This window comes from Plecotus auritus (genome assembly GCF_963455305.1).
Source record: "Plecotus auritus genome assembly, chromosome: 6".
NCBI lineage: Eukaryota > Metazoa > Chordata > Mammalia > Chiroptera > Vespertilionidae > Plecotus > Plecotus auritus.
In genome coordinates, this window is record NC_137773.1 from 135627027 (window position 1) to 135699115 (window position 72089).

Sequence of the window (72089 nt, forward strand, 5' to 3'; positions counted from 1 at the left end):
AGCTCAGCCGCTGCAGCAGGAGGAAGACCAATGGAGAAGATATGGGCACCACTGTTGGCACATTGCAGCTGCTGGCAAGCCATTTCCCTTTCTGCAAAATGCCCCAAATGCAGAAAGTGCACCTGGTAAAGGCCAAATTAGATCAGTGGACCTTTTTTTAAGTCACTTATTTTATCTATAAAACATCTCAGAAACTTGGTCCCATAGTTTGGTCCTGTGGATATGGAGGACAAATGGTAATAAGCAAAATGTAAACATTTCAGAAGCTGAAACTATTTCTCAAAACATTCAAGTTAAGAGGAACCTTAGAGATGCTGATCCAGCTATCTCTCTCCCTTTCATTTTACTTATTGACTAGAGGCCCAGTGCACAAAATTCATGCACTAAGGAGGGTGTCGCTCAGCCCAGCCTACACCCTCTCACAGTCTGGGACCTCTTGGGGGATGTCCAACTGCCGGCTTAGGCCCACTCCCTACGGGGAGCGGGCCTAAGCCAGCAGTTAGACATCCCTCTTGCAGTCCTGGACCCCTCTCTCCTTACTGCCCGCCTGCTCACTGCTCCTTACTGCTCGGCTCGCTGTTCCTTAGCACTGCTGCAGAGGCGGGAGAGGCTCCCACCACCGCCGCTGCGCTTGCCTGCCATGAGCCCAGCTTCTGGCTGAGCGGCGCTCCCCCGTGGGAGCGCACTGACCACCAGGGGGCAGCTCCTGCATTGAGCATCTGCCCCCTAGGGGTCAGTGCGCATCATAGCAACTGGTCGTTCTGGTCGTTCCACCATAACGGTTTCTTAGGCTTTTATTATATAAATAAGGCAGCTGTCGTCCCGAGAAGAGATTAGCGTTTCTTCACTGACCAACTGGTTAGCTGCAGATTCAGGACCAGTGTCAACTTCCCTGTTCTGTCTGATCCAGTAGCCACGTGGGGCATTCATTTCAGAACAAGGAACTTTTGATTATTCCAGATGCAGCATTTCCTAAGTTTAAGGGGAGCCACTACTATACAAGGTGGGGCAAATGTAGGTTTACAGTTGTTCATATCGAAAATAATATAGTTAATAAATAATAATACAAAAATAAACTCTGTGTTTCGCATACTCACAATGGTAAACCTACGCTTGCCCCACATGGTAGTAAACAAATGACCTGCCAAGCACTGACTAACCTCAGGAACCATGTGTGATGGCAAGATGTTACCAGATGGCAATCTGGCCCTAGCCGGTTTGGCTCAATGGATAGAGCCTCGAACTGAAGGGTCACAGGTTCGATTCCAGTCAAGGACACGTACCTAGGTTGCAGGCTCGATCCTCAGCCCTGGTTGGGGCACATGTGGAAGGCAACCAATCGATGTGTCTCTCACATCAATGTTTCTCTCTGTCTCCCCACTCCCTTCCACTCTCTCTAAAAAAAATTTAAAATTTTTTAAAAGATACCAATCTGCAAGGTAGAACACCCTACTTATAGCAGAATCCTCCTGCCTTCCACAAGAGGTCATGCCCAACAGTCCAGTATAAGAGTCCTGATGATCTGGCTTCAAGGTTCCCCACAATCTGGCCCACCTTAACGTTCAGCATCCCTCCCTGCTGGGACATTCCACTCAAGCTTGCTATTTCTCACACGTACCTTGGCCATTGCTGATTCTTAAATCACCAGATTGCTTCTGTGGACACGGTTACATCTGCTACATGAACTTTACCATCTTGAAGTTTGGTGCTGTGCTAGGTCTGAACATGGGTCCAGACCTCACAATGGCTCTACCCTCTCAGGAATTGCCGGTGTGATCTTTCCAAGATAAAGGAGCTTTTCTCTTTTGGCTTCCTAAGGCCACCTCAGGTGAAGTTCCACTGTGTGGAGTCCAGACAATTGTCATGCTGTGGCCAGAGATGTTTAATTGGATTTTAAAAGATGAGAAAGCAGCAGGGAGCTGATTGTCAGCACTCTGACAAGGCGTAGGTGGCCTGGCAGCACAGAGGAGGGGAGGCCTGCCCAGTGTGGATTACTGTCTCCACCCAGGGGCAAGGAGGGAGGGGATGTAGGGGAAAGGGAGGAGGGGGCAGTGGGGTAGAGTCTTCCACAAACTCAGTGACAGATTGTCTTATATTCAGTGTTTACCCCAAGAACTGGACTCTCTCAGGAGGCAACCAAGACTTCACTTTTTAATTTACCCCTCCTCATAAGAAAAATGTCTCTAAGCCATAATATTAGCAATCTATCTTTATATTTTTAATGATGCTTTCCATTTCCATACTACCATTTAAGCCTCACTAAAGCTTCTGAAGTAGGAGGTCAGGGAAAATATCAACCTCAGCTTATAAAGGAGTAAACTAGATTAATTAAGCTAGGACATGAGTGTGCCCAAGGTTACACAACTAGTAAAAGGGGAAGCCAGCACTGGAGATCAGTTCTCAAAGATTACTGATGAAACAGTAGATAAAAGTGGTTTCAGACATGACAAGTACACAATTTCAATTGCTGCATCTTAATCCGATTCCCCAAAGAATAAAGATCCCTTTGTTGTGACAGTGCATGGAGAGCAGGCTGTATTCTGAAGGCTAATTAAAAAATAGAGGTTCTCATATACACCCTTCATTCTTGGATTGACAGACTTTACACAGTAACGCCAGCATTTCCAGGGCACACGAGGATGTCTGTGTGCCCGGCTGCTTCCAGGCACAGAGGAGTTTATTGGTCGATGAGAAAGCTGGTGGCTAAGGAGGATTCATGGATCTTTCTCTGAGACAGGTAGCACATGTGTGGCATGAACCCAGGTTGCTAGATTCATCTTCAAGATGAACAGGGTTCTGGTAGGTCAGATCTGCCACTGTTTTACATTCTTTTTCTCAGAAACATCTTAGAGCCATAGCTGGTTTGGCTCAGTGGATAGAGCATCAGCCTGCAGACTGAAGGGTCCCGGGTTCAGTTCCGATCAAGGGCACAAGCCTGGGTTGGGGGCTTGATCCCCAGCAGGAGGCGTGCAGGAGGCAGCCAATCAATGATTCTCTCTCATCATTGATGTTTCTATCTTTCTATCTCTCTCTCTCCCCTCCTCTTTGAAATCAATAAAGAAAAATATTTTTTAAAGAAAAGAAAGGAAAATAAACATCTTAGAGAGGAGAAAACCTTGAGAATAAATTTATTTTCCTAATGCTGAACTTTAAGACGGCCACTCCACATACACTGTTTTTAAAAGCTTGGGGGCTGATGGTTTTCCTAAAACCTGGGACAGCATTCAGACTTTCAGCCTTGTCTGTGAAAAGATGTTCACCTTTCAGGATGATCTACACATCACTGAGAAGCATAAGGATCAGCTTTAGCCCTGTGAGAAAACTGGCTAAGTGGACACCAGGACCAGTGGCTCAAGGAAGACAGGAATATTAGTTTTTTGCTAGTCAGCAACTGAGCCAAACCAGCCAGAAACATGAACATTTTTCAGAGAGCCTTGTGTGCCCAAAGCACCTGGATTTCAACATGCATTTTATTAATGCAGCTCCTATAAATTCATGGTGTTGAGAGAATGCAAAGGAGACACTATCCTGGTCCAGGAAGAATTGATATCTAAACACATGTAAGAATAACTCATGAAACTTCAGGTTTCAAGAAGCTGAGTAAAGCCCAGCTGGCATGGCTCAGTGGTTGAGTGATGACCTATGAACCAGGAGGTCATGGTTCAATTCCAGTCAGGGCACATGCCTGGGTTTCAGGCTCGATCCCAGTGTGGGGTATACAGGAGGTAGCCAATCAATGATTTTCTCTCATCGTTGATGTTTCTATCTCTCTCTCCCTCTCCCTGCCTCTCAATCAATAAAAATATATTCTTTTTTTTTTTTAAGTGAGTGTGTCACCACTGCTCAGGATGTTAGGGGTCCAAACAGTGGTTATCACTTTCACACGTACTTTAGAACTGAAGAGGGGACTTGGGAGAGTGGAGGCAGAAAATTCATCCTGCAGGGCTTCACGGCACAGGCATGCTTCCCATACCCCTGAAGCCAATAGGAAAAGCTGAGAGGATAAAACAAACAAACAAAAACTAAGTATATTTTTATCATATAATCCAGCAATCATGCTTTTTGGCATTTACCTAAAAGAGCTGAAAATGTATGCATACAAAACCCTGCACATGCATGTTTAAAGCAGCTTCCTCTATAATGCCAAAACTTGAAGCAACCAAGATGCCCTTCAGCAGGAGAATGGACAATTAAACTGTGGTACATTTAGACAATGGAATATTACTTGGCATTAAAAAAAATTATCTATCAAGCCACGAAAAGACATGGGGAAACCTTAAATGTATGTTACTAAGTGAGAGAAGCCAATGTGAGAAGGTTACATGCTGTAGGATTCCAATTCTATGACATTTTGTCCAACTCCTGCCATTCTACCTCCATCCACTTCCTGACCACAATATCATGAGACCCCTGGAGCCAGAACCAGCCAGTCATGCCCTTCCCAATCCTGACCCACAGAAACTGGGAGAGAATAAAATGATTGTAGTTGCTTTAAGCAGCAATGGATTAGGTAACTGGAACATTGACAATTGAGTTACATGATTTGAAATATAATTAACTATATTGATTGGATTATGGGAAAAGAAAAGAGTGAAAGGAAGAGAAAAATCTCCATCTAGTAAGTTTTTAAGTTGGTAGATAATATATAAAATTAATAAACCAGAAGATAATAATATATATGTATATCATTTACATGTATTATTTATGTTATATGTTAATATATACATACATATCTATATATATAAAAGGTTAATATGCTAAGTGTCCCTCCAACCATCTGACCAGTCACTATGACGTGCACTGACCACCAGGGGGCAGATGCTCAACTCAGGAGCTGCCATGACACACACTGGCCATTAACAAAGAAATGGCACCACGGACCTGGCAACACTCAGCTTCCCCCAAGTGGGACACAGGCCCCGCCACCACCCGGGAGCAACGGCCCACCAAATTGCAGCCAACGCTGCCAAGACCCCATGGCACAAAATGCGACCCACAGCCCAGACCACCCCGGAAACAGTGGCTGTGGGCACCGGGTAATGACATCACATAACAACGGCTGGCTTCCTCTCCCTGGAAAAAGTTTAGCTAAATCAGAAAGAGGTCTAATTAAGCAAGTTTATCTATACATATAAAGCTCTCGCTGGTTCCAATCGCACACATGTGTTTCCATCTGTCATTGTCGATCATGAATTTGGTTGACACTTCTATTATAGAGAAAAGGTGAATAGCAATATTAAAATATTCTAATTAATTTCCTTTCAATGTGCATGAATTTGTGTACCAGGCCTATAGTATATTTATAATTATCAAAACTTGGAAGCAACCAAGTAAGTGGGCAAACTATGGTATATCCAGACAATGGGATATTATTTGGCATATATGTAATTTATAAATATGGTGGATAAATCTATATGTATATACATATCCTATATAATAAAAGCCTAATATGCAAATTGTCCCCTCGACTGGGAGTTCAACCAGGGGATGGGGATGGCCAGCCAACCACCCACAGCCCCTCCCCCCAGCCGGCCCCGCCCCGGCCGGCAGTAGCAACAGGCAGCCAGGGGAAGGGAGGTTCCAGCCAGCAGCTGGTAGCCACTAGGGACCCTACCTGTACATGAATTTTGTGCATGGGGCCTCTAGTATTATTTATATATATCAAGGACAATACTATGGAGGAGAAAGCAGTTAAAGAGTTAAGAAGTGGTTACTCTAGGGCAGTGGTTGGCAAACTGCGACTCGCAAGCCACATGTGGCTTGTGAGCCGCGGTTTGCCGCTCTGTTGACTAATGAGTTTGCCGACCACTGCTCTAGGAAACAGGTTAGAATGTGTGGTTGGCAGGGACTATGTTTTTATAAGTCTTTTACCACTATTTAACTTTTCAATGTATGTTCATGTATGACTTTGTTAAAAAAATTTTTAAGACTATCAGAGCATACAGAGAAGACTATTTTCTCACCAATCTTTAATAAAGAAAAACATGGCCCAGCTTTGTATGAACACCACACAATAATGATGCCTACTAGCTATAAATCACTGTGATGTACCATTACTATGGAATAAGACATGAAAGCACATGGTCTAGATTTTAAACACTTGTACTTTGGTAGGAGAGAAAGAATATGGAAATTAAAAGATAAACAGTATAGATTACCCTGATTTAATCAGATAAATGGTATGGATAGCCAGCACTATAGGAAGTCAGAAACTGACAATGAGCTCTAAAGATGAGAGAGACTGGAGAAGGCCTTGTCGGGGAGGATAGGGCTCCAATCTTGGGGCTCAAGATAGACCTAGTGGGAGTATTTTTTCAATCCACTGAGATTTTGCTTCCTGGCAATTGTCATCAGTTTGGCTCAAATAAACTCATAATAATAATAAAAAAGATACGACCTTGTGTCCTAGTCTTATTCATTAGCACACTCACATTTTTTGGAATCTCAGGCACCTCAGCTCCACATTGTTACTCCGCCCCCTCCCTAATAATCTCACATCACCCTTCCCTGTGTTCCAATGAGCCAGCCTATCTCAGAGCCCCATCACTGGTAACTTTAATAGTAAACTCCTGGAAAATCAGCCATAACAATAATAATATTGACAAAGATCACTTGTGTATATAATACTTTACAAATCACAAAACTTCTTTCATTTAACCATCATAACTGTGAAACAGGCAAGAAATTATGACATCCATTGCACAGATAAGGAATCAGGAGACTCGGAGAGATAAAGTAAAGCCCCTGGTAGCCCAGAGCAAGTAGATGGCTAATTGGGATGGAAATTTGTACCTTGTGACTCCAATGCTGGTAAACTCAATACATCCCAAACACAAATTGGTAGAATTCTGTGCATCCTTAGCCAAGCTGGAGCCATAGGGTTAGAAATGGAAAGAAATGAGAGAAACTCTTACATATTCTGGTCATCAAGGTACTGGACTGAAGTGGAAGAGCTGGGCTATAAACAACACATTTTGGAAGAACCACATGTCCAGTACTCACTGAATTTAAAGGTAAAGGTGGATGCAACAATGGTTAGAAAATAGACTAACAGAAAAGAAAACTGCAAAAATGGAAGTCAAGTACTGTGCTCAATGCTGACAATACAAGGAAAAGATTAGGAATGAGCAAGCAGTCTCCTCACAGACCTTGGAGGAAACAGAACTCAAGAACACTCCCCACTGATTACCATGTGAGGACACAGCAAGAAGACGGCCATCTGCAAACCAGAAAGAGGGTCCTCACCAAACACAGATCTGCCAGCACCTTGATCTTGGACTTCTAGCCTCCAAAACTACCATTCACATGCTAAGAAGTGTTTCCCCCTATACCTGAATCTTCCTTGAAGCATGGATTAAAAGGCTTTAAGAGAAACTTCTACTAATTGCAATGTATTGACCTTGTGTGGATTCTGAATCAAACAAACTTTAAAGAAAAAAATGATGAGATAACAGGGAGATTTGAATCCTGGTTGAATATTTTTTGTTAAGAAATTATTGTTAATTTTCAAAGATATTATAATGGAGATATACATGCATATGTATATATGCATACATAATGAAAGGTTTATAGGTAAATTAATATAATGTTGGGATTTGCTTCCAAATACTCTTGGGTGAGGGTGGGAGGTTAGTAGGTTTATAAAACACACAAGTTTGGCCATGAGTTGATGACTCTTGAATCTGGGGTGATGGGCACCTAGAAGTTCATTATGTTTGTTCATCATGACATATACTTATTCTTATTTATTTTGTGTATTTAAATTTTTTCATTAAGAATAAAAGAAGTCCATTTTGACAAAAAAAAAAAAAACACAAAAAACAAAAAAAACATGCACACACTCCCCACAGGAGATGGGTAATTCAATTACTTCTCAAATTTAAGGGGCCTCGAGGGAGAGCAGAAGTAAAAAGCCAGAAATGTCAACATCACTTCTGAGAGAGATCTTTTGAGCCTGGGAGTCAGCTTTCAGGAGGAGAGTGTGCCAGAAATAAAGCTCATCAATGATTCTAATACTGCCTTCAACCACCTAAAACGGGTGCAAAAACCAAACAAACAAAAGCAGAAAAAGCCCGACCACCTTCCAAAAACTCTTAAGAACTGTGGGATATTTACCAAGAGTCCACAGCACCATTAGCAATGCCATCTAATGGTCAGAGGGCAGTTTCGAGTTTACCAAGCACTTTTATATACATTAATTGCCTTCGTGCAGCCTTTCTCATGTTTCATGAAGAAACCAGGACTCTGGAAAAGTAAAATAACTCATCCAAGGTCATATGACTATTTCCTGATAAAACTAGAAATAAAACTCAGATCTTTGGAATCTCTATTGACTTAACATGAAAAGAGCTTCTCAAAAGGTTTTACTTATTTTAAAGCTCAGAATTCAGCTTTTCTAAGCATTGGAACAGGTCCCATTTTAATTTGATGACTGATTAGTCCCTGTATAAGCTGACTCATTTCTGCATATGTTGAGCCACAAAAAAAATAGTTGAAAGAATGATTTGGAACACATAGAGAAGAAAACTGGATGGACATAGAATTTTCATGCATTTGAGGAAATATAAATTTGGTAAACCAGGTGAACTCCTAAAGGAGCGATAGAAAGTGAGCACAGCCCATTAGAGAGGTAAATGTGCCCACCGGTCTCAAAGTCATTCCCAGAGCACTATCAGGACTTGGGAGCTCACAGAAAATATTCACCACTCAGCTTGCAACCCAGAGGCTCACGGAGGGAGAGCCAACACGAGGCAAAAAGTTAATTCTTGCATCTCAGCTTCTCTTAGAGCAGTTTCTCCCCATACCCACCCCATTGCTATCTTCTGACCTGCCTCCCCTTTCTCCCAGAAAAAAATACATATACCTTTCTCTTGGAAAAGACTCTATCTTCATTCATTTGCACCTTATTATGTATTTAAGGCTTTATGTCATCTTTCTTTCCAGGAGTTTGCATTTTAAGCCTTTTCTTTAATGGAAGAAAAACACCACATTAGTGAAAGGAATTTTCAGCATTAGCCAATCACTTTAAAGAACACCTGCTCCCCCCAACAGAAACACCCCAGCTACAGAAGCTTCTTGGTGCTCCTAAAATCAAAGCCATCCCCAGTTTTGTGGGAAGAAAAAAGGAAAGGAACACAAATTTGTGACACAAGGAGAAAAGGAACATCTATTCAGGCTTTCCTTGGTATTAAAAATAATGAGCCAACAACTGTATACAAGGTTGGTTTGGAAATACAAAACCAAACCTCTACTAATTCTGTGTGCTTGTCACACCTCCTGTCCCCCAGTCACCCTACCAAATGCAAACATCCAAAATAGTTAAATATACTCTCCATGGCTACCTCTCTGGCCTCCTTACAAACTGTAACACTGTCCACTAATAGGTGAGCACATGCTGTAGCTCAGTTTAAAAAGCGCTAGCTCTTTGGTCTAGAGTCTCACATTGTTCTTTCCATGGGTAACATGAGATCTTAAGGCTGTAGTTCTCCTGCACAAATCAAATCCCCACAAGAGGCTCAGCACTGTGTTGAGTGCCTTCAGGAAGAAACACACTATGATGAAATTAACAAACAAAACAGAGAAATGTATTGGCCTCTCTGTCTTCTAATTTCAAATAACTCTTTTGCTCTGTCCCATTACTGACATCCTTGACCTTATCAATGTGCGCACGCGCACGCACACACACACACACACACAAACATACACACACACACACACACACACACACACACACGTCACTTCTGTTATTTTCCAAATTCAAACTCCAACCTCCTACTCTTTTCATCTACTTGCTCAAGTAACCCAACTACAGCAATTCTTCAACATCACTCTGGAACTATAATGCCCTCTCTCACATTCATAAATTGATCAACAGTCCTCTCTCTCTCTCTCTCTTCACTCCTTCCTATACTCTTTTGGATTCCATGTTCCATCTTTATAATCACTTCCTTGCAAATACTCTCAACACTCTTGCCACTCTCCTTCTCTTGCACTCCCCTGACAAAACCTCCCTGCTTGGATATATTTAGGCATCTTCCTTGACCATGTCTGCCCATGAGCTCTGGAAACACGTCTGGGTCCAAACTCATTTACTAAGTAGCCTGAAAGACTGCAAGTCGTGAGTCTGGAGTAGTTAAGGACTCTAAAGAGAGTCCAGCCCTAACTGGTTTGGCTCAGTGGATAGATCGTCAGCCTGTGGACTGAAGGGTCCCGGGTTTGATTCCGGTCAAGGGCATATGCCCAGGTTGCAGCCTCGATCCCCAGTAGGGGGCGTGCAGGAGGCAGCCGATCAATGATACCCTCTCATCATTGGTGTTTCTATCTCCCTCTCCCCCTCCCTTCCTCTCTGAGATCAATAAAATATATATATTTAAATAAAATAAAATAAAATAGAGTCCAAGCAGTGATGCATTCAGCTCTGTAACTTGGACCATCTGACCTGGCAGAATCTATGATTCTGGAAGTAGATTTGGTGATGGGGGTGGGAGTGGAGTGGAAATGCCATGAAGAGTTTATTATAAACTCCTGCAGAAGACTCACAACATAAACCTCAAGAGTTCTGAAGCAAGGCCATGATATCTGCAACAGAGAACTATAAACCATTTTTTAAATTTCCTCTAGTATGCTACTGGGCTGTGAGAGAGATAGATTGTCTGGTCATAAGACATTGAGTGACCATATGGCTGAATTGCCCATCTTGAACAGGGTTCTGTCAGGCCCACCAAGTCATAAGTTGTTAGAATGGGCCCAACAGTGATAGATCCTAAGACTGAAGTAGTATATCCAGGGTTGAGCATGAGCAGGGACAGAGGGCACAAAACAGCTGCATGAAGCAGGTAGCTGAGACCCCAGGTCGTCCACCACTTTGGCCACCTAGAAGGTCCTTTGTGAACAGCTGACAGGGGAGGAAAAGGACAGAGCATGGTTCACAGATAGTGACTTGATGTGTAGGTGAAAGCCAAAAATGGACCACTATTGCACTCTGGGTAATGCTGAAAGCAGCTAGGTGTCTTACACCTAGCCACCCATTATGTGAAAAGAAAAATTGCCTGCAGTGAGAATATACATAAACTTATGGGCTGAAATGGATGACCTGACAGGTTGGTTACAGGCATGCAAGTACAAGGAAGTTTGGAGAAGAGGCATGTGGATGGAACTATATGTAGAAAGACAAAGAGTGAAGATATTTATATCGCATACTGATGCTCATCAGATAGTATCCACCACAGAAAAAGCATTCAACAATCAAGTAGACAGAATGTTGTAGCCAGATGAACCAGCCAGCTTCTGGCCACTCCAGTGCTGGCATGATGGGCTCATGAATGAAGTAGTCATGGCTCAGGGATAGAGGACATGCATGGGTCCAACATATGGGTTCTCATTCACCAAGGCTGATCTTGCCTCTGATGCTGACATATATCTAAACTGCTAGCAACTGAGACCAATATTGATGCCTGATATGGCATCATTCTTTAGGGAGACCAACTGGCCACTTGGTGGCAAGTTGATTGCACCAGACCCCTTCTATTTGGAGGGGGCAGCAGTTCATTGTTGGGATTTTACAGCTTACCGTTGTCTCTCATGCCTTCATGGCCTTGGCCAGCACCATTATGTAAGTGTTTATAGAGTGTTTGTGCCACCAACACAGATTCCTACGCAATAGTGCACTAGACCTGAGGTCGGCAAACTGTGGCTCGTGAGCCACATGTGGCTCTTTGGCCCCTTGAGTGTGGCTCTTCCACAAAATACCACAACCTGGGTGAGTATTTTGAAGAAGTGGCATTAGAAGAAGTTTAAGTTTAAAAAATTTGGCTCTCAAAAGAAATTTCAATCATTGTACTGTTGATATTTGGCTCTGTTGACTAATGAGTTTGCCGACCACTGCACTAGACCAAGGGACTCATTCTACAGCAAAGGAGGTGAGGCACATAACCATGAGACCCTCTGGTCCAATCATGTTGTTCATCTCTCTAGAAGCTGCCACATTCAGAGTGATGTAACAGCCTATTGAAGCTGCAACTGAGGTGCCAGATTAGAGATGATACCCACAGGTACACACAAAGCTTACATCTAAAGCAATGACCATTACATTGTGCTGTGTCCCAAGAGGAAGAATACAGGGTCTGGGAACCAAGGGATAAAAGTAGGAGTGTCCCCATTTGCTATCACCCCCAGTGACCCACTAACAGAATGTGTGTTTCTTCTCCCTCCAACTTCAGACTAAGGATGGGGCTAGAGGTCCTGTTTCCCTAGGAATAACACTTCCAGCAGGGGAGACAAGAGGGTCCCACTAAACTTTAAGCTACAGCTGCCACCTAGTCACTTTGAGTTCCTTGTCCCAAAAGACCACCAGGCAAGGAAAGGTGTCACCATACTGGCAGAGTCATTGCTCTTGCTCATCAACAGGAGGCGGAATAGAGAACCCAGAAATCGACCCAAGCCACTATGCTCAATTAATATTTGACAAAGGAGGCATGAACATAAAATGGAGTCAAGACAGTCTCTTCAATAAATGCTGTTGGGAAAATTGGACAGATACATGCAAAAAAAATGAAACTAGACCACCAACTTACACCATACACAAAAATAAACTCAAAATGGATAAAGGACTTAAACATAAAACAGGAAACCATAAAAATACTAGAGGAATCCACAGGCAGCAAAATCTCAGACATATGCCGAAGCAATTTCTTCACAGATACGGCTCCTAGGGCAATGGAAACTAGGGAGAAAATAAACAAATGGGACTACATCAAAATAAAAAGCTTTTGCACAGCAAAAGAAACCATCAACAAAACAACAAGAAAGCCCACTGCATGGGAGAACATATTTGCCAAAGTTATGACCAATAAGGGTTTAATCTCCAACATTTACAGGGAACTCATACAACTTAACAAAAGAAAGATAAACAACCCAATAAAAAAATGGGCAATGGACCTAAATAGATACTTTTTGAAAGAAGACAGAAAGAAGGCCATGAGGCATATGAAAACATGCTCAAAGTCATTAATCATCCGAGAGATGCAAATCAAAATGACAATGAGGTACCATCTCACACCTGTCAGAATGGCTATCATCAACAAATCAACAAATGATAAGTGCTGGCAAGGATGCAGAGAAAAAGGAACCCTCGTGCACTGCTGGTGGGAATGCAGACTGGTGCAGCCACTGTGGAGAACAGTATGGAGTTTCTTCAAAAAACTAAAAATGGAACTCCCATTTGACCCAGTGATCCCACTTCTAGGAATATATCCCAAGAAACTAGAAACACGAATCAGAAAGGACATATGCACCCCTATGTTCATAGCAGCACAATTCACCATAGCTAAGATTTGGAAACAGCCTAAGTGCCCATCAGCAGATGAGTGAATTAAAAAACTGTGGTACATCTACACAACAGAATACTACGCTGCAGTAAAAAAAAAAAAAAAGGAGTTCTTACCATTTGCAGCAGCATGGATGGAACTGGAGAGCATTATGCTAAGTGAAATAAGCCAGTCAGAGAAAGATAAATATCACATGATCTCACTCATTTATAGAATATAATGAACAATATAAACTGATGAACAAAACAGATCCAGAGACAGAGAAACATTGATCAGACCATCAAACCTCAGAGGGAAGGTAGGGGAGTGTGGGGGTAAGGGGGAGAGATCAACCAAAAGACTTGTATGCATGCATATAAGCCTAACCTATGGACACAGACAACAGGGGGGTGAGGGCATGAGTGGCGGGGGGAGAGGTAATGGGGGAATAAGGACACATGTGTAACACCTCAATCAATAAAGAATTTTAAAAAAAGAAAAAACAGGAGGCAGAACTGCTACTACACAAGAGGGACAGGGAAGAGTGTGCTCAGCACAGGGTGACCCACTGGCACATCTCTTGGTATTCCCCTTCTCCATTTCATGATACACTGGCAAGTACAGCAGTCTTGGATCTCAGAAATGACCAGGGGTTCAGCCCTCACCACAGAAGGTAAGCCAGCAGCTGTGCTAGCCAGGGGTGAGGGGAATTTAGAACCTGTACAGAGGAAGGAAATGGTGATTGGTTGCAGCCTTGAGACCAGCTGAGGTACAGACATATTTTATCCCTCTAACTTTGCTCTTGTAAGTTTCCCTGGGAAAAAAGACCCACCACATCCCCTGAGAATCTCTTCCCAGATGGGCTGGCTTAACAGAGTACAACATGCATTGGAGGAAGGGTTTTCTTTGAATAAGAAGTCAGGTTGAATTTTAAACTTGCCTGGGCTGCATTTTAACCAGTCAAATTGACTGGAAAGTTATAGGATCTGTCAAACATTCACTAAGAGGTATGAAATTGAGTGAAAGCAGTCACTGGGAGGGGGGGGTGGATAAAGCTATTTCAAGTTTATATCCAAATGAATTGAAAATCCTCAATGAATTGTTCATTCTTGTAACTTATATTGTCTGCCCTTCTCTCTCCTTTGTAGCATCCAAGAGGGCAGGAATCGGTATGTCTCTGCACATCTAGCACTAGTACAGCGCCCAGCACAAAGCAGTTACCAAGCACAGCTGTAGCTTTTATACATATTAACAGTCTTCAACTGTGTGCAGAGGCTGTAAGATCTGAAAGCTGAGGGAAAACAATGAGCACCGAGTGGGCAGAGAATGCTTCAGGGGTTCAGGATGGGCTGTGAAATGCATCTAAATTTCCCTTTTCTCCTTATAGAGTAGGGTAGACCCTCTTTACTTTCAGCTGTAGCCCTTCGGTCCCATGTAGCTGCACAAACAAGTTGTTCAAAAGATCACTGCTTTACATGATATATGGGAATTCTTTAAAAACATAATAGCAGCCCTAGCAGGTTTGGCTCAGTGAATAGACTGTCAGCCTGTGGACTGAAGGGTCCCGGGCTCAATTCTGGTCAAGGCCACATACCTCGGTTGCAGGCTCAATCCCTGACCTTGGTCAGGCACATGCTTGAGGCAACCAATTGATGTGTCTCACATCGATGTTTCTCTCTCTGTCTCTCCCTCTCCCTTCCATTCTATCTAAAAATATCAATGGGAAAATATCCTCTGGCGAGAATTAACAAAGCAAAGCAAAAAACCATAATAGCATTGCTCCCCAAAGATTCATCATTCAAGGAATCACTGTGTATTACACTCCTACTGTGTGTTTAGTGTTATGCTAAGTGCCTCTCAGAAATGAAATCTCCTTGTGAAGGTCCAAAGCAGACTGAGTTAACACTAAATTCACCTTCACAGCCAGGAGTATTGCATTGGCTTCCAGAATGTTCTGCTTCATTTTTAGAAACCTGTGAACAAGATTTCATAATGGAACTATGGATATGCTACCGTCATCCCAAACAGCCCCTTTCAAGTTAACTAAAACTTGAAAACTTAAAAAGCCACAACCTCTGCCACATGGATCCAAGAATATTAAAGAGATACTGGATCCTCCAAAGGTGCATCAGATAAATAAAAGGTCTGGTCTATTAAAGTGCTATGGTGGCTGATTCAGATATTTTTCTCTGATCAGTACAATTTTCTCAACAAAGACACTTCAAGTGTTTAAAATGTATGAAAACTGAGAATCTCAATCTATTTTTCATTAGTAGTTCTTCTTCTTCTTCTCCTCTTCCTCCTCCTGTTCCTCCTCCTTCTTCTTATTCTCCTTCTCCTTCTTCTCCCTCCTTTTAGTGAAAGTACCTGTGTCTAACATTTCTGCCACACAAACCCTGCCATTCTGCAGAAATGCAGGGAAAGCTCACATCTAAGTTTGCAGCAGTCAATGTCTTAACTTTCAGGGGTAGAGAAGTCTGTTTGCTAAGCCTGATCCAATAGACACAGTTTCATGAGTATAAGCCAAAGCATGACTGTAACAATAAAATTTAAGCTAACAAAAAAGGAAAATCCCCCTAGTCCAAAAAGCTAAATGCCCAAAGCAGAAGTGAGTCCCTATGGCACCTAGTCCTACAATCTCTCTGCCTACCTGCCCACACTATACAGGGTATATACTGAACTGTGCCCAAGCTCCTTGGGGCCACGCATCTCATATAGCATCTTACTTTGTGAAAGATGGGAGATGGAAATGAATAACTGTGTAGTCGGTGTCAGGCTGTGAGTGTTTGAGAAGCTCCTCTGGAGCTGGAAAAGCAAATACAAAGAGTACCTCTCCTCCAATGGAGCTGGGGGGCAGGGCTTGGAGCAAAGAACAGAAAGAATAAGAGAAGGAAAACAGACAGGGACTAAAAGCATACCCTATTGTAACTTCTGCTTATGATCCTAGCACTTGCTTCCCACAAGGGCTGGAGGTACCCTCCTGGAACTTTCATAGTTACTACTCCTGTGAAAGTTGCTATGTTATGTGTAATTAGATTCATAGGTACTATGCCTTCCATAGATAAATGCAGGCTGAGCATGAAAATTTATTGTGCTGATTATTTCCCGAGCCATGACATTTCCCAACACCTATGTTATGCAGTGAAGAGTTAAAGGACAAGAACTGACATTTTCACTAAATAAACAAATTTTTCCTGAACTAAACTCTTCTTACATTAATAATTAACATCAGAGTGCCTGTTATCTACATACAGCCTTCATGCTGGAGAATTTTTCTATGAAATGAGTACACGGATTTTATGTGTAGTGAACACTTAATGTGCTTTTCCAAACTTGGTCAAGAATCGTTCTTTTTTTAAACGCTTGGCAGACTATTGGAAAAGGCCATTCTTTTCAAGTATGTACAAAGATTATTTTGGAAATCTGGAAAGTGAAGGCCTTTGTAAATTTACCAAACAGTCTGAAGGAAAGGTAACTGGTTCCCTTGGAAAGGAGTAACTGCCTTATTCCCTTTCACATCTACCTGTTGGAGCAATAGGTACCTCAGAAAGGAAACAGACACTTCCTTGTGAACTAAATTATAAATCATAATTTGGTACTTTCTGGTGCATATACTTCTCATTTTGTGTACCTTAAGAATATTTTTAATGGTTTAAAATAGATTAAATGTCTTCTAATTTATTTGTGCTTTTAAAAAGCTTTCTTACAATAAAAGTAATAACTGCTCATCTTGTTTTTATCGTTTTATATAGGGTGAGCTCTTTCTCATGTCATCAAAACAGTCTTAAAAATCTCTGGGTTTCTTTGATTTTTCAAAAGTACCTTCAAAAATATATCTCTTAATGTCTCCATAATATTCCAATGAATGTATCATGTTTTATTTTGCTATGGTTTCTCCAGTTTTGACCATATGACTAGTATTGTGATAAACAATTACACTTTTATTTTTGCCCAAGTCTCTGATTATTTCTTTAAGACAGAGTCCTATGATGGCAATTACACTGTCAAAGGGTACGAATTATCTGAAGTGTTGATTATAGATAGTACTTCTCACCTCTTCCTCCAATCACATTTAACACGTTGATTATTTGGAATCCTTTTCCTAATGTTCACCTTTAGTACAGAATCAGGCTGCCTCTGATAAGATTTTCCTTTTGCCATTACTATTTTTAGACTTGAAGCCTATCCCCAAGGAGATGTCAAACATCTGGATGAAAATTTTTTTAGGGTTTTTAGTATCAATATGGCCTTCTCCTCTCAAGACTCTTTCCAAAATGAGAAGAAAAGGAAACAGAAAGAGAAACTCCATATAAAGTCAGAAAGTGGATGGAGGAAGGATGAATGACTTCACAGAACAGAGAAAGGTCAAACCTGAGGGCATACAAAAGACGCTGCCAGTGAAAGAGAAGCTAATATACCCTCGAGAACTTGGATGAATTCAGGAAATAGAAGGCAGGAGTGAGGGCCATGGCCCAGTATCTCAGTTGGTTAGAGTATCATTCCAACATGCCAAGGTTGCAGGTTCAATACCCGGTAAGGGCACATACAAGAATTAAACAATGAATGCATAAATAAGTGGAACATCAAATAAATGTCTTTCTCTCTCTCTCTCTCTCTCTCTCTCTCTCTCTCTCTCTCTCTCTCTCTCTCTCCCCCCCCCCACTTCCTCTCTCTAAAATCAATCAATAAATAAAAAGCTTTAAAGGCAAGGGTGAGCCAGAGGCAGCCGGTGGTAGTTGAATTCAATTGATTCCCCTTCCTACCAGAGACATTAAATAAAAAAGTATGTCATATTATATCATTTTCAACTCACAGAGGACATTAAGCCTGGGACAGTAGAAAGTGTTTGTTGAGGAACAGAACTACAAACTGGGAGATCAAGTGAAAACCTGCATACTATGAGAACTTCCGCCCCTCTCACTGCATAGCTATAAAATAATGGCAACCAAGATTCTTACAGCTGATTCTTACACCCCTTGGGCAGGAGATTGGATGACCCTTTCTTAGAGAAACTGCATGAAATTTCAGCAAAAACCTATGGAGATCATATGCTGACATATGGGGATCCCCACCAGAAAAGCTAGCCAGCCACACATCCAATTGTCCTATTGCTAAGCTCATCAAGCAACTTGCACATACACATTCATTCATTTAATAAATATTTATGAAGTTACTACTATATTTTAACTATAAGAGATTAGTAGTGAATAAAACAGATAGAAATCCCTATTTTCATACAGCCTCCATTCTAGTAGAAGATAATAGACAATAACTACAACAAGTAAGTAAATGGTATGGTGGTCGGCAAACTCATTAGTCAACAGAGTGGCAAACCGCAGCTCGCGAGTTTTATTTTCCTTCATATATACCAGCGGCAAACCACTGGTATATATGAAGGAAAATAAAACAGCGAAGGGGGATAGAGAGTGCCAGGAATTCTAAATAAGGTGGTCAGAGAAGTAACCTCTGAGAAGGTAATACTCGAACACAGACTGGAAAGAGGTTAGGGGATGAGCCATGAGAAGAGAGTTCCAGGCAGGGAATGAGATGTGCCAAAGCCCTAAGACTCCTGTGGCTGTGCAGAGTGAATAAGAATGACGACTGTAGGAAATGAGGTCAGAGAGGTAATAGGGAGCCAGACCATGTATGGCCTTGTAGGTCATTTGAGAAAGACAGGCTTGAGGTGGCACCCTATGATAACCAACTTTGAAGGTTCACAACTCTGTGTAATTCCTTCCTCTTGAGCAGGGATAGGATGTGTGACTTGATTTTAACCAAAAGATTATGGTAACAGTGAAAGGATGGTAGGATTCCAGATATATTTTGAGATACACAAACATTTGTATCACATACCATTCTATTCATATTTAGACCTCATCCTTAAATATGAAAAGACAGCCTAGGATCATCATTTGAGAAATACTATAAATATTTCTAATACTGTTGGAGAAAACAATAAATAAAAATTAAAACTCAGAGCAAACAGATACAACCCAAGAAGTAGGAGAAAACATTACGAATTTCAAAAATAAATTGAAAAAGATATTTCATCCTTGAAATAATAATGGGATTATTACATATAAAAATTTAAAAGTAATAATCCAAGAAAAAAAACTCTTCAAATTAAAAATATAAAATTTAAGATCTAGGAAAATCTCCTTAAAAAATAGAAGTTTTTTTTTAAAGGACAATAATAATGAATAGAAAAGAAAGAAAGAAAAGAAACAATCCTGAAGGTCAAGTTTCTAAATAATAATTCCAGAGAGAGAACAAAGAAAACAGTGGGAAGAAAATTATCCAAAAAATTAAAAACACAGGGAAATTTCCAAAAATTAAAGGATATGATCCTCCAGACTGAAAGGGCCCACCCACTAACCATCCAACACAATGACTGAAAAACAACAGGGGCCAAATTATTATAAATTTTCAGAACACTGGGCTTAAATTACAGATCCTAAAACAACCAAAGAGAAGGACCAGCTTACCTAGTAAGAACTGGGAATCAAATGGTATCAGATAAGTCAATAGCAACACTGAAGCTGGAAAACACTGGAACAATGCCTTCGCAATTCCAATGTGATGGGAAATTATTTTTTATCTAGAATTCTACACCTAGACAACCATGGATGAAAAATATGAATTTTAGAATTTGCAGTTTCTCAAGATTTATCTCCCATACAGTCTTTTTCAGAAAGCTACTGGAAGATGTATTTCATCAAAATAGAGACGTAAACCAAGAACAAAGAAAGATATGAAGGCCAGGAATCAGAAGCTAGAATACAGGAGAGAGATGGGGTAAAAGGACTTCTCGGGGTGATGGCAAAGAGAGGTCCTAGGCTAGGGAAACTCTGTACTGTGGGCTGAGAGAAGGACGGGTCCAGCGTAGGAGGGAAGGATAGAAGGCTGCCCAAAGGATGTCTCCAGGAAAGAAAATAGGAAACTGAAAGCTAACCTTTGCATCTATTACAATAGAGATAATAAATAATGTCTAAAATAATGACCCAAGAGGCCATAGTATATAAATATTTTTTAAAAAAACAACAACAAAGAAAACCTGAAATAAATGGCTTAAAAAGTTGAAGGTGGTTGCATCTTAGATCAGGAGAAGCCATGGGACCACTGATTTTTGTTATTAGCTTTATTTAAATTTTTAAAATATATTAATTTATTCCTTTGCCAGTAGTAAAAATTTGCTTTAAAAATTTAATGGTGCCCTGGCCAGTGTGGCTCAATTGGTTGGAGCATTGTCCTGTACAAGGAAAGGTTGCGGGTTCATTCCTGGTCAGGGCCTATTCCTAGGTTGTGGGTTCAATACCCAATCAGAGTGCATCCTCTCTCTCAAAAAAAAATCAATAAAACATATTTTTAAAATTTGAGTGGTTTATCACCTAGAATTTATGAACATCCTAAGAAAAAAATGCAACAGGCCATGTAATTAGAGGAGAAAATCCTGTCTTATCTGAAATAGAAGAAGCACTATATGTTATACAATATGAGCATCCCTGGAAAGGCTCCCATCCCAACTCCCCTTATCCTCAAATTTAGGAATTAATTCATAGAATCATAGAATGTTAGCATCAGATTGTCATGAGGCTAATGAAGCTTAAATATGTGCAGGCCCCTTTCAAAGCCCTGGAAGGGACTCTAAACAATGTGTTCATAAATAAACACACACACACACACACACACACACACACACACACACACACACACACATTTTTAAGTAGGTCATTTGCAGAAGTAAAATACTTCAACCACAACTGTTAAAAATGTTATCTTTCCATTCTGACTTCCCTTCTAACATACTTCTTTGAGAGTTGGGTACCATTGGAGGAGAGGCCATTTGGGGAATCTCAATAAATGGAAGTTGAATTGTGGATACGTTTAGTTTTGCATTCTTGGGAAATATTTTTATAGCTCAGATTCATTTCTGTGTAGAGTTAAGTTTTTGCTTTCACTTCCTGTGTAAGAACAACTTCTAGGAATATCCCTTCTACCATTCTGCTGACTCACCTGGTGTCTTTCTTGGCATGAAAGTACAGAACTAAGGTCATGTCATGATATGAGCATGTGCTGAGACACCCAGCCCCAGAAGTTTGTGTGCAGTGTAGGAGAAACAAGGTTTGAAATGTGCATAACTAGAAGCTAGTCTATGGAAAATTCTTCCAATCATCAGACATGTAAAATTGTGAATGAAGGATAAAGTTTTCATTGCTGCCATGTCAAAGAGAATTCCTCTCCTAGAAGAAGTGTACTTGGTAATAAGGCCAATACAATTATAAAAACAACATTTTTTTCTATTTTGGTGGGAATCATACAGAATATAATTTATCGAAATTTTTGTCTTGACATGAAATACTGACTTCAGTGAAGATAATATAAATTTATATTAAGCTACTAAAATGAAAACATAAATGACACACCAGTTGAGTATGATAAATTAGAGGAATACTTAAGATTGGCTATTGTATAAATTTTTGTTTTTATTGTTAATCCTCACCCGAGGATATTTTTTTCATTGATTTTTAGAGAGAGTGGAAGGGAGGGGAAGAGACAGAGGGAGAGAAACATTGATGTGAGAGAGACATATCGAGTGGTTACCTCCCACACAGACCCTGTGCAGGGTCTGGAATCAAGCCTACAATGAGGTATGTGCATTTGACCAGAATCAAACTTGGGACCCTTCAGTCTGTGGGCTGACGCTCTTTCCACTGAGCCAAACCAACTAGGGCCAATTTTTTAAAATATTATAACTTATATAAAAGAAACTAGATATTAACGCCAAGAAATCTATGGCATTTCTATACACCAATAGTGAACTTACAGAAAGAGAGACTAAAAAAGCAATCCCATTTACCATCGCACCAAAAAAATTAAGATACCTAGGAATAAATTTAACTAAGGAGGTAAAAGACCTATATGTGGAAAACTACAGGACACTGAAAAAAGAGATAGAGGAAGACATAAACAGATGGAAGAACATACCATGTTCATGGATTGGTAGAATTAACATCATTAAAATGTCCCAGAGCAATCTATAGATTCAATGCACTCCCCATTAAAATACCAACGACATATTTCACAGACCTAGAAAGAATTCTCCAAAAATTCATCTGGAATTTAAAAAGACCCTGAATAGCCACAGCAATCCTGAGAAAGAAGAACAAAGTAGGTGGGATCTCAATATCAGATTTCAAGCTATATCACAAAGCCACTGTTCTCAAAACAGCCTGGTATTGGCACAAGAACAGACATAGAGACCAATGGAATAGAATAGAGAACCCAGATATCGACCCAAACCACTATGCTCAATTAATATTTGACAAAGGAGGCATGAACATAAAATGGAGTCAAGACAGTCTCTTCAATAAATGCTGTTGGGAAAATTGGACAGATATATGCAAAAAAAATGAAACTAGACCACCAACTTACACCATACACAAAAATAAACTCAAAATGGACAAAGGACTTAAACATAAGACAGGAAACCATAAAAATACTAGAGGAATCCACAGGCGGCAAAATCTCAGACATATGCCGAAAGAACTTCTTCACTGATACTGCCCCTAGGGCAATGGAAGCCAAAGAGAAAATAAACAAATGGGACTACATCAAAATAAAAAGCTTTTGCACAGCAAAAGAAACCATCAGCAAAACAACAAGAAAGCCCACTGTATGGGAGAACATATTTACAAACGTTATCACTGATAAAGGTTTAGTCTCCAACATTTACAGGGAACTCATACAACTTAATAAAAGGAAGATAAATGATCCAATAAAAAAAATGAGCAAAGGACCTAAATAGATACTTTTTGAAAGAAGACAGAAAGAAGGCCATGAGGCATATGAAAACATGCTCAAAGTCATTAATCATCCGAGAGATGCAAATCAAAATGACAATGAGGTACCATCTCACACCTGTCAGAATGGCTATCATCAACAAATCAACAAATGACAAGTGCTGGCAAGGATGCAGAGAAAAAGGAACCCTCGTGCACTGCTGGTGGGAATGCAGACTGATGCAGCCACTGTGGAGAACAGTATGGAGTTTCTTCAAAAAACTAAAAATGGAACTCCCATTTGACCCAGTGATCCCACTTCTAGGAATATATCCCAAGAAACTAGAAACACGAATCAGAAAGGACATATGCACCCCTATGTTCATAGCAGCACAATTCACCATAGCTAAGATTTGGAAACAGCCTAAGTGCCCATCAGCAGATGAGTGAATTAAAAAACTGTGGTACATCTACACAATGGAATTTTATGCTGCTATAAAAAAGAAGGAATTCTTACCATTTGCAGCAGCATGGATGGATCTGGAGAGCATTATGTTAAGTGAAATAAGCCAGGCAATGAAAGAAAAATATCACATGATCTCACTCATTTATGGAAAATAAAGAACATTATAACCTGATGAATAAAAAGATAGATACAGAGGCAGTAAAGCACCGAACAGACTGTCAAATTACAGCGGGAAGGCTGGGGAGTGTTGGGGAGGGGGGGAAAGAGATCAACCAAAATACTTGTATGCATCCATATAAGCACAACCAATGGACACAAGACACTGGGGGGGTGGGATGAGGGCATGCGACAGGGGGTAGAGGAGGCTGGGGGAAGGTCAATGGGGGGGAAAAAGGAGATATATGTACTACTATATGTAATATTTTAAACAATAAAAAAATAAATAAAAATACAAAAAATGAAGAAAATAAACTAGAAGTTTTTACAAAATTGATAGTGATCCCAAAAATTTACATGATAATCAATAATGAGCTGGGAAGCTAAAAGAGACTTTCTAAATGATTACTGATAGAAACAAAATTTTATCAACCATATTAAAGAAAAGATTGAATTATCTATAGAAAATGATATTCATTGTCATGTGAAGAGATAATCAAAATATGCTGCCAAAAATTAAGGGAAATCCTATATAATAAAAGCTTAATATGCAAATCAACTGAAAGGGGAACAACCAGTGGAACAACCAGTCGCTATGATGCACACTGACCACCAGGGGGCAGACACTCAACACAGGAGCTGCCCCCAGCCCACAGGCCCCAGGCCAGCCAAGGTGGGTGCTAGAGGACCCCCCCCACACACTGATTGCCCCACTGGTTGCCCCGCAGAGGGAGGCGACCGGCGGTGGCAGTGGGGGGTGGGGCCGGCGAGCAGGCAGTGCCAGGCCGGCCAAGGTGGGTGCCAGTGGGAGCCCCCCAATCGCCCTGCCGGTCAGCCCTGATCAGCCCTGATCTCCAGCCAGGCCTAGGGACCCTACCCATGCACGAATTATGCACAGGGCCTCTAGTAAATATTATAAAAGTATATCAGGCAGTTAATTACTTAAAAATATATTAGGTGTTTATGATACTTATCAGTTTGTGGTACTTATCAGCTTTTAAAATTGTTGTGTTTTGTTGCAATTTTTTCTCAGTGTAAATAAATGTCCATGTTCTACCTAATTTTGTATTTGTAATTTTGATTTTTTGCTTAAAGAAAGGACCCCAAATTGAATGAGCTTTGTACCTCACAGTAACTGGATCTGCCCTTGGTAGAGCCTCTACAGACTTAGAATATCATCTAGTTCAGCAATTCTCAAGGGAGGTAATACTGCCTGCCCCCTGCAAGTGTGTTTTGGAAATTGTGGTGGGTGTTTTTGTTGTTCTCCCAATAATTCGGAGAAAACCTACTAGCATTTGGTGGGTGGTGGTGAGAGATACTCAACATCATGCAATGAGGAGAAGAATCCCACCCACACAGAACTATCTCACTTCCTCCTTGACTTTCCCACATCCAGCCAGCCAATTACATAGGTGAAAAACAGGTATTTAATTATCTGAGCCTAGATCAAAACTCCTTTCTATATATAAGTACATGGTATTTGGTTTTTTTTGCAAAGTTTAAATATATACTAATATTTTTTAAGAAAAGCAACCAAGAAGGGAAGATCACACTTTATTTTGTTTGGAACTTTACCAAGAAATGTTCACAATTTCGGAACATCACCATTTCTGACGGCAATGCCACTAGTTGTATTTGATGGCCAATAAAAATGATAAAGAGGGCCAATACCACACACTCATGGTTGTAGCATTTGTTGCTGTCACATTTATGGTGATTCTATGTATAGCTGCAAATGTCTCACTACTTTAAAATGCCATCTGGTATAGTGGGCCTGAGCATTCATAGTTTGAAATACAGATTGTTTTATGTAAAATACTTTCCTTTTATTTTTCTTTTATATGACAGTTAAGGTACTATATTAATTTTTACATATGCATATAAGTAGCATGTTATTTCTGAATTATATTTCAAAATAGTAAAAAGGGAACTTAAAATGAAAGGGCAGACATTGATATGGCTGATGTGGCTAAAAACCACTGATTACATTTAACTACCTCATTTTGTAAATTAAAAAAAAACAAAAACTGAGAATCCATTCAGTTTGTCCAGGTCACAAAGTCAGTCAATAATAGTGCTAGGATCAGAACCCAGGACCCTCCCTCCTCTCTCTGCCTTCAGGGGCCATGCCTCTGGACCGAGCAACTTCCCAACACTCTCAGCTCTTACTAAGAATCTGACCCTTATTGAAACAGGAATGCCACAGAGAAGGGAAGTAAAGTCAGTTATGGTCCTACATTAACACCTCAGTTTGAATGGTATGATCTTATTCCTTTCAAGTAGCCCAGAAGCTTAGAGAGGCTTCCTTGCCCAGATCAGACACTGAGTGTCAAAGTGGATAAGTGTCAAAAAAAAGAAGTGGAGAGAAACAGTGACCAAAATTGCCAAAGGCAAACTTCCTCAGCATTGCTCTTTGGCCAGATGTTAATTCTGAAAGTAATCCTACCCGAGAGGACATTTCATTTGCCACCTGACCTGACAGTGTTGCTGCTATGGACCAATGCATTCCACCAATGCAGAGTCTGGGCACACGTCTGACCCAGGTGCAGGGAGGGGAGACAATATCACTAGTCATAGGTGCTGTCCTCAAAGAGTTGCCATCACTGTGACACTGGAGAGGCCTCTTATGTAAATGGTCTTAATTTCAACTGAATTCCTTGAATCAGGCTCAAAACCTTACTTTCCTGGGCATATGGGGTCTTGCCTGGATTGAAATGCAAAAAGCAGTTGATTTACCCAAGTAACCCTAAAAATATACCCAGAAAAAGGAAGAATCTAAGGATTAACAATGAGAATGAAGAAGAAACCAGATCCATTCAATCATGAGTACCTTAATTCTGACACATTTTCATGAATCCGGAAAACTAACCACAAAATTTGCTTTAGTAGATAATATTTAACATGCATGTGTCTAAAACCAAACTTGTATCCCCCTATCACTATCGCCCAACAGCAGAGTTTTCTTCTGACTTCCTGGTGTCCATTCAGGATGCCACTATTCCTATAAGCTCAAAATCTCAGTGTTTACTAGTAGACTATTCCTGGTCCCTTACTCTGTACATTCAATCAGTTGCTAGATTTCCTCTGAAATTTTCTTACATTCCCATTTTATACTATCTCTGCTACTAATTTAAGGCTCATCCATTTTTTACCCATATTACCATAGGAATTGCCTAACCTCTCTCTTTTCTCCATTCATCTTGCTAGGTAATGTGAACACCAATATATCTTTTCATTCATGTAGTTATCTGCTTGTTGTTTCTTTCATTCATGCATCAAATACTTATTCCTGACCTGGTCAGTGTGCTAAATGGTTAGAGCAGCAGCCCATGGATGAAGGGTCTAGGTTTGATTCCTGGTCAAGGGCACATACCTGGGTTGCAGATTTCATCCCTGGCCCCAGTTGAGATGCATGCAGGAGGCAACCAATCAATGTGTCTCTCTCACACTGATGTTTCTCTCCACCCGCCCCCCCCCCACCTCCCTTCCTTCCACTCTCTCTAAAAATCAATGGAAAAAAATATCCTCAGGTGAGGATTAACAAAAAAAGTATGCTATTATGTGCCAAGCAATGGAATACAGGGGTGAGCCTGTCATAGTCCCTCCTCAAGGAGCTTACTATCTGGAGATGGATACAGAAAACTTAGCAAACATTAGAATTCAGAGTGATAGCTGGTATGACAGGGTGACCATGGGGGAGATGGACACACAAGACCACTGTCCAACTCAGTTAGTAGGGGACAGGGAAGACTTCTGGAAAACATGACAGGTGAAACCTCAAGAATAAGTTAGGGTTCATCATAAATAAAGGGATGAGAGGGAAGGCAAAGACACAAAGGCAATAGAATAGGGAGTGCTTAGTAAATTGGTTATGCTTATCATTTCAGATCAAGGGTATTATAAACTCTGCTGAGGCCAAAGGACCTAAATAGACACTTTTCGAAAGAGGACATTCAGAAAGCCAAGAGACAGACTATCAAATTACAGCAGGAAGGCTGGAGAGTGTTGCAGGGTGGGGGGGGGGGGGGGGGCGGGGGTGGTAAGAGATCAACCAAAGGACTTGTATGCATGCATATAAGCATAACCAATGGACACAAGACACTGCGGGGGAGGGGGTGAGAACATGTACCAGGGGGTAGGGGAGGCCGGGGGAAGGTCAATGGGGGAAAAAAGGAGACATATGTACTACTATTTGTAATACTTTAAACAATAATAAAAAAAAATACTCTGCTGAAACCCTTACCAAATTCAATGCCGTTTCTTCATTTTTGCTCTCAAGGCTCTTCTATCCAAGGTGACTCAGGCTACCTCCTAGTCCTCTATCTCTCTTGCTAGCTTTTTATGCTGGCCCTGACTGTACTATGACATGGCTTATACTTTCCTCTTTCTCACTCCTGGGCAACTCCACCCTTGGCTATGATTATTCACACACACACACATACACACACATGCCAAAGGTGGACCTCACTTTAAGAAAATTCAATATGGAGAAACCAAGATGGTGGCATAGGTAAACACCTAAACTGCTGCCTCCCACAACAATATCAAAACTACAAATAAAAGACAAAACGGACACCATCCAGAACCTCAGGAAAGCTGGCTGAGTGGAAATTCTACAACTAGAAGAAAAGAGGAAAGCACATTGAGACTCAGAGGAGCTGCAAAAGGCTGAGGTACGGAGACTCACATGCAGAGAGGACGGGCGGCTGTGTGCACGGGCGGCTGAGTGTGCAACTGGCTTTCTAAAGCGAGAGGGAGAAGGAAGCTCCCGACTGCACTGAACTCCAGTCCCAGGTGAGACGCTGGGAAACCAGACTCATTCGGGGGGAATCTGGACTGTCAGGAAAAGAGAAAGCACGCTGAGACTCAGGAGCTGCGGAAGGCAGAGGTCTGGAGGTGCACACGTGCAGAGAGGACTGACTGTTGAATGCACAGGAGACTGAGTGCACGGCTGGCTTTCTAAAGCAGGAGGGAGACAAAAGCTCCCAACTGAGCTGAATTCCAGTTCCGGGCGAGTTTCTGGGAACCCTGACTCATTCGGGGAGAAACTGGACTGTCTGGCAGCGGGCGAAACTCGAGGGCGGCTTTCTCTCAGAGGTGCTTGCAATGATTACCAAGGGACACTGAGACCCAAGGGCCTATTAGGGCAGGGCTGACGGGAAACCAAGGCTGTCTGCTCCGCCCTGAAACTCCACCCCATCCAAGCTGAGCACAGAGGCTTTTGCAATTTTGCAAGTCTTGTCTCATAAGAGTGTCTCCAGCACAGAAGTTCTTCCAGCGTAGACACAGCTGATCCTCACAGCCAATTGGCCTGAAGGTCAATTCCTCCCAGTGATACCAACAACAATCAAGACTTAACTACAACGCTGAGCACACAGTCCACAAAGGGGTGCACCAAAAGTGTCCACCTCAGGTAACTGGGGAGGCTGACCCACTGTGCCCTAGAGGACACCTACTACACAAAGCTATCCTACCAACTCAGGGAAGCAACAAAAATGCGGAGACAAAGAAACAGATCACAAATGAAAGAAATGGAGGAAAGCAAACGACTGGATATAGAGTTCAAAACCACAGTTATAAGGTTTTTCAAGAAAAGGACCAACTAGAAATTAAGCATACACTGACTGAAATAAAGAATATTATACAGAGACCCAACAGCAGACTAGAGGACCGCAAGAATCAAGTCAAAGATTTGAAATACAAAGAAGCAAAAAACACTCAACCGGAAAAGTAAAAAGAAAAAAGAATCCAAAAATTTGAAGATAGTGTAAGGAGCCTCTGGGACAACCTCAAGCGTACCAACATCCAAATTATGGGGGTGCCAGAAGAAGAGAGAGAGCAAGATACTGAAAACCTATTTGAAGAAATAATGACAGAAAACGTCCCCCATCTGGTGAAAGAAATAGACTTACAAGTCCAGGAAGTGCACAGAACCCCAAACAAAAGGAATCCAAAGAGGACCACACCAAGACACATCATAATTAAAATGACAAGAGGAAAAGACAAAGAGAGAATCTTAAAAGCAGCAAGAGAAAAACAGTTAGTTACCTACAAGGGAGCACCCATACGACTGTCAGCTGATTTCTCAACAGAAACTATGCAGGCCAGAAGGGAGTGGCAAGAAGTATTCAATGTGATGAATAGCAAGAACCTACAACCAAGATTACTCTACCCAGCAAAGCTATCATTCAGAATTGAAGGGCAGATAAAGAGCTTCACAGATAAGAAAAAGCTAAAGGAGTTCATCATCACCAAACCAGTATTATATGAAATGCTGAAAGGTATTCTTTAAGAAGAGGAAGAAGAAGAAAAAGGTAAAGATAAAAATTATGAACAACAAATACATGTCTATCAACAAGTGAATCTAAAAATCAAGTGAATAAAAAATCTGATGAACAGAATAAACTGGTGAATATAATAGAATCAGGGGCATAGAAAGGGAGTGGACTGACAATTCTCAGGGGGGAAGGGGTGTGGGAGGTCTGGGAAGAGACTGGACAAAAAGCATACACCTATGGATGAGGACAGTGGAGGGGAGGTAAGGGCAGAGGGTGGGGTGGGAATCAGGTGGAGGGGAGCTATGGGGGGAAAAAAAAGGAACAATTGTAATAATCTGAACAATAAAGATTTATTAAATTAAAAAAAAAAGAAAATTCAATATGTGAAATTCAGGAGTGGCAAATAGACATATAATTGGTTGAGGAAAGAGACAGAATAAATTATTCTTCAACAAAAAAATCAATCACAGTAACTTTAAGTAGTAATTCCTTCTGGATACTCTGGTGGTAGTTTATACACTATGAACTGGTTTAAAAAGTCCCTAAGCTGAAAAATACTTTAAGTTTAAAATGTAAGGAATAAAATGTAAGTCAAAGGCAAATTAAAAACAAAGATGGTCATCTTTCTTCTCTGAATACGAATGGAGAGTCACATTCAATTTACTGAAATTCATTTTACACATCATTTTTTAGAAATGTATTTATTGCAAAGTAAGATGCACTTAAATGATTCATTAATTAATACCTCCATTTGGTTAACATTTACTAGATACATCCATGTACTAAGAGGTACAATACAGCATGGGGCCCACAGCCTTGAGTAAGGTAGGATTTCAGAGTGTACTATTTGGTGGGAAAATACCCCTTCATCAGGAAATACAGTAGCTTCTGACACTGGCCTTGGCGGCCTGTAAGGGTCAGGAGGAGCCATTTTAGATTAGATAGTAAAATCACAGCAGCAAAATAAAGTATGTTAAATCCACATTCTCATCCTGATTATGCCAATAAGTCACTCTTATGGTTTTAGGGCATAGCACATCTACATTGTGAGTCTCAATTCTTCTACCTATAATGTAGGAAGTGGATTAGGTGATTCTAAGGTCCCTTTAACCCAATATGAATCAAAACTGAGAATAATTATTAGAGGCTTGGTTTTGGACAGTTGGTCGACCAGTGAATTATGCAAGTAACTAAATGTGATCACTAGAGTGTGGAAAGGGATCATGATATTCTTTTTTTTTTTAATATATTTTATTGATTTTTTTACAGAGAGGAAGGGAGAGGAATAGACAGTTAGAAACATCGATGAGAGAGAAACATCGATCAGCTGCCTCCTGCACACCCCCTACTGGGGATGTACCCGCAACCAAGGTACATGCCCTTGACTGGAATCGAACCTGGGACCCTTTAGCCTGCAGTCCAATGCTCTATCCACTGAGCCAAACCGATCATGGCCATGATATTCTTTTTGATGTGATTATGCATGTACACATTATGGAACATGAGCATGATGGTTATCAAGAATCAGCACAGCCTATAGACGTGACCTGGTTCAGCTTCCCCAAAAGGTTGTTGCTTTTGGGGAAAATGACATGATAGAGATATTAACATTTTAGAGATGAAGAAACTAAAACATTGCAAAGTTAAATGCCCAAGATGGTACCATAAATCCAGTTTAAAATGACAAGTAATTGTTTGATATGAGATTTTTTACTATGAGATTATTTACTATTATTCTCTAATTGGTCACTACTTGTCCCCCAAATAAGCAATTTATCAAGAACTCACATGTATTCCAGACTGTGCTCATCACTTACCATTGTCTGGTATTAGATCATGTATTGGTTTTGTTTGCCTCCCTCACTAAAATGTAAGATCCATGTGGGCAGAAACTTCATCTCATTCCACTCTTTGTATCTCCAGTAACTTGAACTGGACCTGATACAGAATAAGCACTTAATAAATATCATTGATTTGATGGAGGGATATTAAGTGTTCCGAGAAAAGTGAACATCGTAAGATATTTTCTCAACTCTAAAGGAAATGTTCATGGGGCACTTGGGACTTCTGAACAATACAGACTAATGTATAAGCAAGAACTAAATTATTTAACATAGATTCATGCTGTGAAATTGAGAAAATTGAGTAAAATGGTCAGTAAAGCTTCATGATTGGAGAAGTTTCCAAACAAAGTGGAGCCTGAATCAGATTCCAAAAGATAGAATGCTTGAGGTTTGGGATGAGGTGAAGGAAAGCAATGAGCAAAGGCCAATGAAAATGGCACATGAGAAGACCAGACAGACTTAAGGAGTTTCTTTTGGGCAAGAAAATGGGAAGTAGTTGTAAGGGCGGGTGAATCACACATTATGAAAGATCTCCAAGAAAAGAGAAGGGTTCAGACTTCATGTGATGGAAATAGAAAGCCCAGAAATAACAAGATGAAAATATTTTTTTTAATATATTTTTATTTATTTCAGAGAGGAAGGGAGAGGGAGAGAGAGATAGAAACATCAGTGAAGAGAGGATCATTGATCTGCTGCTTCCTGCAAACCCCCCACTGGGGATCGAGCCTGCAACATGGGCATGTGTCCTGACCAGAAATTGAACCTGGCCCATAAGTTGATGCTCAACCACTGAGCCACGCTGGCTGGGCAAGATGAAAATCTTGCCTCCCAGATTAGATTGCAGCAATTCTCTTCTTCTTGGGTCCTCAACAAACAATGACCAGGGTTGGTCATGCAGCAGTTGTTTAATTAACACTTATGATTAATAGAATTTCAATCAAAGACCTAGGTCTTCCATCAATCCTTTGTTTCTCATAGATCCCAGAGAAAAGGGGCAACTGCATAAATTGTATTTCCCATCCATTTTTAGCCTTTAAGTGTGCTGCAGTTTACAGTCCAGGAAAAAAAAAAAGTATTACCAACTAAATCATTGCCTCATTAGGAAGCAGGGTCTGATCTGAAACCAATTTTTCAGAACAATGACTTGTTAAGTGCTGAAAAAAGCAATGTTTAGTCATGGAGAAAATAAAGACAGATTCACCATGCAATTTGGTGGGGTGTGTTTTTTTTTTTAAATACTATGAGATGAGAATTTTAACAAGTAGAGGGAAACAGCCCGTTATCATGTCTCTGCTCCTTCAAAAAGGGAAACAGGACATGCTCCTTAGTGCGCAAACAGAAAAAGCTTCCCTCTCCCTCACCCCCATTATTTTCTTACTTAAGATTCAGAATGAATGTGGGCCTTGTAAAAATGTGAGGAAGCTCAGAAAGGAAGATGTGTGAAGCTCAAAACAAATCTCTTTGTGAAGGACAAACTAGGTGAGCAATTTCAGGTGAAGGTGTGTGGTGAGCACAGGCCAAGCTGCCAGTGGCTGCTGATTTCTCCTAGGACCTAGGGCGATGAGGCTCCGATGCTGAGAGGAGGAGTTATGAGAGTCAGAGAGGGGGAAATCACCTGTAAACATCAAAATGAAATGGACCGAAGGTGATGCCCATTTTACTTACGAAGTAACAGAATAATTCAGTGAGAATAACTTCCATTCTACCACTTATATGGTCTCTGAAAGATAAATGGATAGAAAATGGAAAGTATTTGACTCGGTCCATTAAGAAGACCACTGGAGGAAGAACAGTGGTGGAATATTAACATGACAATACTATTTTAGCATGAAATAGAAAATACCCCAGGATACTTCTTTCCTTGACCCTGAGTGCATAGTTCAGGGTTCATTTCCTCTGTGAACTACTTGCTTTCCCTCTGCTTTGGGCCACAAATTTTAGCCATAATGCCAACAAGTCAGGCAGCAAATTTGGACCATACATCACAAGGGAGACCAGATCAGTGAATGGGGGTAGCTCTACCCAAATTTATGTCCACTTTTGGGGAAAATATCTAAAACATATGTTTAAACCACGTCCATTACATCAGAACTTTCACTGAAGAAAGCAGAAAACACCCTGAGACAGGCAGGCTTTCCAGAGTTTCAAGCACTTGCTGCTTTTTCATTCATTTCGTAGTCCCATCCTGGTCAGTTGAAGAGGATTGTGGAAACGCAAGCTTTGAGGGACAGAGCCCTTATTATCTAATGCACAGTCATTATTCCCTCCTCTTCTCTTCCCTTTCAGCTCTAAGAGTGTATTACTGTAGATCCACTTTTAATTTAGAGTTAACATGGTTTGGCTCTTAGCTGTATTGTAATTATACTTTTATGTGTGCATGTTAATCTCATCACCCCATCTACTATAAATTGCAAGCTCTTTGGAATGAGGGATTATTTTCACTTTTGTGTTTTTCAAAATGCATGTAAAAATGTTGGGCACACGCTTTGGAAAACAGTTTGGCAGTTCTTCAAAAAGTTAAACAGAGCTACCCTCTGACCCAGCAATCCACTCTTATACCCAAGAGAACTGAAAACATACATTCACACAAAAACGTGTGCATAAATATTCAAAGTAGCATTATTCATAATTGTCAAAAAGTGGAAATAACCACATATCCATCAGCTGGCAAATGGATCAACCAATTGTGGGGTATCCATACAATGAAATACTGTTTAACCATAAAAAGGAATGAAGCACCAATACATACTATAACACGGATGGCCTTTGAATATATTATGGTCAGTGAGGGAAGCCAGACACAAGAGATATATATTATATGATTCCATTTATATAAAATGTACAGAATAGGCAAGTCCATGGAGACAGAAAATAGATTAGCGGTTGCCAGGAACAAGATGGGAGGGAAGAGTGGGACGTCACTACTAATGGGTATGGGATTTCTTTTGGAGCGATGAAAATGTTCTGAAATTAGATAGTGATGATGCTTGCACAACTTTGTGAATATAGTAAAAAACACTAAATTGTATACTTTAATAGGTTAATTTTATGCTATGTGAATTGTGTCAAATTTTTTAAATGTTGAGCACAGAGAAGAATTAGTGGTTGAAAGTAAGGTTTCTAGAAATATTTTAGGGGTGGGGAAACAAACAGAAACTATGCCTAGTGGTGCAATTATTTCTTCCTGTTACCATGTAATGAGCTAGAGGCCTTCTTCACTCTCGTATGCCTCCCTGAGAGAGGCTGTGCAGCAGCCAGGAAAACACTGCTCAGGTCCCCTGCTGCAGAGAGTATAGCTGACTAGTGGCCTCAGCTGCTCCTCCTCTACATTTGCTACCACATTTGTGCCAAGCTCCCACTGGCTGCTTTCAACCCATGAATGAACATAGCAGGGGTACTAAGGCACGCTCATTCCAGCAAGACACAGACTCTTAATCTAACAGGCCAAGATTCCCTATCCATGTGGTATCATGAAGATGTTGAATAAGGGCTCTCCTCTGCAAGCCAGAGAGCATGATGGGAAAGGCAATCATAGAGCTGGGCTCACTAATATCTATGCGGATGAGGGGGCCCAAAGTAATAGACGTGAACCTTCAAGGGTGATTGCCTTGACACATAGAGAGTTTGGAGATGTATAATAGAGCATAGCATTCTTAGAGGTAAATTAGATAGGCAGCCATCAAGAACGCTACTTCATTTAACATCTGTAAGCAAAAAAAAAAAAAGGAGGGGCAAGAATGGAGGGACAAGAGGTTGAGTGTGGTCACCTCAATCAAAAATCACTTTCCCTTCTCAGTTTCCAGACCCAAAGTAACTTTTATATCTGGAAGTCACTGCCTAAAAGAGGTGAGGTGGCCAGATCCCTCAGACCCACAACAGCATAGCAAGTACATACTATAGTGATTCTGCTAATCCTACTCCAAAGAACCTAGGGCCATTTACTCATTGATTATATAGTGGGATATGGAAATTTCCAGACTTTTTGCGAACCATTGGACACAGACTCTGAGTTAACAACGATACCTAGAGACCCAAAGCATTGCTAGGACCTCCCTGTTATCATACTATAGCCTGGTTCACAGTGGGCTCTACCCAGTGATCCCTGAGTCCCTGAATGTATAATTGGAACTGATATACTTGGAAGCTGGAATAATATGCATATTGAGACCTTGGCCTGTTAGATAAGAGCTATCATAGTGGAGAGGACCAAGTAGTAACTCTGAAACTGAGGCCCCACAATCCAAGATAGTAAATCAAAGACAATTTCACTTGGGGAAGGATGGAGATTAGTACTATTATTAAAGACGTACAGGATGAAAGATCTATCATTTTTCCATTGATTCAGCAGTCTGGCCCCTGCAGAAACTGCACACATCCTAGAGGACACCTGTAGACTAAAGCTCAAGCAAATAGTAATCCTGATGTAACTGGCATGCTGGGCATAGTGTTAATGCTAGAGCAGACTAACAAGGTCTCAAGTACAGGATATGTGACCCATGATTTGGCAAATGCATTCTTTTCCATTCTGCATTCACATAGGACCAATGACAATATTCATCTACCATATTGTCTCAGGATTAGGTTAACTCTCCTGCCATGTGTCATGATATAGTCTGAAGATATCTGGCCACCTAGACATCCCAAAGAACATCAATGACAGGATGAGCAAAAGGTAGGCAGTCTGCTGGAGGCCTTAGTAAAACACATGCTGCCGAGGATTGGAGATAAACCCTAAGAAGTGTCAGGGAGCTGTCACTTCAATGAAGTTTTAAGAGATTCGATGGTCAGGGGCCTGCCAGCATATCCCTTTCAAAGTAAAAGACAGACTGCTGTATCTTGCATTCCCTACCATAAAGAAGGATACACAGTGCCTGGTAGACCTCGTTGAGTTCTGGAGGCAACACATTCCACACCTAGAAATACTGCTTCAATCTGTACCCGGTGACATGGAAGGCTGCCAGCTTCAGGTAGAGCCCAAAGCAGGAAAGAGCTATATGGCTGGAACAGCAGACCCTCCTGCTACTTGGTCTGCACAATCCAGCAGACCCTATCATGGAGAGGGTATTAGTGGTAGGGAAAGATGCACTGTGAAGTCTATGACAAGCCTCAGTGGGAGACTCTCAATGCAAGTGCCTGGGATTCTGGAGCAAGGCCAAGCCATTTATAGTGAAGTATTTTATGCCTTAAAAAAAAAAAAGCTTTTGATGTGTTACTGGGCCCTGATAGAGACAGTAGTCGAGTGACCATATATCTGTCCACTAAGATCTGAATTATGTTGGACCTGACCAGTCATAAAATGGGACAGGCCCCAAAGATGGAAATGGTACACCTGAGATTGAGCCTGAGCAGGAACAAAAGGCACAAGAAAGCTGCATAAGCAGGTAGCCCAGACCCAGGCCACCCACCACAGCTGTACCTATGCCTCTCCCAGCTTGCACCTCTGGTCATACAAAACCAGCTAAAAGAGCAGAAAAGGCCCAAGTTTGACTTACAAATCTGTATGATATGTGAATTATATCTTGACTTTTTAAAATGTTGGGCACAATATGTATGGAGATATGAGCTGAAAATTGACAACCGCTGCATTACAGCCATTTTCAGAGCTGGCCTGGAAAGACAGCCGAGGAGGAAAATCCTTCCAATGGGTGGAATCCACGCACATGTGTAGGAGTGGCCTGAAGTGGGAATATGTGAAGATTCTGGAGCTGTGGCCAGTAGCTGGCCCTTTACTCAGGGGCCTGGAAGAGTGGTGGAGTAGTGGCTGCTACTAACTCAAACAGATACAATAAGCTCAGATCTCCTGCTGTGGGGTATGCAATTGACTGACAGCCCCAACCAATGATTAAGCACAGTGGGGAGATTAAGGCAGGCTCATTCCAGCAAGACATGGGGCTCCTCCAAATGTGTAACTGGCTTGAGGACTCCCTGTTGGCCTGGCTGAACCTCTTTTGGACCCGTGCTGCAGTCCAAGATTCTTCTCACCAAATCCTCTTCCGCCCCTTCCTCCTTCCTCAGGTGTCAGACCCACATCACACTGTCTGCCTCCTCCTGCTCCCACCCACAAGAAACCTCTTGCATGTCTCACGCCATCTTGAAGTCTGCTTCTCGATGGACTTGAATAATACTAGATGCATTTCAGTTGGGCTCCATGAGCAGAGAATAGCATTGTGAACTGGCTCTTTGTGGAAGCAGAGGATTTTTATCATTATCCACTCTGCCCAAAATAGGTGTCATTATTACCTCCTGCCAGGAGTTGAGGGGTGATTGAGTGGAGTGCACTAGCTATCATCTAAAACACTAGGAATGATGAATGAGGTAAATTTCAAAACTGCATTTTATCAGTTCTCTTTATCCTCTCAATTTCTACTGAATAGACAGTGAGCAGTGCCAATCCTAGCACTGTTTCTTACACACTGCCAGGAGTGGGGATGTGGAGAACACTGAGGGATTCTGGGTTACTGTGGAACTCAGTAGACTTGAAAACATTGGTGATTTAGAATCTAACTAGAAAAATAGGCAAGCCCCTGCCCTAGCTGGTTTGGCTCAGTGGATAGTGTGTCGGCCCTCGGACTAAAGGGTCCCGGGTTCGATTCCGGGTAAGGGCATGTACCTTGGTTGCAGGCTGGATCCCCAGCCCCAGTCAGACCAGGACAAGTGCAGGAGGCAATTAATCTGTGTGTCTCTCTTACATCGATGTTTCTCTCTCTGTCTCTCCCCCTCCCTTCCACTCTCTCTAAAAATCAATGGGAAAATATCCTCAGGTGAGGATTAACAAAAAGAGAAAAATAGGCAAGTCACTTTATTGCTGCAGGAGAACTTTAAGCTTCCCACCAGAGCAAACCAGCGAGCAACAGCCCACTCATCCTAGTAACTGAGCCAGTGAGGCAAGTGTTCAATATAGGGCCAGGGTGGTCAGCTTATTTTTAACACTCTCACATATAGCAGTCCCCACTTACATTCCAAGACTCCCTGTTGGCCTGGCTGAACCTGTAGGTAATACCAAACCCTATATATACTGGGGTTGTTTTTTTTTTCAATATGTACATACCTATGATAAAGCTTAATTTATAAATTAGGCACAGTAAGAGATTAACAATAACTAATAAAACAACTATAAGAATATACTGTAATAAAAGTTATGTGAATGTAGCTTGCTCACTTGCTCTCTCTCTCTCTCTCTCCCTCTCTCTCTGATAACTGATCTGATAATCCAGATGGCTACTAAGTAATTAATGGCTGGGTAGCATATACGGAGTGAATACGTTGGACAAAGGGATGATTTACATCGCAGGCAGGACAGAGTGGGACAGTGTGAGATTTCATTATGCTACTCAAAATGGCATGTAAGTTATAACTTATGAATTGTTTATTACTGGAATTTTTCATTTAATATTTTTGGACTGTGGTTGACTGTGGTAATGAAAACTGCAGGAAGTGAAATCCCAGTTAAAGGGGACTACTGTATCTTCTTTCTGGGACCCCTCTCTTCCCATTGGAGTATGAATGAATGCTAGCAACTTGCAATGCTTTCTTTCTCAAAGGTTTAGGGCTCTGAAAAGACTTCCAGTAAAATGAAGTTTTAAAATGTAGGTAAATTCTTTGGGCAAAGGGGATCCTTCCACCACCTATCACTTGTAACAGGCCCTACTGTGCACAGAAAACCATGCTAGGTTGGCTGAAACTAGCCAAATACATTGTCTAATGACTGATGAGATCCTCAATCAACAGAAGGGAAGCAGGGCAGGGATTGGCATTCTAGTTTACAGAGAAGGAAAGGTTTGCTCAAGACCATGGGGCCAGATCCTGCTCTTCTCACTTAGCTATCCTAACCTTAAAGAGCACTTAATCTTCAAGTTTACTATTTACTCTTTACTTTTAAGACAATCATATCTGGGTCATCAACAAAGGCAGATGTAGTCAGGAGATGTCTCAATATTTTAGAAATCCTAACTATTGGAGTGGAGGCTGTGGTTCCACCCTGCTGCCCTTGGGGATGAAAGTCACTCCCAGCTGTAGGAGCGCTGCTAGCAAAAAGCTCTCAGCCGTCACCCTGGTGGAAGACAGCACATTGCCAAGGTCATGGCCCTTGCCAGGGCACACTGCACCCAATAACTCTTGGACATGGAGGTTTAAAGACAAGTCCTCGCCAAAACCGGTTTGGCTCAGTGGATGGAGTGTCAGCCTGCGGACTGAGGGGTCCCGGGTTCGATTCCAGTCAAGGGCACGTAACTTGGTTGCGGGCACATCCCCAGGAGGAGGTGTGCAGGAGGCAGCTGATTGATGTTTCTCTCTCATCGATGTTTCTGACTCTCTATCCCTCTTCCTTCCTCTCTGTAAAAAATCAATAAAATATATTTAAAAAAAAAAAAAGACAAGTCCTCTTGCCCCAACTTGGGACAATCCTAAAGAGCCATGCCATCTCCACTGCTGAACTCCCTGTGTAGTCAGTTGGGGCTTCACTGAGACTGCCTCACAGTTCATCTTTCCTTCTCTTCCACAGATTTTGACCCTACGAGCAATTCCTAATAAGGCTCTTGCATACTAATCTTCACATCAGTACCAGGCATAGATGAGAAAGCAAACATGAAGTTAGGTATTTTGGACCAGGATTACCAGTTGGCAATGAGGATCCCATCACTGGTGGAGGAGCTGTGTGGCATTAGGAAGCACAAGTAGCAATACAATTGTTAAAATGTATACTTGTGGTGAACTGGGCTTGTATACTGGAGGAAAGAAAGGCATTGGCTGGTGTGATGTCTCATGCATTGAAATATAGGTGAAATAGTAACAATGGAATAATGTAATTGGGTGGCTATTGCTAAATACAATTGACACTGAAAAGAGGAGAGTGATTAGTCACCAATTAAAAGCTAAGTGAGAAAGGCAGATGGCTTATTTCATGGCGTCTGAAGAGGCTCTTATCACCTGCAGTGAGAAAGCAGAAAAGGCCGGGGTCAGTCCCAGGACTTAATAATAATCAACTCCCAGTAGATCAAATACCCCACCAACGTGGATTTGCCAGGCCCAGGACAGAGTCCTGTTTAGGAGAGAACAGGACCACGACACATAGGATGGAGACATCTGAGTTGATCCGCCTGAAAATGTTAAATCCCTGTATTTCCCCAAAAGCTTTTGAGCCTGCAGAAGTGGCCCAGTCCTCCCTGTTGGGGACTAGCACCTCCCTTTTGCTTGTAGATGATGCAGAGGCTTCTCCCAACAAAACGGTGTGTGCCTCCTCAGGATTCACCTTCACCTCCTCTTCGATCACTAGGCCAATAACAAGGTTTAAGTCACAGCATAATCCAGCTGTGTAATTGTAAATAGTAAATGCTCTATAAGTTTAGGAAACGTGGTAGGGAAGTGAGAAAAGAGGATCTGTTAGGGAGGAAGGAGACTATACCACAGAGGAGATGCAGGACCAGGTCAGCAAGTAGCGCAGGAGTGAGCAGGGCACACACTGCCGGGGTCCTGAGGGTGCTCCATCAAGGAAGGCAGGACATATCATTGAATAATGGACAGCTTACAGCTTTGGGAGCACTCTCCTGGGATACATGATATCACTCCCTGGCAAGGATCCCAGGAGATGGTGCAAATGCATTATTAAGATGACTCCTAGAAGCACAGAAAGGTGATGGGCCACACTAAGTGAAGTAGAAATACCAGAAGTTCCGTGGCAGATGATGGAAGAAGAATTAAAAGGCCAGGGTGGGTGGTACTAGCATGCATGTACCATTCAAGGCCAGAAAACCCACAAGAGGATGTACCGCTTACCAAAGCTAAGAAGTTCAGTGGTGGCTGCCCTCTGTGGGCCATGGTTGAGGGTAGAGCCGCCATTACAAGACTGAACTCATTCTAGCAATGAAGAGGAGGGTGATAGGACCCACCCACCCCCCCACCCTATACCAGTAGTCGGCAAACCGTGGCTCGCGAGCCACATGCGGCTCTTTGGCCCCTTCAGTGTGGCTCTTCCACAAAATACCATGGCCTGGGCGAGTCTATTTTGAAGAAGTGGCGTTAGAAGAAGTAAGTTTAAAAAATTTGGCTCTCAAAAGAAATTTTAATCGTTGTACTGTTGATATTTGGCTCTGTTGACTAATGAGTTTGCCGACCACTGCCCTATACTGCCCCCACTCAGAGGAGGCCCGGTGACAATGCTTAACTGTAAGAGAGCAGGTGGATGTAATTATCACAGAGAGTAGTAAGGTCAGAGGGGAAGCCAAGAGGCCTGAGACTCACAGCCATGGAGACGATTAATAGAACATAGGGTGACTAGGGAGAAAATAAGTGGGAAGCCAACATGGTATTTATTATTCAAGCTATAAAAATCAGAAGAAATCACGATGGATAATCAGGAGGCTGTGGACTATTGCCCCAATAAAATATCACGGTCCCTTGCACAGTTTCTGAACCTGAGCCAGTTTTAGACAAAAATAACTAACCAAAGGGGAATCCAGATGGAAGGATCCTATAACATCACAGCAAGTGTACACAGCAATGTTTCCCCGTATTTCTTCCTCAAATGGGCCTATAGCCATCACCCACCTAACCACATATAAGGACAGGGGACTATCCAAAAGAACTGTTGGACACGGGGTCCAAATTGACATTAATTTCCAGAGACCTAAAATAGCACCAAGCCCAGATAGTAAATCCAAATCAATACTGAGTCCAAGGGAAATGACACAAATTAGCGCAACCCTTAAAGACCTAAAGGATGCAGAGAGGATGGTCCCCATCATGTCTTCATTTAGTTCACCAGTCTGGCTCCTGCAAAAACAAGACAAATCCTGGAGGATGAAAGGAGACTACTGCAAATTCAACCAAGTCGCCCCCACTGCAGCTGCTGGCCAGGTGGTCTGTGTTTGGCAGAGCAGATTAAGGTGCCTCAGGTATGCAGTATGATCTGGGAATTGAATTCTTTTCTGTCTCTCTGAGAAAAAGTGATTAGAAACAGTTCACATTCACTGAAGACAAACAACAGTGTGCATTTATAGTCTTATATACAGTGTGCATTTACAGCCTTATATACAGTGTGCATTTATAGTCTTATATACAGTGTGCATTTACAGTCTTATATACAGTATGCATTTATAGTCTTATATACAGTGTGCATTTACAGTCTTATATACAGTGTGCATTTATAGTCTTGCCCTGGAGCCATATTAACCTGGTGGTCTGGCTGGAAACCTCATGGAATATCATACTGATTCTCTATATAGATGGTGATTATGCTAATAGACCAGATGGACCAATACACAAGAACTTGTTAAGACACCTGCTCTACCAAGACTTACTGCCGCATCAGTAAAATCCATTTACCCAGGAGGACCTGACCATCGTAATCCTTGAGCAGCTTCTCCCAGAACTTACACAAAAGAGCGAATCTGAGCAGCACAGGGCTAGACACTTGTAAACACTGAAGGGGAAGAATTCCCCTGCTCAGAGGACCGCCAGCAGAAAGCCCCAGCTGTCAGTCCCCACCCACTGCTGCCCCTGGGACTGCCTTAGATGAAGATAGCCACCTCACCCAAGGTAACACTTCCTCACTGGGCCATCCACACCCAATGACCAATATGAAGGGTAAAGGCCAAGCTCCTCACCCCGGCTCAGTACACCAGCTTCGATTTGGCGTCCTATGAGATGGCATAAAAATTCAGCTTCTCCTTCTGTTCAGTCCTGCTTTCTTTTTTTTTTTTCTTTTAAAATGTATTTTTATTGATTTCAGAGAGAAAGGGAGAGGGAGAGAGAAATAGAAATATTAATGATGAGAGAGAATCATAAATCGGCTGCCTCCTGCACACCCCCAATGGGGATTGAACCTGCAAGCCTGGGAGGTGCCCTGACCGGGAATCGAACCATGACCTTCTGGTTCATAGGTCAATGCTCAACCACTGAGCCACGCGGGCCAGGCAGTCCTGCTTTCTTCCCTTCCCTTTTACAAGTGTTAAGTCCAAAAGCACTCCTTATAAACTTCCTGAATCCTAATCTCAGTTGCAGTCTGCTTCCCAACCTAACCTGCAACAGCGACAAACCTGGAGCGAGCATTGAGTTGTGATTCCAAATCCTGACCATGACTTCACTATTTGAGAAGGAACTGAGCCTACCCCACCCTAGCCCTGGAGTCTATAGGCAGGCAGAATAGAGATCACTTGTCAGTAACTTTTAAACTTTGAGATTCTGGTGAATGGTCTGAACCCTTCCCCGCACCAAAAAATTTATATATATATGCATCAAATACTGCATAAGCCCAGCCAGCATGACTCAGTGGTTGAGCATTGACCTATGAACCAGGAGGTCACTGTTGGATTTCCGCTCAGGGCACATGCCCAGGTTGTGGGCTCAATCCCCAGTGTGGGTGTGCAGGAGGCAGCTAATCAATGATTCTCTCTCATCATTGATGTTTCTAGCTCTCTCTCTCTCTCTCCCTTCCTCTCTGAAATCCATAAAAATATATTTTTTATAAAACAAATACTGCATGAATTTCAAATAGTTTATGGAATAACTACAAACTCTAAATTAAGAATTCCAAATTTATATTGTCTCTTATAGACCCTAAATTTCTTGAGACTAAACTGTATTTCCCATAGTGAGACATATTAGAGACATTCAATAAAAGTTTGCTGATTTGCATTTTCTAGGTACTCAATAAATGCTTGCTAATTTTTTTGTTTTATTTCAGATATGACAGACTAAAACTAAAATTTTCTTTCTCCCACCTCCCACCCAACAGTGGTGACTGCCGGAAAGCCCACCACTGCACACCTTCATCTCTTCAGCTTAAAGCTTTGCTTCAATTAAATGAAAATGCTCCTGAAAAATATCAAAATAACGTATAAGTCAGTTTACCTAACATGAATCCATTTACATTTAATCTTGAGCACTATGTTACTCAGAAGTAAGGGAGAGTCATCAAGAGGACACTGGGTATCAGGTGAACTCAAGAACTGAAGGGCTGGGTCAGATGGAGGAAGGGAAATTGCTGGAAATGAGTCTCAACTTGATCAGCTTTGGCTGCTTTGCATTGGAGGCCTAGTCCTGCACTCAAAACAATGCTGTGCCAATTGTAAGCTCAGAGCAAATTGCAATAACTCCAAATTTTGCCTGATTAAAAAAATATCAGTACTTTGTGAAAAATTTTAAGGAAAAACAAGCCTCTTATAATAGAGCCATTGTATTAACACAACTGATTCTACATTAAATTTAATTTCCTAAGAGGTATGTAAGATCTTGTGGAGGCCATGTGATTCTTATCTGCCATTTTCATTTTATTTGCTCCCACTAATCTCTTCAGGCCCCATAGCTGAGTGGGCCTGGAGGCTAAAAACATTACACCGGGTCTCAGATCAAGCAGCTTGTCCTGATTTCTGACTTGCGCTGGGTAAGGGAGAAGGCACGTGCATAACGCAGACCTCAGTTACAGGCCTGCTGGCTTTCTTCAGAAAACCTTCCTAAATATGGAGAGATAAGGGGATGCAGTGGAAAGAATTCTGGACTAAAAGCAGAAGATGAGGTTTGAAATTCCAGCCTAGCACTTACAAACTGGATTCTTAGGCAAATCACTTTACCTGTAGGTCCCTAAAATAAAAATATTACCTGCCCTACCCAACATATTCTTTGAAAACCAAATGAGGTAATATATGTGGAAGCACTTTGTAAACTGGGGTGCATAAACACTCAGATAAGTTTTATTTCTATCTCCCTTGAGCATACCTCTCCTTCTCCTCCTCTTCCTCCTTGTCTTCCCTTCACGCTTCAAGACCTACCACCCTTTCTGGGATCTCTCTAACCTCTTCCACCTTCTTTATCAACTCTCTTCTTGGTTTCTCCTGTATATCTAATATATTCCACACAATTCTTCACTTCACATCTTCTGCTGTTCATTGCTCATGTCTGTTAATACTCTCAGCTATTTAAATGTAAGCTCATCATAAACAAAGACCACATCACATATTCTAAACTTTTCTTGAGCTTGAAAACATGATAGGTCCCTAATAAATAGGAATTTAACAAGAGGATTGTAAAATAGATATGGAAGAACAAAAGTCAAAGTATAGCCAAAACACTCCTGAAAGAGAATAATAATATGAGGAGACTTCCTCACCAGATATCAATATTTAGAAAGCTGTAGTGATGAAGGTAATATTTATTGGCACACAGATTGACAAAGTAACCAGTGAAACAGAATAAAGACAACCTGAAACAGTGACATGCATGTGTAGAAATGTAATATATCTCAAAGGGACATTGTATATCACCTGGGGAAAAGATGAACAATAAATGGTGCTGAGACAACTGATTCTCCACATGAAAAATTAAATTGGATTCCTACCTCACACAGGTATAAAAATCAATTCCAGATGCTTTAAAGACTTAACTGAGAAAGGCAAACTTAAATTCTTAGAAAAGATTATGTTTATGGCTTTGGAGTAGGAAAAGATTCCCTAAAGAAGGAAATAAGTGCTAACCTTCAAAAAAAATTGAAATTTTTCATTACATTAAAATTAATGACTTCTGTCAACCAAGATACCATAAAGAAAATGAAAAGCCAAGTCATAATCTGAGAGAATGCATTTGCAACATATCCAAGGAACAAAGGATTTGTATTCAGAATATGTAAACAATAATAAGGAAAAGATGGCTCAGCAGCCTTGACAGGATCTGCAGGGGAGACAGTGTCAGAGTTTCAAGACGTTGGAATGGGCATGGCATGATATGGGATTTTCCCAGATCTATCCTAAAAAGCATAAAACTAATTCAGCACAAATTCAAAGTGACCTGCCAATAATTAAACTACCTACTAGAACAAATACCACTTTTCAGATGAAGATCACAAAATCCAGAGTCTCTACAATGTATCAGCAACGATTTACAGTATGCAATTCAAGAATATTAGACATGCAGCCCTGGATGGTGTTGTTCAGTGGTTAGAGCATTCGACTACCCACCAAAGGGTCACGGGTTTGATTGCCAGTCAAGGACAGGTACCTGGGTTATGGGTTCATTCCCTGCCCCCAGTTGGGGCATGTGCAGGCAGCAACCAATCGATGTGTCTCTCTCATGTCAATGTTTCTCTCTCTCTCTCTCCTCCCCCCACCCCCACCCTCCTTTCCACTCGCTCTGAAAAGCAATGGAAAAAATATCCTCAGGTGAGGATTAACAAAAAAATTAAAAGTATTAGACATGCAAAGAAACAGGAAAATGTGACTCAGAGATGGCACAGATGTTGAAATTAGCAGACAATTTTAAGCAGCTATAAGTATGTTCCAGGATGGCCTTACTGAATGAACAGATAGGGTGTAAAACAAATTTTTTTAAGAGATCCAATGTGCCGAAACCGGTTTGGCTCAGTGGATAGAGCGTCGGCCTGCGGACTGAAGGGTCCCGGGTTCGATTCCAGTCAAGGGCATGTACCTTGGTTGCGGGCACATCCCCAGTGGGAGGTGTGCAGGAGGCAGCTGATTGATGTTTCTCTCTCATCGATGTTTCTAGCTCTCTATCCCTCCCTTACTCTCTGTAAAAATATCAATAAAATATATTTTAAAAAAAAGAGAGAGAGAGATCTAATGTAAGTTGTGGAATTGAAAAGAATAATAACTGAAATGAAAAGTGCACTGGAGAGCCTTGATAGAAGAAAATGTTAGCCCTGGCCACTGTGGCTCAGTTGGTTGGGCCTTGTCTGTGCTCCTAGAGGTTGCTGGTTTGATTCCAGGTCAGGGCACATGCCCAGGGTTTCTGGCTTGATCCCCAGTAGGGGGCATGCAGGAGGCAGCCAAATGTTATGCTCTCACATTGATGTTTCTTCTTCCTTCCTCTCTCTCTAAAAAAAATCAATAAACTATTCTTTAAAAAAATAAAGTAGAAGAAAATGTTAGCAAACTTGAAGACAGATCAATAAAAAATATCCAATCTTACAAACAGAAAGAATAAAACTCAAAAAAGTAAACTGAGCCTCAGGAATTTATAGAACAATTATCAAACAGTCTCATGTTTTCCAGTTTGGGGAAATAAAGTATTATTGGAACACAGCCACACCATTCACAGAGTTGAGTAATTCCAACAGAAAATGTATGTTCAGCAAAGCCTAAAATATGTACTACCTGGCCCTTTATAGAAAACATTTGATGACTCCTAGGAAGAGGGACATAGGAAGGAAGCAATGTTATAGAAAACATGTGGACAACAATTGCCTGGCAGAAGCTAAAACCTCAGTGGCCTGTCCACAAGCTAGAGCCAAGAAAAGACTCAGCCACTGTCACTTCCAGAAATACTATGCAAGACAGAAAGAGGGGAAGAAATACATGGCCTCTCTTCCTTGTGCCCTCCAGTCTCACCCCATGCCTCCCACTCACCAAACCCAGCTGACACAACAGCCTGAAACACACAACCTGTAGGAGTCAGCCTCCTCCAACACAAGCAGGTCAGCAGAAGGGCAAGAAATAGATTTCAGAGTAAATCAAACCAAGAATGCCAATTACCTTAGAAAAACTCGTGCACATCTGCACCAAGAGACATGGACAAGAATGTTCTAGCAGCACTGTTAGTGAAAACAAAAATGGAAAAGAAAAAAAATGAAAACAACCAAAGTGTCCATCAACAGGAGAACAATGAAAAACAATGCAGAATATTCACACAATGGAATATGACACAGAAGTGAGAATATGTGAAGTACAGCTACCCACAACATTTAGGTCTAAAAAATATTGTGCTAAGTAAAAAAAATCAAGATACCTAAAAAACATGCAATATGATATAATTTATCTAAAGTCCAAAAATGTAAAACTAAATAATGCATTGTTTTATGATATATACCTATGTATTAATATTATAAAGGAAAGTAATTCAGGATAGTGGTTGACTGTGATGAAGTTGGGGAAGCAGAGGAATAAAATTAAGGAGAAATTCGAAGGTAGTTTCAACAGTGTTGGTTACTCTTAATAATAAAGTTAAGTATTGATGTCATTGGCATTCTTTTTATTATTAATCTTCATAATGTACGTATATGTTTATGTGTGTATACATATGCACATATTTAGGTATGTATCAAATTTTTTATAATTATTATTTTAAAAGAAAGAAAACCATGTTTTCTAGCTAGACTTTCATTGTCTGTGTTTCCCCGTAGGTGTTTCAAGACCTAAGTAGTGCTCCTTTTCTGGTAGATTACAAGACATAAACAGGAGGCTATGTCCCAAGAAGAGACAATCCAACTGTGTTTTGGGAATGTCACGCTCCCTTACAAGAGGAGACATGGAGAAGCACACATACGTTTTTGGAAGGGGAAGGAGAGAAGATTGATACAAAAGCATTGCCATAGAAGGCCACTATGTGTGACCCTCGGCTTGAGAGACTTATAGAGCCCACAATCCAGTTGTGGAAATGAGACAGCACCAAACTGTGACACGAGCCTGTAGAGTGGGTTCTGTAGGAAAGAGGTGGGAGAGATCAGGACTCCCTGGGACGGTGAAGGAAGGCTTCTCACAGGAGGAAAGACTGTCAGGACCTTCATGGGTGAAGGAGATGCCTCATTTTCCTGGCATCTGGGATCCCCAATTGTCCATGATTTGAGCAGGCCAATGCACATCTGTGTCTCAGGTTCCACTCTCTGGGGGAGCAGATAAAGCCCACCTGTTTTCAAGGGATGTTCAGGAGAAAATGCTTGGTGACATGGAAAATTAATAAAACCCTTTATCGATATGATTAAAAGAAAAGGAAACATTATACACCAAACACCAATACCTGGTCACCTTGTTCTCTAAATTCCTGGGAAGTCAGAAAAGCAATCCTAGGCTTTGCTAAAGAACAGCAGCTTTTGTATAGTGTGAGGCATCCTGCCAAGGCCTCCCAGGTAAACCCCTGCTTCTGGCACATTGATGGCAGTAAGGGTGATAGGGAGAGTGCTTTCAGATGTGGATTCAAGGCATAGCAAAGAACCTTGCACACACTACTTGATTAAATGAATTGAATGAATGGTCTCCCAGCTAGCAATGCTTCCTTTGATACAAATTGCAGTAGGTCTTCAGGTTACGTCAGAGATCTGTTTCTACGGCGTGATGTTAGTAAGTGGGAACCCACCTACATAAGCACCTACGTCACTCACATGGAGCACATACACAGCAGTAATGAAGTGAAACAGTAAAAAAATTTAAAAGAAAGATAATTCCTGAACTTTACTTGTGGTAAATAAATAATAAAAAATATAAAGCACATATGTACATACATCGAAATGACGGAACTTTTTTTTTTTATAAATAAATGGGAGATGGCGACGTAACCATGAAATGACATATGTCAAGTACAAAGTAACCCAAGGACTTCCTGTGCTTGGGATTTGACACTCCTGGATATATTAAAACTGTAAATAATGACTAAGAACTTAATTGACACATTTAATAGGTCAACATAAACATATGCACAATGTGCAGTAAATGTTTATATAAAGGATCTTGTTCTTGAAACAGTATAGGCCTCACAAGTTATATTAATATTCTCTTTTTTTAATTAAGCTAAGGCCAAATTAATCTTTCAACAGCCAAATTTCAGGAATAACTCAGCCCAAACCCCATCAAAACAGTCTTCTTTGTGCAAAATAAGGGGCGCTGGGAATCTGTTCTTGGTGAAGGGATGCACCTCCTGTGTGAGGCCACTAACCCAGCAGCCCCAGTCAATTAGAGTGTGACACACTGACCCCATGGCGAAGTGAAGCCTGAGCATTTCACTTGGCTGGGATGGCAGATGGCTCAAGGACATCAGATAAGGTCAACCTGAGGGCTTCCAGTAGCCCTGGCTGAAAACACAAGCTTTCTCTCTTCTCTAGATCAGTACATCTCAATATCACTCCACAGCTGATAATCAGATTTGTATCTAAAAACACAGGAGGGGAAATTAGTGATGCAAAGCTCTCCCCACTCTCCTGATTGCATCAAGTTCAGTGACTTTGTTGCTAAGAACTGAATGTCTACTTAAAGACCCTCAGGTCTGACAGTCCAGAAAATAGCTTTCCTTTCCATGCCTTGTCTTAACTGCTTAAGGTTCCACTAAACAGATTGCTCAGGAGACCTACCTAGAGTACAGATCCTCCACTACAGGACAGTTAAGGATACTAATAACTTACCTGTTTTTCCCCCTTACCAGCCCCTACCAGTGAACTATAGGAGCTGCATATTCTACGTACATTCCTTTTATTGTGGTTATATAGATACAGGGTGGGCTAAAGTAGGCTTATAGTTGTATGTGCAACACAGTTTATTATTGTATTATTATTTATTAATTATTTTTCATCCATTGATGGGCACTTGGGTTGACCCTATCTTTTGGCTGTTGTGAATAATGCTGTGAACATTAGTGTACAAATATCTGTTCAAGTCCCTGCTTTTAATTCTTTTGAACATATATTCAATTCTTTGGGGGATACTTTTTAGAGTTCCATTATTATTTGTTTATAATGTTTTTAGTATATCATTTTATAGTTTTTTATTGTTTTTTAGTCAATATTATCATAATAACTTTGTAGGGTAATAGATGGTTACTAGACTTAAAGTGTTGATCACAGAGTAAGGATTATAAATGTTGAATCACTATGTTGTACCCTTGAAATGAATATATTGTATGTCAACTATTCTTTAATAAGTATAGTTGGGAGAACTTCTGTGCTGAAAACACCCTTATGAGACAAGCCTTGCAAAAGCCTCTGTGCTCAACTTGGATGGGGTGGAGTCTCAGGACAGCATTGGTTTCCTGCCCTAATAGGCCCCTGTGTCTCAGTGCCCCGTGGTAATCACTGCAAGCACCTCTGAGAGAAAGCCGCCCTCGAGTTCCACCTGCTGCCAGACAGTCCAGTTTCTCCCCGAATGAGTCTTGGTCCCCAGAGTCTCGCCCGGAATGGGAGTTCAGCGTAGTCAGGAGCTTTTGTCTCCCTCCCGCTTGAGAAAGCCAGCCACGCACTTAGTTGCCAGTCCTCTCCACACGCGCGTCTCAGTACCTCTGCCTCTTGCAGCTCCTCTGAGTCTCAGTGTGCTTTTCTCTTTCCTTCTAGTTGTAGAATTTCCCCTCAGCCAGCCTTCCTGTGGTTCTGGATGATGTCCGTTTTGTCTTTTAGTTGTAGTTTTGAAATTGTTGTGCGAGACAGCAGTTTAGGTGTTTACCTATGCCGCCATTTTGGTTTCTCTCCCAGCCATTTCTTTTTCAAATACTCTTTCAGCACCAATGAGTTTCTCCTCTCCTCTGGAACTCTGATGACACAAATGTGAACTCTTTTACTAGTGTCCCACTAGAGATCTCTGAAGCTCTGTTCATTTCTTTTTAGTCTGTTTTCTTTCTGTTGTTCAGATTGGTAAACTCTATTGCTCTGTCTTTAGGTTTACTGATTCTATCCTTCATTATCTCCACTCGACTACTGAGTCTATTTAGTGAATTATTTCAATTATGAGATTTTTCAATTCTACAATTTCTATTTGGTTCTTTTTTATAACTTTTCTTTCTTTGCTGACATTTTCTTTTTTAGTTTCAAGGTAATTTGTAATTGATTGTTGAAGCAATCTTAGGATGGTTATTTTAAAATCCTGGTCCTAAATTCCAACATCTGATTCATCTCAGGATTGGCATCAATTGTTGTCTTTTCTCATTCAAATTGTGGTTTTCCTGATTCTTGGTATAATGAGTGATTTCTTTATCACTGTACACTTTGATTATAATGTTAGGAGACTCTTGATCCTATTGAAACTTTTGTAAAACCTTCTCTTTTAGCAGGCTGTCACTCTGTTTTGATGTAGCCTGTAAGTTCTGGCCTACTTTGTGGCTTTGGTTGCAGTGACAGTTTAGTTTTGAGAGGTCTTGCTATCCTATTCTGGTGCTGCCATCTGGCAGTTCCTCAGCCACTTGCTCTCACTTGGTGACCTTCATGGGGGGGGAGGGAGGGGCAGGGGGAGAGTGGAACCCACTGGGTTTGGGTCTCCTTATGCTATTGAGCAGAGGGCAAGGAAACATGGGATTTTACGGCTCCCATCACTGTGTTCAGATCAGACTGCCTGCGGGTGCCCTGGTTGAGGAGCACTGTCTGGGAGCTATTGCCACTGTTGCCAACAGACTGGACTGCCTGCATTGGTCTGGGGTGTAAAGCAGGGGTTGTAGCACCCCACTGGGTCTTTGCTGGGCTTCCCTGCTCCCGATCCTTTGGCCAGAGAGAGCATGCTTTTCTTGGCTTCTTTTGTCTATGCCTGTTGGTGGCTCCAGATTGCAGGCCTCTCTGGAAACCAGGCCTCTGGTGTATGGGAGACAAAAAGAAAACCCAGGGAACTCACCATGTTGTTGTTTCTAAGGTCTTAAGATTTCTTACCAGTCTGCAGCTTTTTTATAGCCTTCGGAGTCCTTTTATAATTATCTGTTCAATAATTCCAAGTGTGTTTAGTTGTACTTGGAGGGAAGAATCAGGGAAAACTGCATCTACTCCACCTTGTTCCAGAACCAGCAGCCCAAATCAATTTTAATAAATTTGTATTATCAAATCAAGATACTATTATTCAGTTGTATAAAGAAGTGATTAGGTTACATGCAGAAATATCTACATAGACACACTGTGTATAATAAAAAGCAATAACTCCATGAAGTCAATCTAGTGTTTTCAGATTGTCAAGTCTTATTGCCATAAGGTAGAACCAAGGCCTCTATAGTGCTTCACTCTAGAACTGAAAAAAGAATCAACTAAGAAGAAATAAATTGCTAGCAGAATTCCACCACAGTTACAGTCAACTTCTGGGTGCTGTGCTAAGTGGTAAAGGGAAAAAAATAAACACTACTATTTAAAAACACTTCTGACTATAATCTCTTCTAACCCAGAGGAAGTAGCACAATTCTCTCCAGAACCATAGACTTTTGTGTAGCAATAGAATTAATGTAGGTGCCCAAAAGTGAGACCTTAGTCATGATTTGAGGGAGAAATAGGAAACCAAGAGATAGCTCACTCAACTCCTCTACCCAAGAAATAAAGAACAACTTGGGGTGATGAGATTGGGTGGAGAAATTAGAAAAGAGAAGTGAAAAAGATGAGAGCAGATTAATATGATAGGAGGAAGGGAACGCCCATGGAAAATGTTGCTGAGTGGCTCTGATAACTACTTTTTAAAATTGTTTTCCTTGTAGTTCTAAATCTGTGATACATAATGCTTTTTGCATATGGCATCTTGGGATGTGCAAGGCAAAGGTGTTCTGTTTCATGTCCAAGCAAGCTTCAAGGACCTAGAGAACATCTAAAGAGAGATGAAATCTAGAGTTCAAAGGAATAATAAGTTAGACCTCAGACTGTCAAACCTTAGATGGAAGGCAGGGGAGGGTGGGTGGGTGGGAAGAGATCAACCAATGAACTTATATGCATATATGCATAATCCAGGAACACAGACAATAGGGTGGTGAAGGCCTGGGGAGGAGGGCGAGGGCATCTGGAAGAGGTCAATGAGGAGAGGAGGGGGACATATGTAATAATTTCAACAAAAAAGAATTAAAGAATAATAATAATAATAAGTTAGACCTAGAGATCACCATGAGAACATAAGCACCCAGAAATTCACAGACCACATGGGAGATCAGGGGTAAGTTTCATTTTCTGTATATCTCTAAGGATAAGGTACTCTTGGCTGCAAGAATCTTGTCTGTGGTTCTTGCAAGTGGAAGATAAAGAGGCATAACTGACAATCTAGCTGCTTTTCCCTGATATCGTGTTGTCATCCATGAGCATATAACCTGGAGTATCTCATGGGTATAGAGTAATAAGGAACACAGTAGAGACAAAGGGAAGGCTATTGGTAGAGAAACAACAGAACAGGAGGGAAAGTGTAATCTCTCTGCAGAAATGTCAGAACAGAAGGGAAAGTGTAATCTCTCTGCAGAAATGTCATACTTGAACTTTTTAGATTAAAGAATACCATAGGTGTGGTTTTGAGCCCCCCCCTTTTTTGAGTCCCTCCTTAAGGCTTATGTCCTTCAGTTTGCTAGAATTACTATGAATTCATATTTTCATACATTGAACATTTTTAAAATTTACTGTAAAGTATGTATAAAGTTCTACTGAATCTTTAAAAATTTTAACATGACTTTGTTAGGTCTTTATCATATATGCAGAGAACATATGAAATAAAAGAGTTAAAATTCCATCTGACTTTTTAACAAGATAACAAATATTGACAGCTTTGATGTTTTTTAACTTTAAAGATAGATTCTCTTGTGTAAGAGAAAGGAGAAATTAAGGTGCCTCAAAAGACAAAAAACAAGATATATGTGTGTGTGTGTGTGTGTGTGTGTGTGTGTGTGTGTGTGTGTGTGTGTGTATAATCTTGATGGAATAAGGTATCTACTCCACATTCTGTCAGTAACCTCTGAGGTTTGCTCACATTGACATAAACATGCAGAAGGTAAAAATCAAACAGAATTCCAAATGACTGCACTAAATTCCATAGCTGCAAAACTACCTATTTCAAAGAAAGGTAGCAGTCTCCCTGCTATCTTACAGGGTAAAGGTAGATCCATCCCCTAGAAAAGTCGTGGGTGGGCTGGAGCTGGGGAATGACTGCTGACCATGCTCTACAGGAGAAATGGCTGGGAGATGGTGTGGAGATGGGGGTGTCCTTGGGGAGGATGACTCACAGAAGAAGAAAGCAGACACTAGTAATGGATGATCTGCAGGCTGACCCCAGCTGCTACAGTTTGGATGCCGGGGTGATGAAAAGGACTAACTCACTTGGAGAATGATAAATAGCAACAATCACAGACATTTGTAGAGTATTGATTTCCCAGAGACTTCCACAGGTTTTCACATGAATAATCTAATTTATAACCAAGCAGATTCTGTGAGGAGTCTGATTAATCTCCTGCATGAGTCTATGGTACTCCTCATATCTCATACCAGAGGAAACTAAAGAGAGAAGGCCGGTGCCTGGCTTCCTCCAGGCCACACGGGATCTATGCTGGATAGATGTTCTCTGGAGGATACAAGAATGAATGGTTCCAGATTACATGCACCACCCATTGCTAAGTCATTAGATACCTCCAATCGACCCTCAGATCTACTTATATCTAAATAATTGTTCTTTATATAATTTATGTCAATGTAATTTTAGCCCTAACCGGTTTGGCTCAGTGGATAGAGCGTTGGCCTGCGGACTCAAGGGTCCCAGGTTCGATTCCGGTCTAGGGCATGTACCTTGGTTGCGGGCACATATCCCGTGGGGAGTGTGCAGGAGGCAGCTGATCGATGTTTCTCTCTCATCGATGTTTCGATGTTTCTAGCTCTCTATCCCTCTCCCTTCCTCTCTGTAAAAAATCAATAAAATATATTTTTAAAAAAAATCTGAAGGCAATTGTCAAAATACTAGTAGTTCTTGAAATAATACACAATGTAAAATGGTAATTTAATGACAATAAAAGCAAGCACTTGAAAAGGAGACTTATGTAATACTTTAAACAATAAAACATTTAAATAAAAAAAGCAAGCACTTATATCTTGTTTACTATGTGTCAGGTACTATTGTAAGTGCTTTATGCGTATTATCTCACTTAATCCTCACAACCCTTTGATGGTATTATCTCCATCTTTCAAAGGAGGAAACTGAGCCTGATGAATCAAGTAAGCAATGTCACACTGTTGATAAGGGACAGAGCTGGGATTCAAACCGCAGCAGTTTGGCTCTAGTTTTTTTTTTTATTATTAAATATATATATTTTTATTGATTTCAGAGAGGAAGGGAGAGGGAGAGAGAGATAGAAACATCAGTGATGAGAATCATTGATCAGCCTCCTCCTGCACACCTCACACTGGGGATCAAGCCCACAACCCCGGCATGTGCCCTGACAAGGTATCACACCGTAACCTCCTGGTTCATAGGTTGACCCTCAACCACTGAGCAACGTCATCCGGGCTGGCTCCAAATCTTAACTACCATTCTACACTGCCTTTCAGTGCTACCATTAACAATAAAAAAAACAAAACAAAACAATAGTCCAAAGTAAGATTCTGGAGGATATCTACAAAAATTGACAATTTCGGGGGAGTAAGAGAGGAAGTAAAGCATGCAATTTATTTTTTTCATTTTACTCCAAGGGAAATCAATTCCATTCTTGAATTTGATTACTTGAGAAAAATATATTCGGATTTTAGAGAATTAGAAGGAACATGAAAGACTTTTCAGGGTGATGATAATGTATATCTTGATAGGAATCTGAGTTAGATTATGCATTTGTCAAACCTCAGTGAATGTACACTTCAAATTTGTGTTTTACTTTATGGAAATTTTACATCAAAATAAAATCAAAGTAAATATTGAACTCTAGTTAGTGGTGTTAGAGTACTGAAGTACTGAGGGAGGAAGTATATAAATGTGTGTAATTTACTTTGAAATGCATCCAAAAATAAAACCTACTGATGGATGGAGAGATAGATAGATGGCTATATATGTGATAAAGCAAGTATAGTAATATTTAATGCTAGAACACTTGGTGAACTATCCTCCACGTGCCCCATACTAATCACAGCCTCCATCTCTCCCTTTAAAAGTATAATGAGCCTGGCTGGTGTGGCTCAGCAGTTGAGCGTGGACCCTTGAACTGAGAGGTCACTGATTCAATTCCCTGTCAGGAGACATGCCTGAGTTGCAGGCTCTACCCCCAGTAGGGGGTGTATAGGAGGCACTGATCTATGTTTCTCTCTCATCGATGTTTCTCTCTAGCCCTCTCCCTTCCTCTCTCTAAAAAATCAATAAAAACATATTTTTAAAAAAGTATAATCACCTTCTTGTGTTACTTTATGGTTTTATCACCCAAGTGTGCACAGTTGTTTAGTTTGCTCCCCTTTTTAACTTTGTATATCCCCCTCTGTCCTTTTCTTTCCCTTACAATGTATCTGTTGAAGGGCCTAGATTGTTTCACCTGTAAAGTTTCCTCCAGTCTGGACTATTTTTTTCCTCCACTTTGGACTTTGGTGGCTGTATACTATGGTACAGGTCAGCATGTTCCTCTCTATCCTCTGCATGTGCTGCAAATGGGCTGCCGAATTTAGAGGATGGATGAGACTCAGATTCTATCCCTTTGACAAGACGAAATGGTGGTGTGTTCTTTCACCAGGGCATACATAATGTCTACTTTTCACGTTTTTTTAATGTTGGCAGTTATTTGTGCTCAATGCCTAGGTTCATTATTTCATTTGAGATAGTTAGGATGGTGACATTTTATCACATTATTTTCATTTATTGGCTGGAATAATTTTATAACAAGATGTTTCCCTCCATCTACCATTTGGATACCCAGCTGCACAGCTCATAAAGGAAAGGAAAGATAAACAGTCAATTCTTTGTTTTTATTCACACAATTTTCATAATAAATGAATTGGTTATCTGTCATCCTCAGATGGTGATAAATTCGGTGTTTTTTTAGATATCATTATAAAATCGTGGATTTAAACATTTTAAACATTATCCTCATCAAGGCTCAAATTGTTTCCCCTTTGACCAGGGAGCCTCTTCAAGATGACCCCTGAGGCTTTTGTCCACAACTCGAGTAGCCCTGGATAGCCTCCCTGCTATGTGGGGCGTCACAATGTTCCAGTTCATCTTGTGCATTTCCTACTCCAGAACTTGAATCAGCCATTTCTGCAAGAAGCCCTAGTCTCTTTTAATGGAACATAGTATTTCAAGACCATAATGTGGACACTCGAGGATCGTTACAAGGGGATTACCTCTCCTTTCTTCCATACTAAAAATCCTAGTTCTAAGGACCCAGGGGATGATAGAATTAGAATATCTGGTCATTTGTTCTGATCTATAATAATTATACAACAGTCTCAGAATAATAATAATACCAAAAATTATGATTAGAAAAAGTATAATTTTAGGCTAATCTTATTCTCTTTTCTTTTTTAATGGTTGTACTAGATCTACATTGACAAATCATATAACCTTTACATATTACAATTTCCCTCTTTTAACCTTCATTACGTCTTAGCTCTACAAGCATCATATCTTTCATGCTCACCAATCAGTTCCAGTGTCAATGTCTCTGTAATCTTTGTGGTGGACTTAATCTCCAATAGACACTTTAATAAGGGCCCATGAGGACAATATCCCCCAAGTTCCTGCATGTTGATCACAGTTCATGTCAATCTTACTCCATAAAACCATAAAGTAACACAAGAAGGTGATATAAAACCTGTTGCTCACATTTGCTTTCCTTCTGTATCTTAAGTATATTATTTCATTTTCCTCTCTCTTTTTATTTATAGAAAACATCCATTGAGCCCTGGCCGGTTTGGCTCAGTGGATAGAGCGTCTGCCTGCGAACTCAAGGGTCCCGGGTTCGATTCCGGTCAAGGGCATGTACCTTGGTTGCGGGCACATCCCCAGTAGAAGATGTGCAGGAGGCAGCTGATTGGTGTTTCTCTCTCATTGACGTTCTAACTCTCTCTCCCTCTCCCTTCCTCTGTGTAAAAAGTCAATAAAAGATATTTTTTTAAAAATCCATTGATCTTTATTTGATACTAGAGGCCCACTACGCGAAATCCCGTGGCTCCGCCCACCCGCACACCCACACAGGACTCCAGACCCTGGTGCGCCACAGGACCCCAGACCCGCTGCAAACCCCGCCACACTGCGGGATCCCAGACCCCGGCACGCTGCGGGACCCCAGACCCCACCGTGGGACCCCAGACCCCGCTGCAGACCCCACTGGGCTGCAGGAGCCCAGACCCCGCCACACGTCCTGGTGACCGGTCATTTGGTCGTTACGGTGTTAGGGCTACTGGGTTTTTATAATATAGACTAGAGGCCCGGTGCACGAAATTTGTGCATGGGGGTGTGTGTGTCCCTCAGCCCAGCCTGCACCCTCTCCAATCTGGGACCACTCGAGGGATGTCCGACTGCCCGTTTAGGCCCGATCCTACTAGGATCGGGCCTAAACGGGCAGTCGGACATCCCTCTCACAATCCAGGACTGCGCACATCCCTCTCACAATCCAGGACTGCTGGCTCCCAACTGCTTGCCTGCCTGCCTTCCTGATTGCCCCTAACCACTTCTGCCTGCCAGCCTGATCACCGCCTAACCACTCCCCTGCCAGCCTGATTGATGCCTAACTGCTCCCCTGCCAGCCTGTTTGCCCCTAACTGCCCTCCCCTGCAGAACCGGTCACCCCTAACTGCCCTTCCCTGAAGGCCTGGTCACCCCTAACTGCCCTCCCCTGCAGGCTTGATCACCCCCAACTGCCCTCCCTTGCAGGCCTGGTCTCTCCCAACTGCCCTCCCCTGCTGGCCTGATCACCCACAACTGCCCTCCCTTGCAGGCCTGGTCCCTCCCAACTGTCCTCCCCTGCTGGTCATCTTGTGGCAGCCATCTTTGACCACATGGGGGCAGCCATCTTGTGTGTTGGAGTGAAGGTCAATTTGCATATTTCTCTTTTATTAGATAGGATGACAAAATAAGCATTGTTAAAAGACAGGTAACAAAATTTGAACTTATATTGAATCTGACAAATTAAGTTCTATAGTATCTAGAATATTATGTAAGAAATATCAACTGACAGAGAAAGAGATAGAAGCATCATATGCAGATGCTCCTGGCCAAGGGGGAACTACACCTGCAAGTGAGGCCCATAGTGTGCAGCACATAAAAAATCTTAGAGAGCCCAGCCAGTGTGGCTCAGTGGTTGAGCATCAACCCATGAAACAGGAGGTCACGGTTCGATTCCCAGTCAGGGCACATGCCCAGGTTACAAACTCGATCCCCAGTGGGGGACCTGCAGGAGGCAGCCAATTGATGATTCTCCCTCATCATTGATGTTTCTATCTCTCTTTCCCTCTCCTTTCTTCTCTGAAATCAATAAAAATATATATTTTTAAATCCTAGAGAAAATGCAGTTGACTGCCCTAGCCGGTTTGGCTCAGTGGATAGAGCGTCGGCCTGTGGACTCAAGGGTCCCAGGTTCGATTCCAGTCAAGGGCATGTACCTTGGTTGCGGGCACATCCCTAGTAGGGGGTGTGCAGGAGGCAGCTGCTCGATGTTCCTCTCTCATCGATGTTTCTCTCTATCCCTCTCCCTTCCTCTCTGTGAAGAATCAATAAAATATATTTAAAAAAAGAAAGAAAGAAAATGCAATTGACTTACAGTACATGGGTATTCCACCCAAGGAGTGACGGTTATAAAGCTGTGTATACATAGTCATTACAAAAATGAAGGCAGCATGAATACAACCCTATGGTGCTAACAGGAGAAACAGTGGGAACAAAGCATGATTTTGGTAACCACATAGTTGTTGATCCAAGGACAGTGATAGTCCATCTTCATCACATACCTGTTACACTTTCAGCAGTGATTCGACCATGGTGTCTTTATGCTTGACAGACTTGACAATACTGGAGGTACATGCCATCTGGTGAATTTTCCAGTTTCTGCCCCAGAAGGACAAAGCCAGGACCAACAAACATGGCACTGGAGTAATTATAAAGAATCATGACAGTCCAACTTATCAACATTAAATTCACACTTCCTCCGGTTATATGTAAGGGCCAATATCACAGCACAGAGTCAACCATGGCCGTGGTAGGACATAGCGCTGTAACACCAAGGGCTACAATGGGAGCCCAGTGACACAGTCTCCTGGAGATTTTCAAACTTGATAACTGAGCAGAATGTACCCATTTTGGTGAGAAAGAATGCCTTCTGGTCATTAAAGAATTATAGATTTCCTTTTTCTGTGCACACATTTCCAGGTGCCACAAGTCCATGTGTGTTCCTTAACTGTCATGTCTTCAAGTGTGTGCTGTTAATGCAGATTGTGCCATTTTCACTGTTACACACCCAGAGCTCTTTATCTGAACTAGGAGAATCCAGTCTCTTGGTTTGAAACCCAACATCAGTCTGGTCCTTGGTGCCCACTCCTTAGCTATCACATTTCCGGGGCAGCCCAGGCTCACTGGAACAGGTTTTCTCCTTTTTGGGTAACCCCATCATGGGTACCTCAGTACACTGCAAGCAGAAGGCAAATCCTGTTGCTAGAGGCTGGGGTGCAGGTCTGATACCACTCATCGGTCTCTCTGCCAGCACTCTCACCGCTGCTCTCCCGCTCAGGCCTGGTGCCCTTATTATTCCATTTACTCTGTTATAAATCTTTGCTGTCAAAAAACCTGATAATAATGTAATTTACTTTCTTTCATAAGTCACAAGATATTTGTGCCTCAAGTGCTCAAAGAAATCTACTTTTCGGTAAAGTCCAGTAATTGTTCTAGAAAATGCCCTGGTGCCAGTAGTTCTGTGTCAGTACACTTAGGTTCACTCTGTGCTCTTCCAACCCCCAGTCCAAAACAACGCAGGAAACAGTTCAGGAAAGTTTTCTCGACTTTCAGCTTTAGCGCTTGTTTTGTTCCCTTTCTTTTGGCTTCTTCTCTGGGGGCTCCTATGATCCATATTTCAGACTTTTCTTATTGTCTATATTTGTCACTTCCCTCAACTCCTTCATTTCTTTCTGATATTTAAGTTATATTTCTTTTTACCTTCTATTTTTTCTACTGTTTCCTCTGGTGTGGTCTTCTTTTCTAAAATGTTTTTTTCCCTTTATTTCTGTTCTTTCTTGAATTCTGTCACCTCATTAGTACGTTTTTCTAATTCTGACTAATGATGTTCTTTTATGTCATTTATCACTTTCTTAATATAATTTAGTTCCTTTGAAATAGCATATTACTGTATGTAACTATCTTTCTGACATGTTTTCATAATCTGTACTCTCTTAATTTTTGCATAAAAACACTGAGAAAGTGATTACTCACCCTAGTTTACATCTTTAAACATGAAAAGAAAATCTTAACTTTAAAAACAAGTTTGCATTCTAATGTTGTCCTTGGAGAAGACTAAAGAGAAGCAGTTCACAAAACCAGTCAAGAGGAGAGTAAGAATCCCAAAGACAGGCCATCCTTGCTCCAGGAGCTGGAGTTTCTTTCAAGTAACTCTTTTTCCCTTTTACACTTCAAAAGCAAATAAACTATCAATTTAGTTAGAAGAAAGTGCATTCACATAGCAGGCTTTCAAAAAAAAAAGGCCTAATGAATCTTATTTCATTTTTTCTGCAGTATCAGTTCATCTCTGCTTTTGAGGTCCTCCCTACAGAAAAAAAAAATCATCTCTTCCTGTGTGTGAATAAAAGAGAGACATCAATGATATACTAAATTAATACAAAAGGGACTTTCAAAAGCAGACACCATCCAACACCAACACCAAGCATAAAACTGTCTTGACTGAAATATTTGATCAATTACTTGATGTCAAAACAGTATTATTGAATTAGATATTTGTTTCTCTTCACATAAAAGGTCAGATTACTGTATTGTACAGATGAATAAATTTAATAATTTCCTACCAATAAAATAAAACCTTGCCTTAAAAATGGTTTAAAAACTTGAACTTTAAAATGCAAGTTGTCTCCACAGCTATTTTCTATTTTCTCTGATAATTTATTTACTATTAAGACGAATGTCTATGAAAAACAATTATCTTGCAGAGCAGTACAGAAAATTCTAAAGCACTCCTTTGGTTGAAGGATAAAAATCTGAGCATTTGCATAATAAAAAAGAAGTTGTAAAACTTGGATAATTATGGCTAAAAACCTTACATTCAGTCTTGCCACCTAAGTGGAGCCTTGAAAGTCACAAAAATCCTTACAGACTTTCCCCAGCAATAATTTCCTGCACATTGCCCTCCTTGCTCCCAAGGTTTAGTCCTGTTAGTTCCCAAAGAATAGCAAAGGCTGTGGCGCTGTCCTCAGACTATCAGGTGCTAAGCAACATACCAGGGAATTGCAGGTAATGTTAAGATACTAGTTGGGGAGGAAAAAGAAAGAAATACAGAAGAAAAGAAGGAGAAACTAAAAAGGGAAAGGTGGAATGGAACCATGGAACAGCATAAAAGGAGAGAAAAATGTTTGGGAGCCATCAATAGTCACCACCAGCTCCTAAAAAGAGACTCCCATCATCATCCCTAACCCCATCATATGGAATCACCATTTATTTTGCACTGTTGTGTACCAAGCTCTGTATTTGATGTCTTGCATGCATCCTTTCACTTTATTCTTGCAACAAGCCCCATGTGATAGACATTCCCACTTAAAATCATAGATTGATTTGTACATGAATGTTCATGGCAGTATTATTCATACTAGGCAAAAAGTGGAAACAGCCCAACTGTCCATCAACTGATTAATGAATAAACAAAATCTGGCATATCCATACAATGGAATGTTATTCAGCAATAAAAAGTACTAATACATGCTACAGCATGGTTGAACCTTGAAAACATTATGCTAAGTGAAAGAAGCCCGTCACAAATGACCACATCTTGTATGATTCCATTTATGTGAACATTCCAGAATAGGCAAATCTATCGAAACAGAAATCAGATTAGTGGTCGCCTAGGGCCGGGAGTGGGAGGAGAATTGGGGAGTGACTGCTAATGGGTACAGGGTTTCATTTTTGGGTGATGAAAATGTCTTCACATGGGTTGTAGTGAAGGTTACACAATTTGCACATATATTAAAACCATTGAAATATACACTTCAAATGGGTGAATTGCATAGTATGTGAATCATATCTTATTAAAGCTATTCTTTTAAAATAATAGATTGACGATGCCAGTCACTCCTTGAGGGAAGGAACCCAACCTTGATTTGTTTAAGCATGACAACTGGCTCATTTCTGAGACATTTAAGAGGCTCTAAAGTTACAGTGGAAAAAACTTCCCACCTGGTCTGGGAGCCAGGGATCTGAGTCCTAATATTCTCCACTAACTAGCTGGTAATTTTGAATAAGCAAAATCTTGAAATATGGAGAGGCACAAAAATCTGTGTTACTGAAGAAAATACCATGTGCTACTGCTTTGTAGATACCTTACCTTGTAAATTTCTCCCTTTCCTTCAATCTCCAGCTAAGCACTAAGCATGAGTCTATCTCCTTAACTCCTCTCCCATCCATTTCCTTTGTCCATTTTCACCACCCACTCACTGTCTTACCTCGGGCCTCCATCTAGATTACTATAATCACTCCTAACAGGGTATTTCTGCCTCTACTCAATGCCCCTTTCATTCCCCCAGGCACACTGCTGCCAGAAGTGATCTCTAAAATTAAGGTCTTAATCATCAGGGAAATGCAAATCAAAACCACAATGGAAAAGGGACAAACAAAAAAAACCTACAATGGAATAGCACTTTTCACCCATTAGAATGACTAGTATCAAAAGAAAAAAGAAGAAAACACCAACTGTTGATAAAGATGTGGAGAAATTGGAACCCTTGTGAACTGTGGGTGGGAATATAAATGAATGGTATAGCCACGGTGGAAAATAGTATGGTTATTCTTCAAAATATTAAACATAGAATTACCATTTAATCCAGCCATTTCACTTCTAGGTACCCAAAAGAACTAAAAGCAGAGTCTCAAACAGATATTTGCACATCCAGGTTCATTGCAGCATTATTCACATAGCTCAAATGTGGAAGCAATCCAAATGTCCATTGATAGATGAATGGATAAGCAAAATGTGTGTATGTGCATACAAAGGATTCAGCATTAAAAAGGAAGTAAATTCTGGCATTTGCTACAACATGGATGAACCTTGAGGACATTATGCTAAGTGAAATAAACCAGCCACAAAAAGGCAAATACTGCATGATTCCACTACTGTAAGATCATACAGTACAAACAGTAGGATGGTAGTTCCCAGGGAATGGGGGGGGGAAGAAATGGGCAATTATTGTTTAATGGGTCGAGTTTCAATTTTGCAAAATGAAAAGAGTTCTGGAGATGGATGGTGGTGATAGTTGTACAACGATATCAATGTATTTAATACCACTAAACTGTACACCTAAAAATGGTTAAGATGGTAAATTTTATGTTGTGCATATTTTACCACAATAAAAATATTTTTATTTTTTTTTAATTTTTAAATTAGAAAGAAAAAAAAACTTAAGGCCCTAGCCGGTTTGACTCAGAGGATAGAGCATTGGCCTGTGCACTGAAAGGTCCCAGGTTCAGTTCTGGTCAAGGGCACATGCCAGGGTTGCAGGCTCAATCCCCAGTAGGGGGCATGCAGGAGGCAGCCAATCACAGTTTCTCTGTCATCATTGATATTTCTATCTCTCTCTCCCTCTCCCTTCCTCTCTGAAATCAATAAAAAAAAATTAAATTTAATTTAACTTTTAAAAGCTTAAGTACAATGGTCTCTTTTTTTAATTGATTTTGAGAGAGAAACATCAATTTGTTGTTCCACTTATTTTTGCATTCATTGTTTGCTTCTTGTATGTGCCCTGACTGAGGATCAAACCCACATTCTTGGCGTATCGGGATGACACTAACCAACTGAGCTACCCGGCCACGGCCTTAAATACAGTGGTCTTAATAACAGTATCAGTGCCTTGCCTGAAACCCTTCCATGCCCCCTTTGTCTTATAGGATGAAAGTCAAGTTGCTTGACTTCCCCTCTCTTGGTGACTGGCTCCTAGCCTCACCAATGTCCAACTTTCACCCAACAGAGAGGGCATGCCCTCAGCCCCAGAGATACATGCCAGAGAACCAGAAATCCCTTCTGTATGTCACAGTTTCTCAGATGTCCATGCCTTTGCACATGCTCCCTCCATGGGATTGTCTTTCCTCCCCTTCTTCCTTTTGTAAATGCCTAAACCAAAGGCAATTTGCCTGGGTGCCTCTGAGGTGATGGGTGGGGGTAGGGTACTGGCTGGAAAGAATCACAAAGAAATTACAATGTTTAGGGTCCCAGGGAACACCTTCCCAATGTGATATGAGATTTGTCTGTTTATTCCCCTCCAGACCGTTGATCCTGAAGAAAGGCATCTAGAAGTCATTCCCACAGTGGACTTATGTGCTGTTGAATGATCAGCAGGAATGATGACAAGTCAATTTTCCAAGAAAAGCTTCCCTGGCATCTTGTTTAGGGATTTCAACTCCAATCTCTTCAAAACACATGTCTAAGTGAGTTTTATCATCCCTAAATTAACTTAATTTATATAAATATTAATCTCCAGAAATTTTACATTATAAACTTGGCTATGGCTGAGCGCTTCAGGAAGGCCCTAATGTGCTGCAGGAATCAACGAAATGTTAACAAGCACTGACAGCTTAGCAGGTGCCACAGAGGAGAATGGAATCCAAAAAAGGAGTGTGCTGCACAGGCACCTCTGTCCCACCTCAGCAAGACTGTCTTCTGGCCACTCTTCCACCTACATGCAGTGGCCCATTGGCACGTTCTAGCCTAAGCACACTGTGACCTTCCCTATCTGATTCCTTCCCCCATTCCCTTTCCCCCTCAGCATCTCCGCCCATTAAAACCTCTGTCAAGAAAGGCCTGATGGCAACACTCACTGATACAGATCCATGTTCTCTCATGAGCAATTCCAAACCCTAAACTTTGAAAACGAAAAACGTTTCTTGAAATTTGATGAACACTCCTTTGATAGCACACCCTGGCCTGAACTGACAGGAGACCATTTATATGTAGTCTTCACCCTACTTAGTGTAATATTCATCATTGTCTGATTACAGAGAGCTGCCCCAGGCCCGGTTGGCAGTATTACAGACTCCACAGTATAAGCAGTGTATCACCATTCTAAAATCCAAAATCCCTAGATGCCAAAGTACACCCAGCACCAATATTTTAGATATGGGACTGTGAACCTGAACCCACCAGAAGGCCAGTTGGATCCGTTTGCAGTGGGCACCCACAAGGACATTTCTGGGGCCAGGTGGAAAGAGCAAGCACCATGGTCAGCAGCTTCTGAGTCTGACATTGATGACAGAGCAGGGAGTGGGGCACACATGCCCAGCAGTGCTATCCCTGACGTGGGGTGGCACCTCATCCAGAGGGGTTACATTCCAGCAGCCCCAATGCACAGGAGCCATAGCTTAGCCATGGCCTTGCTCTTGAAATCAGCAGTTTGATGCTGAGCTCAGGGAGTTGTATTCATGGAAACAGAAACTTTTAGAATGGCCATGGCAGGGTGTCATCTCTAAGGCAGCAGGTCAGTTCAGTGGATTCTGGTCCCCATTTAAATGACTGTTGAAATCATACACACACATCAGGAGGCTAAGCTGAATTGCTTACTTGTTATCCAAGTATAACAAGAATGTAGAACGGTACACATATTGTAAGCAGGTGAATTTTCACAAATTGAACACACCCATGTAATCAGTGTCCAGATCAAAACACAGAATATCCCCAGCGCTGCAGAAACCTCCCTCACATTTCCTTCCAATCCTAATCATCCCCTCTCCCCACCATACCAACCATAAGCCTAACTTCCAAGAGTCCATTTTTCTAGCTTGGTTTTTAGATTAAATTTATCAAATGTTTTGCCATTAGATAGAGCCAGTTTTGGTGATGACCAGGTTTCCTCCCTACCTTCTGAAGGTGGGACTATAAAACTAGCTGTTCAGAAGTTAAGGCATGGATGGTGAACACACACTACAGTATACAAATGATGTATTATAGAATTTTACACCTAAAACCTATATAATTTTATTAACCAATGTCACCCCAATAAATTCAATAAATAAAAAAAGAGAGGAGAAACCAAGATAGAGTCATAGGTAAGCACCTAAACTGCTGCCTCGCACAACAATTTCAAAACTACAACTAAAAGACAGAACGGACACCATCCAGAACCACAGGAAAGCAGGCTGAGTGGAAATTCTACAACTAGAAGGAAAGAGAAAAGCTCACAGAGAATTGGAGGTACGGCAAAGGGTCTTTGTGCGCGCAGAGAGGAAGGGTGGCTGAGAGCCTGGCTGACTTTCTCTGGCGGGAGGGGAAAGGAAGCCCCCGACTGCACTGAACCCCAGTTCCGACTGCACTGAACCCCAGTTCCGGGTGAAACCCCATGTACCCAAGCTCATACAGGGGGAGTCTGGACTGTCAGGTAGAGAGAAAGGCAACCAGAGACTCGGAGACCCGGGGGAGACCCAGGGGAGCCCCGGCGGGCAGGGGTCTGGAGGCGCACGCGCCAGTGTGCACAAAGACTGCGGAGGTTGCCACAGGCTTTCCCTAGCAGAGGGGAGTTGGAAGCTCCTGATTGCACTGAGCCCCAGTTCTGACTGCACTGAACCCCAGTTCCAGGCAAGCCCCTGGGGACCCACGCTCTTGCAGGGGGAATCTGATTCTCGGGCAGAGACTTGGGAGCCGAGGAAGGCAGATGTCTGGAGGCGCGCGGCGCAAGGGCAAGGCTGACGGGAAGCCAAGACTGTCTGCTCCACCCTGAGACTCCACCCCATCCAAGCTGAGCACAGAGGCTTTTGCAATTTGGCAAGTCTAATCCTATAAGGCTGTCTCCAGCACCGAACTTCTCCCAGCGTAGACACAGCTGATCCTTACAGCCAACTGGCCTGGAGGTCAATTCCTCCCAGTGATACCAACAACAATCAAGACTTAACTACAACAAGGCTGTACACACAGTCCACAAAGGGGTGCACCAAGAGTATCCACCTCAGGTTAACTGGGGAGGCCAACCCACTGGGCCATATAGGAAACCTAGCACACAAAGCTATCCTACCAACTCAGGGAAGCAGTGAAAATGCGGCGACAAAGAAACAGATCACAAACGAAAGAAATGGAGGAAAACAAACGACTGGATATAGAATTCAAAACCACGGTTATAAGGCTTTTCAAGAATATCCTAGAAAAGGCCGATAAATATAACGAGACCCTCGAAGATATGAAAAAGGACCAACTAGAAATTAAACATACACTGACTGAAATAAAAAATATTATACAGAGACCCAACAACAGACTAGAGGAACACAAGAATCAAGTCAAAGAATTGAAATACAAAGAAGCAAAAAACACTCAACTGAAAAAGCAAAAAGAAAAAAAAATCCAAAAAGTTGAAGATAGTGTAAGAAGCCTCTGGGACAACTTCAAGCATACCAACATCAGAATTATGGGGGTGCCAGAAGAAGAGAGAGAGCAAGATTCTGAAAACCTATTTGAAGAAATAATGACTGAAAACTTCCCTGACCTGGTAAAAGAAATAGACTTACAAGTCCAGGAAGCGCACAGAACCCCAAACAAAATGAATCCAAAGAGGACCACACCAAGACACATCATAATTAAAATGCCAAGGGCAAAAGACAAAGAGAGAATATTAAAAGCAGCAAGAGAAAAACAGTTAGTTACCTACAAGGGAGCACCCATACGATTGTCAGCTGATTTCTCAACAGAAACTATGCAGGCCAGACGGGAGTGGCAAGAAATTTTCAAAGTGATGAATAGCAAGAACCTACAACCAAGATTACTCTACCCAGCAAAGCTATCATTCAGAATTGAAGGGCAGATAAAGAGCTTCACAGATAAGAAAAAGCTAAAGGAGTTCATCACCACCAAACCAGTATTATATGAAATGCTGAAAGGTATTCTTAAAGAAGAGGAAGAAGAAAAAAGTAAAGATAAAAATTATGAACAACAAATACATGTCTATCAACAAGTGAACCTAAAAATCAAGTGAATTGAAAACCTGAGGAACAGAATAATCTGGTGAATATAATAGAATCAGGGGCATAGAAAGGGAGTGGACTGACAATTCTCAGGGGGAAAGGGGTGTGGGGGGGTTCAGGAAGAGACTGGACAAAAATCATACACCTATGGATGAGGACAGTGCGGGGGAGGTAAGGGCAGAAGGTGGAGTGGGAACCAGGTGGACGGGAGCTATGGGGGGAAAAAGGAGAAATAATTGTAATAATCTGAATAAAGATTTATTTAAAAAATAAATAAAAAAAGAGAGAGAAGTTGAAGCAAAACAATGACCCAGTACAGGTCCTGACATGACTCAAGAAGCACATGCCTTCCCCAGTCTGGTGCTGCCTCAAAATCAATCCCTGAAAGATTATAAAAAGAAGCAAAGCTTACTTGCAATAAAGAGCACAGAAACTTAATTTAAATAAGATGACTCAAATAAAGGTATAACTTGGGGACCTATGTAATACTTTCAATAATAAAGAATTAAAAAAAACAAATATAGATATCGCTTAAAGCTTGTAAAATGTTATTTTTTCATTGAGATAAAATTCACCATTTTAACCATTTTTAAACTATAATTCAGTGGTATATTCACAGACTTGTATAACTATCACCACCATCTAACTGCAGAACATTTCCATTACACCAAAGAGAAACTCCAAATCCATTAGCAGTTACTCCTAATTCCTCCCTCCTCCGACCCCTTAGAAACTACCAATCTACTTTCAGTCTCTATAAATTGCCTGTTCTGGACATTTCATCTCAATGAAATCATACAATACGTGGCCTTTTCTATCTGGTTTCTCTCACTTAATATGTTTTTAAGGTTCATCCATGTTGATCTATCAGTACTTCATTCCTTGTTATGGCTAAATAATATTGCATTGTATGGATGCACTACAGTTTGTTTACCCACTGATCAGTTGGTGAACATTTGGGTTATTTCCTCCTTTTGGCTATTAATAATGTTGCTATGAGCACTCATGTACAAGTTCTTGTGTGCTTTGTTTTCATATGGAAACATATGCTTTCAATTCTCTTGGGTATATACCTGGAAATGGAATTGTTGGGTCACACAGTAACCAAAATTTTGAGGAACTGAAAATCTATTTTCCAAAGTGGCTGCACCCCTATCAGCAATGTATAATGGTTCCAATTTCTCCACATCTTCACCAACACTTATTTTCCACATTTATTATTATTACTGTTATTATTACTATAACCATCCTAGTGGGTATGAAGTGATATCTCATTGTGGTTTTAACTTATTTATTTCCCTAAAGACTAATAATGTTGAGTACCTTTTCGTGTTCTTATTGACCATTTGTATATTTAGTTTAAAGAAATGTCCTTTGCTTATTTTTAAATTGGATTGTTTGTCTTTTCATTGTTGGGTTAAAAGTTCTTTATATGTTTTAGATACTATACCTTTATCAGATATAAGATTTGCAAATGTTTTCTCCCATCCTATGGGTTCTCTTTCTCATTTTCTTAATAGTGTCCTTTGATGTAGAGAATTTTTTAATTTTGAAAGTTCAGCCCTGGCCAGTGTGGCTCTGTTGGTTGGGAGTCGTCCCATGCACCAAAAGGTTGCTGGTTTGATTCCTGGTCAGGGCACATACCTGGCTTTGGCTTGATCCCCCCTTAGGGCATGCAGGAGGCAGAGAATGGTGTTTCTCTCTCTCTCCCTCTCCCTCTCTCTCTCTAAAAACAAAACAAAAAATAGCCCAACT